This window comes from Lissotriton helveticus, chromosome 5_1, assembly GCF_964261635.1.
Source record: "Lissotriton helveticus chromosome 5_1, aLisHel1.1, whole genome shotgun sequence".
In the NCBI taxonomy this organism is placed as follows: Eukaryota; Metazoa; Chordata; class Amphibia; order Caudata; family Salamandridae; genus Lissotriton; species Lissotriton helveticus.
The window spans coordinates 1,699,681,784-1,699,753,872 of NC_136065.1; the positions used below are offsets into that span (position 1 = coordinate 1,699,681,784).

The 72,089-nt window shown below is 47.5% G+C and overlaps 1 pseudogene; it reads right to left on the bottom strand.

The window, feature by feature from the left end:
- Positions 1-721: 721 nt before the first annotated feature.
- Positions 722-44,616, bottom strand: LOC144752764 (protein adenylyltransferase SelO, mitochondrial pseudogene; annotated as a pseudogene).
- Positions 44,617-72,089: the final 27,473 nt, after the last annotated feature.

The window sequence follows — 72,089 nt, forward strand, 5'->3', positions numbered from 1 at the left end:
TTCGTGTAAAAACAGACTGCCTTTGGGTATGTACTCATTTTAAAATCTTAAATTCCCAGTAAACACCCTCTTTTTTTCTTTTAACAGACGAATATGAAGCAACTTGTTATGCAGTAGTTTCCATTTTAAGCAGATCTCCTTTTCTCGTGCATAGGTTAGATGAAGTATGCCATTTACAATCCTGTCCGCATTAAGCCCGGTAAAACCTTATTGCTGCGTGAAAGAAGTCCTTAAAATGAAAAAGTGAGCCTCTATCCAAAACCTGCGAAGGTTCAGGAAAGTCACAGCTATATTGTGAGATACCCAAACAGAATGTTTCAGCAACTTAATAGTACCTTAATATAGGATTGTTGGACTCTCCACTACAGAGGGTATACACCCGTTACAACGGATCTTTTACTCCGCACTACCATTACAACGCGACCATTACTCCGCATACCATTACAACGCATTGCGCTGGGGGGCGCTCTAGGATAGGGAATAAGTATAATTTACTATCCAACACCTTCCCTAGGGTCCACGGGGACTGGAGTTAGAATAGTAAATTATACTTACCACTATCCAGCGCCCCAAGGCGCTATGCGTTGTAACGGTATGCGGAGTAAAAGTCGCGTTGTAATGGTCTGCGGAGTAAAAGTATGCGTTATAACGTCATACATCCCTACAGAGTAATTGACTTTCCCTCTTTGAGTGGTAAAAACCAACAAGGCAATTTTGAAAATCATGTGACACAGAGTTCTGAGGCCCAAAGTGGGGGTTTACTGCTATAGATAGGCATCCTTTCAGCAGAACTACATGCTCCAGCAGCAGCATCTTCAACTTCCTCTTCAGGTGACCAGCGCTCCTGCACCTCCTGTAAACACTCTTCATCTTGGAACGGGTTTTCTATAAGAGCCAGCACACGTCGCACCTCTGTGAAGTCTCCGCTCTCTGCTGCATCAATAGCATTCTGGGCAATGTAATTTCAAAGAATTTCGGGGTCGATTACGATGGCGGACGGAAGGACGACCGCCGGCCTGGAGTAGGCGGAAAATGCCTTTTTCCAGTCCGCCTGCCGCGGTCACTCCGTCCGCCATATTAGGAGGGGAAACACTGTCAAATGTCCGTACGCGGCGGAAGAGCACGCACCGCCGCGGAACTACACCCGACCCCGCGGCGGACGGAACCAATCCAGAGACACCGCCGTACGGAATGACGTCTCCGACCGTCCTCCAAATCACGATGGCGGAAAACACACATCAAATCGCTGCGGAAAAAAAAACCTGCCTGAACACGGCGGATTCACCACAGCGGAGAGAAAACACATTGCAGAGAGACCCACCACAAGCAGATCGCCGTCATGGACCCAGCACTGCACGCATTTCCGATACTCTTCGTGCTCCACCACCAGCAAGTCATGGCCCATCGCCGACGACGACGCAGGTACGCCAACACACCAATTGCTGTCGGAAGGGGAGTACCTGCCAGGGCTGTGAAGTAGGGAGGGGGAGTGTCATGTTTGAGAAACTGCATTTACGATCGCACCAAGATATTAACAATTCAAGTACACAACCAGGAATGACAACGACAAACCACGACACATGATTGACTAGCTTTATTAAACATAATAGGGGTATAATCTTACACTACCCAAGAGCATGGGCACTGGGTAGAACAGAGCAGGTACATCTGAAGCAGCACATGAGAGGGGCTATGTGCATCAACAGTCCATGGTACAGAACAGGTACATCAGAGGCAGCACGTGAGAGGGGCTAAGTGCATCAACAGTCCATGGCAGAGAACAGAGCAGGTACATCAGAGACAGCACATGAGAGGAGCCAAGTGCATTAACAGTCCATGGCACAGAGCAGGTACATCAGAGGCAGCACATGAGAGGGGCCAAGTGCATCAACAGTCCATGGCACAGAGCAGGTACATCAGAGGCAGCACATGAGAGGGGCCAAGTGCATCAACAGTCCATGGCACAGAGCAGGTACATCAGAGGCAGCACGTGAGAGGGGCTAAGTGCATCAACAGTCCATGGCACAGAGCAGGTACATCCGAGGCAGCATGTGAGAGGGGCTAAGTGCATCAACAGTCCATGGCAGAGAACAGAGCAGGTACATCAGAGGCAGCACATGAGAGGGGCCAAGTGCATCAACAGTTCATGGCAAGACACAGGTGTTGAAAGTTGGACTGAGACCGTCAACATTATCGGCGCCCTCTTGCTCTCCTTAACCTTTTTGTGCGCGTAAAACAGCCGCCATTTTGAACACCATGGCTTCCCTGCTCCCGCCGAGAGCCAGCGCGCCTCTCTCCCACGCCTAGCTTCGCCGGCATCCCCCCCGCATACTGACAACCCCCCCTGCCTGCACCTGCCGCGAATCATAAAACCCCTCTTCAGCGCTGCTCTGCCCCAGGCCCTCGTCCTGTTCCCAGCGCGACACCTCCCTTCTTCCCATTTATGATCCCCGGCCCTTTGATGCAAACCCCTTTTCCCCGTGTGCCCGTTTGTCTTCCCCGTTCCCAGGCCGACACCCAGCTCTGCCGATACTGTTCCATGCCCCTCCCCGTACAATAGAAAGTTTCCCCCCAGCAAGGGATCCCCGGGTTGATCAAAGCCCCCCGCCCTACGAGATCCGATCAAACCCCACACACTCCGTGAATCGGCGGAATATCCAGCTGCGCGATGATCATCACCTGTTGTGAACGGGGCGGGGACTTCCACTGTAACCTTGCGTGGGAACGGGCTGGGAAAGGGGGGATCCTGAGGATGTCTTTCCGTACATCAAAGTATCGACGAGAATGTGTTACATGCAATAAACAGATAAACGTGTGTATAAGAGGCCAGGCCTCAGGGATGCAGTTAGAGCACCTCAGAACGATACCTTCTGTCCGTTTCGTTGTGTTCTCCTCCGGAGAAAATAAAAACCTTGTTTCCTGCCTTCCAGTCTCCAGCGCCTGCCTCTTCAATAGTTTAACTTCTTTGTGGGTTCAAGAGGCGACACCGCCGGGCAATACTTAAGGATCTTATATTCTGGTTGGTAGTGCCCCCCAATTATTTTCCACAATTGGCGTCCCAAGCGTGGGGCCCATCAGCGACCCATGGATCCAGTGGGAGAGGTCCTGACGACAAAGTGAACGACTGCAACGATCGGGAACGCGTCTGTCCGATAGACCCTCGTCTGACAGCCGATCATCCGAACTTCACTGGTTCCGAACAGACCTCTCTCGAGTGATCTACGGTCCTGACTGGGAACCATCAGGAGTGCCGCGAGGATAACGAAGAAGAGAGGACGATCGGGCGCTGGATTCGGAAGACAGGAAACTGTCCATGCGGTCCGGGTAAGGTCGTGTAACCACGACAAGTCGCGAAATATTTGCTTGATTGCTTGTTTGTTTAAAAATACTAGTATTGCTCTTTTTATTTATTTGGAGATTCACTGTCTGCAAACGGAGAAACAACGGGCTCTCTCTTTGCAAGCAGTGGAGGATAGGTAGGGCAGCAGCCGTGCTTATTTTTTCTCCCCCACTCAATAATCACTTGAAACTGAACTGTTGTTCGCAAAACTATTGTTTCCTGGAGATTCCCTGTCTGCAAACAGGGAAGAGACCACCCTTTTTGCAGATAGTGAAAAGGGTAGGTAACGCAGATCTTTGCGGACCTACTCATTCTCCCCATTGTTATTTATTGGTCTTTTGTTATTTTTGATCCATGAGGTATTCACTGCCTGCAAACAACGTAGAATAGAAATATTCTGTCCAGTCTTTGCACCTAGTGATAAGATAGGCAGTGCTGACTTTTTAGTCCCTCGTTACGAGCCGTCATGTCTGTCTTCTCCCCACTGATTAGTAGCCTGTTTAGCCCGGACCGCTTATTAGAGATGGACCATCCAGCCCCACTGGAAGGCACCCCTAATAAGGACATGTTCATGAAGCATGGATTGACCGCTATAGCCTATAGTAAACTATGGCATAAATATACAAAAAAGGGTCAAGAAAGTCAATGGCCCCTGATAGGATCCTTCGACGATGATAAAATAAAAACGCTAGAAACTGCCCTGGGTAAAAACAAGACAACACCTACTATGCTTGACAGCTTCGGCATGTGGCGAAAAGAAACTGAACAACGTAAAAAGAAAACTGAGAGTAGGTTGGAAAAAGAGCTGCGAAAAGCAGCCCACCTAGCTGCTCAGAAACTAAAAAAGGAGATAGAGGAAAGAGAGAAAGCTAAACAGAAACTAGAAATGGAAACGCCAAGCCAGTGTCCGGTTAGAACCCCCTCCATGCTCTACCCTGATTTACCCTCGAAACGACAAGCCAATGAGGACCTGCTGTTAGGTCCTCCTATCATCTACATGCCCCCTCCATATGCCCCTTCTCAACCCGTGGCGCAGCACGCGCCACCCCCAGGTACAAACGAAGGTACCGCCACAGCGTCGGCCCCAATGGCCTCTGTGCCAGCCGAACCCCTTGTATTAAAACCCGCATCAACAACAACGTTAGACGACCATGAGACTCGAGGGGCTGGCCCTGCAAGAACAAACAGACTAGACAAAGATGAGCGAGCGGGGATCGACAAAATAGCAAGGACACTGGTAGAAAGGAAGGATGATGAAGAGTACATCACAGATATGTTCAGCTCGTATACAGGGAGTCACAGACGACATTTTACCGTACGACTGTGTTATCATGTCTTGAATGCATACGAGGACCGATATCGAGACAAAGGTCCCGAGAGCCTAAGGACTCTGTACCGGAAGGTCGATATCGGGGATGAGGGCGAGTGTGATGTGTCGGACCTCCTTACGCGTACGCTTGAGGTTTTCCGCCACCTCACTGAACAAAGGCCGGGAGCTAAATCCGCAGCCTCCGTAGTGACCGAACCACCAACCGAGCAATCTAACCCCATGATGCCGATACGTGAGGCTGCCCCTTACTGGGTTCCTCCTCGGGGTACAGGGACTCACGATGATGCAAACAACCAAGATGCGAAGGGAAGGGTAGTATACAACTGGGTCTACCAGCCATGGGACCGGCAAGAGATACTGACATTCCGGAAATCTCTACCCGACCTACGTAAAAACCCCACTGCCTTCTATACTGAATTGGGTACAGCCCTGGGTTCAACGATCATGACCCTGGCTGACATCGACTTGTTCTTCGGGTTATGTCTACCAGCTGATGTGTGGAAGCAAATCCGGAAAGTCGACCACCTTGAGCTGTTTGGACATACCTGGTCACAACTCGATGACCTGGACAAACAACGGGGACCAGGACAAAAGCCGTTGAAATCCATTCTAGACCTCCCAGATAAAATCGTAGAGAAATTAAAAACCCTAATCCCAGAAAAGAAAGTGGACTGGTCGATAGTAACAGCCTGTCGCCAAAAACCCCAGGAGGATGTATCGGAATACTTCTCCCGGTTTGAAACGGTGTTCTCCGATTACAGCGGCCAGGACATGACCACTGCAACCGGACACCATCTGTTTGTCCAGAATTATGTTAAGGGCCTGTCATCGGAAATCTCCCAGAAACTACAGGCCAGCGAGAGTAGTTGGGCAGCCTCCAAACCTACAGCGATTCTCCAAATGGCCCAATATTATGAGCATCAGAAAAATGAAAACGATAGGGCGACAGAGAAAAAGAAGAAGGACTTAAAAGAGAGGGTGATGATTGCCAAACTGCAAGGGGTGACTATAGGACGAGACCAATACCGGGGAAACTACCAGACAAACGTCCCTAAGACTACATTTCCCCAGGACCGCACTCTGACTTCCTACAGTGGACGCAGAGACCTTAGAGAAGACCAGTGCGCTTTCTGCAAAGGGACTGGCCATTGGAAATCCCAGTGCCCAGTTCTTCTGGAAATGATCAGAAATAGAGACCCCAGGGATGTAGCAAACGGACCGAGACCTAAGGGACAACAACGAGGGCCCCCAAATGACGCGACTAATGACAGATCAAGCAGACCAAATACGTTCGATCGACCCAGGCAGAACCAATATCAACAATCTGACTATGACGACACTCACACCTTCGCATAGGACAGCCAAGGGCGAGGGAGGGATCCAGTCGAGCTCTATGTTGACCAGCAGGGCCCTTATGTCACTGCTAAGGTCCTGGGTACCAAGTCTCCATTTCTGGTAGACACTGGCGCAACACGTAGTGCGTTATCTAAACGACTGATTCCAAGGGCACCCTTGTCTGGCTCACTCATAACATCGACAGGTTTCGATGGAACGCCCTCCACCAACCCTTTGTCTGCCCCGATTCTCTTTGACGTAGAAAACAACACCACCGACACCACGTTCTTGCTTTCCTCCAATAGCCCTGACGCCATTATGGGACTTGACCTACTGAAACACTTCCGAGCGACGATTAGGTGTTCTCAAGATGGAGTTCGAGTGTTTCTTTACGACAACCCCGTTCTGCTTAGACATTGTTCCCCCCGACACATGTTTTCCATCACCGACGTTGACGCGTCCCTGCTTGACACTCTACCTCCGTATCTGTGGGCCAAAGCGGATTCGGACGTAGGGCGTATGTTAATTGACCCAGTGCACATTACTGTCCGACCAGACGCAACACTCCCAAAACTCCCACAATATCGGATATCGCCAGAGGGCGAGAAGGCATTGGTAATGATTATCCAGTCACTGATAGACGCAGGAGTGGTAGAGGAAGTGGTTAGCAACGTTTGCAACAGCCCTATCTTGCCCATTATCAAGAAGCAGGGAGAGGGAGATGAGAAAGCATACCGTTTCATCATCGACCTCCGAGAGATCAACAAAGTGGTGGTACCCCAGTACCCTGTGGTCTCAGACATCACCACCATCCTGACCTTGATTCCATCCACTGCCACCACCTTTTCCGTCATCGACCTCAAGAACGCATTCTTCTCCATCCCCATCCACCCAGACAGCCGATATCTCTTCGGCTTTACCCTAAAAGCCCGCTCATATAGGTTTTGCCGAGCGCCTCAAGGCTACACGGAAAGCCCTAGCATCTACAGCCAGGCCCTCAAAAGACAACTAGACCAAGTCCAGTTACCCGACGGGGTGGTGTTGGTACAATATGTCGATGACATCCTTTTGGCAGCCGACACCACCCCTCTAGCGGTTACCGCCACCATTCAACTCTTGCACTTCCTTGCGGAAAATGGCCACAAGGTCTCCAAGAAGAAGTTGCAATTCTGCCTACCCCAGGTCACTTACCTAGGCCACCTTTTGTCCAAAGATGGAAGAAAACTCACCCCTGATCGAATCCAAACCATTCTAGATACCCCTGTCCCTAAAACCCAGAAGCAGGTTCGCTCCCTATTAGGCCTCACCTCCTTCTGCCGACAATGGTTACCAAACTTCAGCCTCGTTGTAAAACCACTGCTTTCTCTGCTAAACAAAGACGTCCCTTTCCCACTCCCTTGGACTCCTGAGTGTCAAACTTCCTTCACAGAACTGCGAGACGCCCTTTGCTCAGCCCCTGTCCTGGGTACCCCTGATTACAGAAAGCCCTTCTCCCTTTACACTCACGAAAGGGAGGGGTGCGCTTTATCTGTCCTGACCCAGGCCATCGGCCCTAAGCAACGACCGTGCGCTTACTTCTCTGCCACTCTTGACCCTGTCGCCAGAGCCTTGCCTGCCTGCCTTCGAGCTGTAGCTGCTGCTGCAGTCTCTATCCGACAGAGTGAGGGGATTGTACTCTCGAATTCCCTCACGGTACTGGTACCCCATGCAGTCGACACCCTCCTGAACCAAACCAAGACGCAACATCTGACGAGTGCACGACTGACTGGATACGAACTGACCTTGCTTGCCCCCCATATCACCCTGAAAAGATGCACCACACTGAACCCAGCAACTCTGTTACCCTTGCCAGAGAACGATCCCAATGTGCACCCCGTACATGACTGCGTGACTCTTACGGACGAACAGACCAGGAGTAGGGTCGATCTCAGAGACACAGCTTTCCCTGACCCCGACGGGGAGTTGTGGGTGGACGGTTCTTGCATCAAACTCTCCGATGGTACCACTTCCGCTGCCTATGCAGTCACCACGGCTCGAACTGTAGTAGAAACAGCCCGCATCACCCAGCGATCTGCCCAGGCAGCGGAACTGATTGCTTTGACGCGAGCCTGCATCCTGGCAACAGGAACCACAGCGAACATTTACACCGACAGCCAGTATGCCTTCGGGGTGGTTCACCATTTTGGGCTCCTCTGGAGGGAGAGAGGATACTTGACCTCACACGGCACACCCATTTTGCACGGGGATTTAGTCTCCGCCTTAATCGAAGCTGTCCTCCTCCCCAACAAACTTGCCGTTATCAAATGCCAGGCACACAAGAAAGTGACAGACATTATTGGACAGGGAAATGCACTAGCCGACATCACCGCCCGAACGACAGCTGAAAATAGAACGACAACACATATGTACGTGACCAGGTCACAAGCAGAAAACTGGACTGACGCCAAGGACACAATTAGAGACATACAAACGACTAGCACACAACACGAATTGACTGAATGGACACGGGTGGGATTGAAAGACGATGAAGGCTGCTGGCGGACAAAAGACACGAACAAATGGTTGCTACCTGATTCGTACTTGATTCCCATATTAACCATGGCACACTCCCCTGCCCACATAGGATCAGCCCCCATGATCGAACTTGTCTCCAGGGTTTGGCACAATGACAAGATCCCAGATTCCGCCAAACGCCTGGTCCAACAATGCTTAATATGCCTGCAACACAACCCCGGGAAAGGAACTGTAGTACCCCGGGGGGGATTTGGGGTCCCAAACCACCCATTTGAAGTCCTGCAGATGGACTACATCCAGCTAGACAGATGCCAAGGCCTGAAATATGTACTCGTCGTGGTGTGCGCATTTAGCAAGTGGGTGGAAGCATATCCAACCCGTGACAACACCGCTATGGCCACTGCAAAGGTTCTGTTAAAGGAGTTTTTCCCCCGTTATGGCCTCTGTCGTGTTTTATGGAGTGATAATGGCCCCCACTTTGTAGCCAAAGTTATCCAGCTCATCCTAAATGGGCTGGGTATTAAACAGAAATTCCACGCAGTCTTCCACCCTCAATCTGCTGGGCTTGTCGAACGACACAATGCCACACTAAAGCTTAAACTGGCCAAAATAGTGGCTACGACGGGCCTGAAATGGCCAGACGCCCTCCCATTGGCATTGCTATCGATGCGCTCTACCCCCACCCGACATCACTTAACCCCTTATGAAGTTGTCTTCGGTCGACCCATGAGCGTCTGGTCTGCCCCGAAACCAACTTCCATTCGTGACGTTCCGGATGTCCTAATGTCTGATTATCTGTACAAATTGACTGAAACTTTGTCTGTCCTTCATCAGCAGGTGCAGCAGGCCATCCCCGATGCTTCCAGGGGTCCGGGTCACGCCATCCAGCCGGGGGACTTCGTGCTGATCCGAAATTTTCAGCGATCAAAGAGTTTGGAACCCCGGTGGACGGGCCCCTGGCAAGTGCTGATCACCACTCGGACCGCACTTCGAGTGGAGGGGAAGAAACACTGGCTGCACGCTCATCACTGCAAAAAGGTCTCTCCAACCCTGGCCACGACAGACACCGTCAACACCCAAGAAGAGCTCCTGAACCAGGACCGACCATCGTTGAACTGCTACCCTGATACTGAGACACTTGAACTTTCAAAACATCCTGACCCCACTGTGCCATCTCGAGAAGGGTATTTCCTGCGTCGAAAGGAGGGAGCTTCGGCTAAGTAGGCCACGGACTAGGTTAAAGGATCTCAGAACGGTGGCCCAAACTACCAAGGGTTACCCGGAGAGAAGCTAAAACTAAGTCTGTGGTCCTGCCCACTACCGAGCACCTTGAAGACGAAGATGATGGAAGCGCCAGATAAGAAGATGATGGAAGCGCCAAATAAGAAGCCGACGGAGACAGCAGGAAATACCCACTACAGAAATCCGAGAATAGACAGACTCCATAGCTCAAAGACAATTGCACTCTTCATCGTAATCCTCCTCTGTTTTCTCCTCATGACTACGCTCTGGATTATGGAAGAACACGCACCTGCTCACGAAACATTCCTAACCACTGCTCAGCCTACCACCATGAAGGAACATTATCTAATTTCGCTCTCTCCTCAACTAAGAGAGAGGCGAAAGGAGTTTTGGAACAACTCTTTCGTGCAGCTACTTCACCAGCACAATCTTGCCACCAATACCACCAACTGCTGGATCTGTGGGTTGCTACCCCATGCCACTGGACATTCAATACCATTCATCCCTTCACCCTTCTCTGTCCACGGCTCCTGCCTTGCTTGGCTGATCCTCCTGCAAGAAAGCTATACGGGCAATGCCACCTCCAGCAGAACTGCAGCACATCCTTCTCATGGGGCCGGGCGAAACAAGACAAAGACCCACTTCTGCCCGCTGACCCCCAGCGACTCGATCCAAATGGACATCCCGGCCAAAGAACGAATCGAAATGCAGGTGTTCAACAATCCAACCAGACCCACCTTCTCCTATCTGCGGAAACGAACGGCTGCCACTCTGACTGTGGCCCTGACGGTCATCAACGTCACAGGCCACATGTGTGTAGAAGGACTTGGGACACAGCTGGTGGGTCGCAGCGCTTGCCGCTTTACCAGAACTTTGGACTCCACGGATCCACCTTCCTTTGTGTCATCCCCAAACATGTATTTCATCTGCGGCACGAAGGCCTACACCTGGCTCCCCAAAGGCTGGGGGGGCACTTGCTACATCTCCTTCGTCCTTCCTCCGACTTATGTAGCCCCAGCGAATCACCACCGGCAAAAACGAGCCAAAGACATTGAACAAGCCGACTCAACAGGGGCGCAGTTCCTCGATGCTATGAAAGGACTCGTCCCCCTCTGGGGCCCGATGGCAAACAGCCGTGCCATCCGACATTTGACTCAGGCAGTCGAGACAACCATGAACATCACAGCGGGCATCTTTGCCAACAACACTGCCGAGCTCCAAGCGGTCCGTTTGGTGGCTCTTCAGAACCGCCTCGTTCTAGATGTGGTTCTGGCGGACCGTGGAGGAGCATGCCGCATTATTGGGTCCAGCTGTTGTACATACATACCGGACAACTCACCCTCAGTGTACAAAGCCATCGAACATCTTCACAGACTCTCTTCGGAAGTTCACCAAGAGCAAGAAGAATGGTCGCTTGGTGGTTGGTTCTGGGACACCGTCAAAAGCTGGGGCTGGAGACTGCTCACCATTATCCTGATTCCCGTAGTTATAATATGTGGCCTATGCTTAGGAATTCAATGTTTGCCACCTATGTGTTCTTTATGTGCGAGTTGTATTTTTCCCAAAACTGTGGACATTGGAAGCGAACATATGAGAGCATTGTATGATACCGAAGTTAGGAATTTGATGAAAATTGACATTGAGTAAAGCAAGGTGGCTAGATATGTTGAAAAGGGGGGACTGTTGAAAGTTGGACTGAGACCGTCAACATTATCGGCGCCCTCTTGCTCTCCTTAACCTTTTTGTGCGCGTAAAACAGCCGCCATTTTGAACACCATGGCTTCCCTGCTCCCGCCGAGAGCCAGCGCGCCTCTCTCCCACTCCTAGCTTCGCCGGCATCCCCCCCGCATACTGACAACCCCCCCTGCCTGCACCTGCCGCGAATCATAAAACCCCTCTTCAGCGCTGCTCTGCCCCAGGCCCTCGTCCTGTTCCCAGCGCGACACCTCCCTTCTTCCCATTTATGATCCCCGGCCCTTTGATGCAAACCCCTTTTCCCCGTGTGCCCGTTTGTCTTCCCCGTTCCCAGGCCGACACCCAGCTCTGCCGATACTGTTCCATGCCCCTCCCCGTACAATAGAAAGTTTCCCCCCAGCAAGGGATCCCCGGGTTGATCAAAGCCCCCCGCCCTACGAGATCCGATCAAACCCCACACACTCCGTGAATCGGCGGAATATCCAGCTGCGCGATGATCATCACCTGTTGTGAACGGGGCGGGGACTTCCACTGTAACCTTGCGTGGGAACGGGCTGGGAAAGGGGGGATCCTGAGGATGTCTTTCCGTACATCAAAGTATCGACGAGAATGTGTTACATGCAATAAACAGATAAACGTGTGTATAAGAGGCCAGGCCTCAGGGATGCAGTTAGAGCACCTCAGAACGATACCTTCTGTCCGTTTCGTTGTGTTCTCCTCCGGAGAAAATAAAAACCTTGTTTCCTGCCTTCCAGTCTCCAGCGCCTGCCTCTTCAATAGTTTAACTTCTTTGTGGGTTCAAGAGGCGACACCGCCGGGCAATACTTAAGGATCTTATATTCTGGTTGGTAGTGCCCCCCAATTATTTTCCACACAGGTACATCAGAGGCAGCACATGAGAGGGGCCAAGTGCATCAACAGTCCATGGCACAGAACAGGTACATCTGAAGCAGCACATGAGATGGGCTATGTGCATCAACAGTCCATGGTACAGAACAGGTACATCAGAGGCAGCACATGAGAGGGGCCAAGTGCATCAACAGTACATGGCACAGAGCAGGTACATCTGAAGCAGCACATGAGAGGGGCTATGTGCATCAACAGTCCATGGTACAGAACAGGTACATCAGAGGCAGCACATGAGAGGGGCCAAGTGCATCAACAGTCCATGGCAGAGAACAGAGCTTGTACATCAGAGGCAGCACATGAGAGGGCACAATGCAGTATCATAACAGCAACAGGGCAGTGTTTAGAACAGAGCAGGTACATCAGAGGCAGCACGTGAGAGGGGCTAAGTGCATCAACAGTCCATGGCAGAGAACAGAGCAGGTACATCAGAGGCAGCACATGAGAGAAGCCAAGTGCATCAACAGTCCATGGCACAGAGCAGTACATCAGAGGCAGCACATGAGAGGGGCCAAGTGCATCAACAGTCCATGGCACAGAGCAGGTACATCAGAGGCAGCACATGAGAGGGGCCAAGTGCATCAACAATCCATGGCACAGAGCAGGTACATCAAAGGCAGCACGTGAGAGGGGCTAAGTGCATCAACAGTCCATGGCACAGAGCAGGTACATCGGAGGCAGCACGTGAGAGGGGCTAAGTGCATCAACAGTCCATTGCAGAGAACAGAGCAGGTACATCAGAGGCAGCACATGAGAGGGGCCAAGTGCATCAACAGTCCATGGCAAGGCACAGGTACATCAGAGGCAGCACATGAGAGGGGCCAAGTGCATCAACAGTCCATGGCACAGAACAGGTTTATCTGAAGCAGCACATGAGATGGGCTATGTGCATCAACAGTCCATGGTACAGAACAGGTACATCCGAGGCAGCACATGAGAGGGGCCAAGTGCATCAACAGTACATGGCACAGAGCAGGTACATCTGAAGCAGCACATGAGAGGAGCTATGTGCATCAACAGTCCATGGTACAGAACAGGTACATCAGAGGCAGCACATGAGAGGGGCCAAGTGCATCAACAGTCCATGGCAGAGAACAGAGCTTGTACATCAGAGGCAGCACATGAGAGGGCACAATGCAGTATCATAACAGCAACAGGGCAGTGTTCAGAACAGAGCAGGTACATCAGAGGCAGCACATGAGAGGGGCCAAGTGCATCAACAGTCCATGGCACAGAGCAGGTACATCAGAGGCAGCACGTAGGGGCTAAGTGCATCAACAGTCCATGGCACAGAGCAGGTACATCAGAGGCAGCATGCGAGAGGGGCCAAGTGCATCAACAGTCCATGGCAGAGAACAGAGCAGGTACATCAGAGGCAGCACATGAGAGGGGCCAAGTGCATCAACAGTCCATGGCAAGACACAGGTACATCAGAGGCAGCACATGAGAGGGGCCAAGTGCATCAACAGTCCATGGCACAGAACAGGTACATCTGAAGCAGCACATGAGATGGGCTATGTGCATCAACAGTCCATGGTACAGAACAGGTACATCAGAGGCAGCACATGAGAGGGGCCAAGTGCATCAACAGTACATGGCACAGAGCAGGTACATCTGAAGCAGCACATGAGAGGGGCTATGTGCATCAACAGTCCATGGTACAGAACAGGTACATCAGAGGCAGCACATGAGAGGGGCCAAGTGCATCAACAGTCCATGGCAGAGAACAGAGCTTGTACATCAGAGGCAGCACATGAGAGGGCACAATGCAGTATCATAACAGCAACAGGGCATTGTTCAGAACAGAGCAGGTACATCAGAGGCAGCACATGAGAGGGGCCAAGTGCATCAACAGTCCATGGCACAGAGCAGGTACATCAGAGGCAGCTCGTGAGAGGGGCTAAGTGCATCAACAGTCCATGGCAGAGAACAGAGCAGGTACATCAGAGGCAGCACATGAGAGGAGCCAAGAGCATCAACAGTCCATGGCACAGAGCAGGTACATCAGAGGCAGCACATGAGAGGGGCCAAGTGCATCAACAGTCCATGGCACAGAGCAGGTACATCAGAGGCAGCACATGAGAGGGGCCAAGTGCATCAACAGTCCATGGCACAGAGCAGGTACATCAGAGGCAGCACGTGAGAGGGGCTAAGTGCATCAACAGTCCATGGCACAGAGCAGGTACATCAGAGGCAGCACATGAGAGGGGCCAAGTGCATCAACAGTCCATGGCACAGAGCAGGTACATCAGATGCAGCACGTGAGAGGGGCTAAGTGCATCAACAGTCCATGGCACAGAGCAGGTACATCAGAGGCAGCACGTGAGAGGGGCTAAGTGCATCAACAGTCCATGGCACAGAGCAGGTACATCAGAGGCAGCACGTGAGAGGGGCTAAGTGCATCAACAGTCCATGGCACAGAGCAGGTACATCAGAGGCAGCATGTGAGAGGGGCTAAGTGCATCAACAGTCCATGGCAGAGAACAGAGCAGGTACATCAGAGGCAGCACATGGGAGGGGCCAAGTGCATCAACAGTCCATGGCAAGACACAGGTACATCAGAGGCAGCACATGAGAGGGGCCAAGTGCATCAACAGTCCATGGCACAGAACAGGTACATCTGAAGCAGCACATGAGATGGGCTATGTGCATCAACAGTCCATGGTACAGAACAGGTACATCAGAGGCAGCCCACGAGAGGGGCCAAGTGCATCAACAGTACATGGCACAGAGCAGGTACATCTGAAGCAGCACATGAGAGGGGCTATGTGCATCAACAGTCCATGGTACAGAACAGAGCTTGTACATCAGAGGCAGCACATGAGAGGGGCCAAGTGCATCAACAGTCCATGGCAGAGAACAGAGCTTGTACATCAGAGGCAGCACATGAGAGGGCACAATGCAGTATCATAACAGCAACACGGCAGTGTTCAGAACAGAGCAGGTACATCATAGGCAGCACATGAGAGGGGCCAAGTGCATCAACAGTCCATGGCACAGAGCAGGTACATCAGAGGCAGCACATGAGAGGGGCCAAGTGCATCAACAGTCCATGGCAGAGAACAGAGCAGGTACATCAGAGGCAGCACATGAGAGGAGCCAAGAGCATCAACAGTCCATGGCACAGAGCAGGTACATCAGAGGCAGCACATGAGAGGGGCCAAGTGCATCAACAGTCCATGGCACAGAGCAGGTACATCAGAGGCAGCACGTGAGAGGGGCTAAGTGCATCAACAGTCCATGGCACAGAGCAGGTACATCAGAGGCAGCACGTGAGAGGGGCTAAGTGCATCAACAGTCCATGGCACAGAGCAGGTACATCAGAGGCAGCACGTGAGAGGGGCTACGTGCATCAACAGTCCATGGCACAGAGCAGGTACATCAGAGGCAGCACGTGAGAGGGGCTAATTGCATCAACAGTCCATGGCACAGAGCAGGTACATCAGAGGCAGCATGTGAGAGGGGCTAAGTGCATCAACAGTCCATGGCAGAGAACAGAGCAGGTACATCAGAGGCAGCACATGGGAGGGGCCCAGTGCATCAACAGTCCATGGCAAGACACAGGTACATCAGAGGCAGCACATGAGAGGGGCCAAGTGCATCAACAGTCCATGGCACAGAACAGGTACATCTGAAGCAGCACATGAGATGGGCTATGTGCATCAACAGTCCATGGTACAGAACAGGTACATCAGAGGCAGCACACGAGAGGGGCCAAGTGCATCAACAGTACATGGCACAGAGCAGGTACATCTGAAGCAGCACATGAGAGGGGCTAAGTGCATCAACAGTCCATGGCACAGAGCAGGTACATCAGAGGCAGCACGTGAGAGGGGCTAAGTGCATCAACAGTCCATGGCAGAGAACAGAGCAGGTACATCAGAGGCAGCACATGAGAGGGGCCAAGTGTATCAACAGTCCATGGCAAGACACAGGTACATCAGAGGCAGCACGTGATAGGGGCTAAGTGCATCAACAGTCCATGGCAGAGAACAGAGCAGGTACATCAGAGGCAGCACATGAGAGGGGCCAAGTGCATCAACAGTACATGGCACAGAGCAGGTACATCTGAAGCAGCACATGAGAGGGGCTATGTGCATCAACAGTCCTTGGTACAGAACAGGTACATCAGAGGCAGCACATGAGAGGGGCCAAGTGCATCAACAATCCATGGCAGAGAACAGAGCTTGTACATCAGAGGCAGCAAATGACAGGGCACAATGCAGTATCATAACAGCAACAGGGCAGTGTTCAGAACAGAGCAGGTACATCAGAGGCAGCACATGAGAGGGGCCAAGTGCATCAACAGTCCATAGCACAGAGGATGGTACATCAGAGGCAGCACGTGAGAGGGGCTAAGTGCATCAACAGTCCATGGCACAGAGCAGGTACATCAGAGGCAGCATGGGAGAGGGGCTAAGTGCATCAACAGTCCATGGCAGAGAACAGAGCAGGTACATCTGAGGCAGCACATGAGAGGGGCCAAGTGCATCAACAGTCCATGGCAAGGCACAGGTACATCAGAGGCAGCACATGAGAGGGGCCAAGTGCATCAACAGTCCATGGCACAGAGCAGGTACATCAGAGGCAGCATGGGAGAGGGGCTAAGTGCATCAACAGTCCATGGCAGAGAACAGAGCAGGTACATCTGAGGCAGCACATGAGAGGGGCCAGGTGCATTAACAGTCCATGGCAAGGCACAGGTACATCAGAGGCAGTACGTGAGAGGGGCCAAGTGCATCAACAGTCCATGGCACAGAGCAGGTACATCAGAGGCAGCACGTGAGAGGGGCTAAGTGCATCAACAGTCCATGGCACAGAGCAGGTACATCAGAGGCAGCACATGAGAGGGGCTAAGTGCATCAACAGTCCATGGCAGAGAACAGAGCTTGTACATCAGAGGCAGCACATGAGAGGGCACAATGCAGTATCATAACAGCAACAGGGCAGTGTTCAGAACAGAGCAGGTACATCAGAGGCAGCACATGAGAGGCACCAAGTGCATCAACAGTCCATGGCACAGCGCAGGTACATCTGAAGCAGCACATGAGAGGGCACAATGCAGTATCATAACAGCAACAGGGCAGCGTTCAGAACAGAGCAGGTACATCAGAGGGAGCACATGAGAGGGCACAATGCAGTATCATAACAGCAACAGGGCAGTGTTCAGAACAGAGCAGGTACATCAGAGGCAGCACACCAGAGGAACCAAGTGCATCAACAGTCCATGGCACAGAGCAGGTACATCTGAGGCAGCACATGAGAGGGGCCAAGTGCATCAACAGTCCATGGCACAGAGCAGGTACATCAGAGGCAGCACGTGAGAGGGGCCAAGTGCATCAACAGTCCATGGCAAGGCACAGGTACATCAGAGGCAGCACATGAGAGGAGCCAAGTGCATCAACAGTCCATGGCACAGAGCAGGTACATCAGAGGCAGCACGTGAGAGGGGCTAAGTGCATCAACAGTCCATGGCAGAGAACAGAGCAGGTACATCAGAGGCAGCACATGAGAGGGGCCAAGTGCATCAACAGTCCATGGCAAGGCACAGGTACATCAGAGGCAGCACATGAGAGGGGCCAAGTGCATCAACAGTCCATGGTAGAGAACAGAGCTGGTACATCAGAGGCAGCATTTGAGAGGGCACAATGCAGTATCATAACAGCAACAGGGCAGTGTTCAGAACAGAGCAGGTACATCAGAGGCAGCACATGAGAGGGGCCAAGTGCATCAACAGTCCAGGGCACAGAGCAGGTACAGCTGAAGCAGCACATGAGAGGGCACAATGCAGTATCATAACAGCAACAGGGCAGCGTTCAGAACAGAGCAGGTACATCAGAGGGAGCACATGAGAGGGCACAATGCAGTATCATAACAGCAACAGGGCAGTGTTCAGAACAGAGCAGGTACATCAGAGGCAGCACACCAGAGGAACCAAGTGCATCAACAGTCCATGGCACAGAGCAGGTACATCTGAGGCAGCACATGAGAGGGGCCAAGTGCATCAACAGTCCATGGCACAGAGCAGGTACATCAGAGGCAGCACGTGAGAGGGGCCAAGTGCATCAACAGTCCATGGCAAGGCACAGGTACATCAGAGGCAGCACATGAGAGGAGCCAAGTGCATCAACAGTCCATGGCACAGAGCAGGTACATCAGAGGCAGCACGTGAGAGGGGCTAAGTGCATCAACAGTCCAGGGCACAGAGCAGGTACAGCTGAAGCAGCACATGGGAGGGCACAATGCAGTATCATAACAGCAACAGGGCTGTGTTCAGAACAGAGCAGGTACATCAGAGGCAGCACATGAGAGGGGCCAAGTGCATCAACAGTCCATGGCAAAGAACAGAGCAGGTACATCAGAGGCAGCACATGAGAGGTCACAATGCAGTATCATAACAGCAACAGGGCAGTGTTCAGAACAGAGCAGGTACATCAGAGGCAGCACATGAGAGGGGCCAAGTGCATCAACAGTCCATGGCAAGGCACAGGTACATCAGAGGCAACACAAGTACGTGGGTCAAGCGCCCTGTCCCAAGGACATTAACAATGCAAGGGTGCTTACAATGGACAATCTAGACACCAAGTCAAATTACATTTGAGTGATGGGAGCTACACCTCACAGCACAGAATCTGGTGGACTGCTTGAACTAGTCGCCTCGGACAAACTGCGAGCACCAGAATCAGGAGTGTGAGACACAGCCACAGCTCTAGTGACTGACACATGAGCCATAGACCCAGACACACTGCCAGCACCAGAAACAGGAGTGTGGGAAACAGCCACAGCTCTAGTGACTGACACATGAGCCACAGACCCAGACACACTGCCAGCACCAGAAACAGGAGTGTGAGACACAGCCACAGCTCTAGTGACTGACACATGAGCCATAGACCGAGACACACTGCCAGTACCAGAAATAGGAGTGTGAGACACAGCCACAGATGTAGCGACTGACACATGAGCCATAGACCCAGACACACTGCCAGCACCAGAAACAGGACTGTGAGACACAGCCACAGCTCTAGTGACTGACACATGAGCCATAGACCCAGACACACTGCCAGCACCAGAAACAGGAGTGTGAGACACAGCCACAGCTCTAGTGACTGACACATGAGCCATAGACCCAGACACACTGCCAGGACATGTCCCTTTACAGTGACCAACAAATACCATGCCAGCATCTGACACATGAGAGTGGCTGACACACACAGTGCCAGTACCTGAAACAGGAGAGGGCACAACTGACACAGTGCTACTACATGATGCATGACAGCGAACAACAGACACAGGGCCACTATCTGACACATGAGAGTGAACTGCAGCTGAGCCACTAGGACCACTGAAATGATGAGCCACAGGGCTGTATGGGCCAGGAGGCAGGGTGGCTCTGGGAGCTGGGGACAGCTGTACTGGAGCGACATTGGGGTGGTCAGGTCTCACTGGTGCGTGTCTCCGTTTCTTATTGAAATGTAGGGGCACCCTGGACATGACTGGACTGGTAAGTGCTGTGGCCTCATCAGACATCAAAGGTGGATCATGTGCTTGTGGTGGTCTGCTCTCTGGGGACGTGCTGGACCCTGCTTGACATTTGCTGTGGCCCTGCCTTCTGCCCTCTGCATCATGTGTAATGGGGGATGCAACTACAGTGTACTCCTTCTTCTGCTTCTGCGGGGTGTGGATGGGAGTTGAGGTACGTGGGAACTCCACCGCTGACACATGTGTTTTACGTTCCTTCAACATCAGCCTGAGGGCAGCCAGGGGTGATGTATGCCTGTCCTTGATGGAGCTCGTGTCCATGGGAGAACCCTTGGCCCTGGGATGTGCCTTGGCCGTAGGAGGTGTCCTGTCTCTGGAATGTCCCTGATCCCTGGACGGTGCCCTGTCCCTGGGAGCAGACTTGTCCATTGTAGTGTACCTGTCCTTTGAAGCGTCCTTGTCCTTGGGAGTGTCCCTGCTCTTGGGAGGTGCCCTTTCCTTTGAAGCGTCCTTGCCCTTGGGAGTGTCCCTGCTCTTGGGAGGTGCCCTTTCCTGTGTAGTGTCCTTGTCCTTGGGAGTGTCCCTTCTCCTGGGAGGTGCCCTTTCCTTTGAAGCGTCCTTGTCCTTGGGAGTGTCCCTGCTCTTGGGAGGTGCCCTTTCCTTTGAAGCGTCCTTGTCCTTGGGAGTGTCCCTGCTCTTGGGAGGTGCCCTTTCCTGTGTAGTGTCCTTGTCCTTGGGAGTGTCCCTGCTCTTGGGAGGTGCCCTTTCCTTTGAAGCGTCCTTGTCCTTGGGAGTGTCCCTGCTCTTGGGAGGTGCCCTTTCCTTTGAAGCGTCCTTGTCCTTGGGAGTGTCCCTGCTCTTGGGAGGTGCCCTTTCCTTTGAAGCGTCCTTGTCCTTGGTAGTGTCCCTGCTCTTGGGAGGTGCCCTTTCCTTTGAAGCGTCCTTGTCCTTGGGAGTGTCCCTGCTGTTGGGAGGTGCCCTTTCCTTTGAAGCGTCCTTGTCCTTGGGAGTGTCCCTGCTCTTGGGAGGTGCCCTTTCCTGTGTAGTGTCCTTGTCCTTGGGAGTGTCCCTGCTCTTGGGAGTTGCCCTTTCCTTTGTAGTGTCCTTGTCCTTGGGAGTGTCCCTGGACTTGGGAGGTGCCCTTGCCTTGGGAGTACCTTTTGAGGGGGATGCGTGTGTTACATCTGAATCCCTTTCCACCAACACCCCTTGAGGATCCTGTGTGTCAACTCCAGTGTAGCTCATGTCGTGATGGGTGAAAGATTTCCCTGTCCTAGGGGATGGTGTCTGTGCCCTCCGTGGCCTGCCTTGCTGCCTGTGGCTGCTTCTAGTGCAATACCCCGAAAATGACGCCTGGTCTGAAATTTCACTCTCCCCTGAGACATCTAGTGGTGTGGATGGAGGAACAGAAGTAGCACCCTGTCCATGCGACTGAAGAATGACTGAAGACACAGTGTTTGCTAATGACTGAACTGTTCTGTGGAGACCAGCAACATCGCCATGCATCCCCTCCATGAATGCTACCACCTGCCCCAACTTCCTATCGTGGTCTTGGAATGCATTGATCATGTTGGTCTGCCCTACACACAGCTGTCGCAGCAGATCAACAGCCTCAGCACAAAGTGCACTTTGTGGCACAGGGGCAGGGGCAGCGGTGCCTGCACCGAAGGCAACTCTGCTCCCCCTACTCTGGTGAGCACGAGCAGTACTTGTTGCAGTTGGTGGCAGTGTGGGCCCTGTGTGCTGTGTACCGACTGAAGGTGTTGATTGCCCACTCCCTGTCTGTGACAACAGTGCTGACTCACCAACACTGTCTGAAGATGAGGACGATGGTGTCTCCACATGTGAGTCCTCAGGGACGGTTCTGTCCCCCTCTCCGGGGCTGCCCTCTTCAGTGTCAGTCTGTGTGTGTGTGATCTCGGATCCGGATGCATTGCCACCACTCATCTCCGTCGTCTGTGGGTCAGTGCCCTTGGCCAAAGCTGAAAGAGAGGGAAGAGATGTTACCCTAAGTGCCACACTCACGTAGTGAAGGTTACAAATTCACAACTTCCTTACAGTCGAATAACATGTAGCACCCATCCTGCACACGAACCACCCCTACCAGACATCCTCATATCAAAGAACCGGGGGTGCCTGTGAAACATGTACATCATACAAACAGGGCACGTGCATGCAGACCACCACACATGTCATGCCATGGGACCACAGACCTCAACGGCATGTCCTGGAACCCTCAACTACAAATCAACTGGTATGTCCACCTGGCGGACATGGATGCTAACGCTCACTCCGCTAATGGCACCAACATGCAATTGCTGCAAAACATACGCACCACGGATGTCACTACCGTGTCTGAGCACCAATACATGCATGCACTCCCAAGTTACAGATACATACAGTCTGCTTACCGCTAGTTTGCTGTTGATCCCCTCTCAGCCGGGCAGACAGGTCAGGATGCGTCACAGCAATTATACGGTGCATTAGAGGGGTCATGGTGTGTCGGGCAAGGCGGGTTGTCCTTGGAATCATCCCCAGTGTCATCTCCGCTACATTCTTGCTGAGCCTGGATATGTCGTCCCAGCGCTTGTGGCAGTGTGTGTGTCGTCTATTGCACACCCCCACTGCCCGTACATCACGTGCTATGGTCCTCCACACGGCCTTGCGAAGGTGCAGCTTGACCTACCAGGATGGGACACAAGAGGGGAACGTCAGTGGACAGTTTGACATTCACAAACATCGTAGAAACACGTCTCTTCATGCAGCCATGCTCAGTACAACACATGTGAAGGTCCCACAGCACACCGCCAAGCTTGCAGAAGCCAGGAGTCAGTGACCACCTCATGCCCACCAACATGTTAACCACTGCACTTACCACCTGTCCGGGGGCACCGTAGAGCCGTTCATAGTGGCTGAGCACACCGTCCACAAGGACATCCAGCTCCACAGCGGTGAAGGGACGAGACCGGATCTCTCGCACTCTCTGCATGGCAAGGTCCAGGACTGTGGCACTACAGCAGCAGTTGTTGGATAGCTCACCAGCAGCAGGTCGAGGTGACGGTCGCAGGCAGCAGTTGTTGGCTAGCTCAGCAGCAGCAGGTCGAGGTGACGGTCGCAGGCAGCAGTTGTTGGATAGCTCAGCGGCAGCAGGTCGAGGTGACGGTCGCAGGCAGCAGTTGTTGGATAGCTCAGCAGCAGCAGGTCGAGGTGACGGTCGCAGTCAGCAGTTGTTGGATCGCTCAGCAGCAGCAGGTCGAGGTCACGGTCGCAGGCAGCAGTGGCTGGAAGCAGTGAATGTGTGCAGAAGAAATTCACACATATATAGGGCCCTGTGCTCATATCTGTGGCACACGTCTGCAGCAATTGGTTTTCCCTGGATGCATCATTCAAAAAGAGCCAATGACTCCCCTGGTGTGGCGGTGCACGGCTTCCGCTATTTTTGAATGCGCTTACGCACCCCGCGTAACCTGTTTCCATTGGCTACATGTGCACGGACCGTCACGGTCACACACCGGCAACCGCGACGGTGCATCATTTGAAAATAATCACTCACTGGCGTCGCTATGGCGGTGCACGCATTCCACGGGGGCGGTGCAGGCTAACACATACATTTGAATATGCAATTCAAAATGGCAGTTGATACCCCCCCTTACAGTCACATTGTAGCACCCACCGCAGCCCGCCGGTCCTGGCCGGTCACCCACCGCCGGTCCTGGACGGTCACCCACCGCCGTGTGCTGGCGGTGGGTGAGCGGCCTGTGCATTGAGGTCACCATGGCATGGATGGCCCTGGCCGGTCACCCTCCGCCGGTCCTGCCCGCTCACCCACTGCCGGGTGCTGGCCGGTCACCCACCGCCGGTCCTGGCCGGTCACCCACCGCCGTGTGCTGGCGGTGGGTGAGCGGCCTGTGCATTGAGATCACCATGGCATGGATGGTCCTGGCCGGTCATCCACCGCCGGTCCTGCCCGCTCACCCACTGCCGGGTGCTGGCCGGTCACCCACCGCCGTGTGCTGGCGGTGGGTGAGCGGCCTGTGCATTGAGGTCACCATGGCATGGATGACCCTGGCCGGTCACTCACCACCGGTCCTGCCCGCTCACCCACTGCCGGGTGCTGGCCGGTCACCCACCGCCGTGTGATGGCGGTGGGTGAGCGGCCTGTGCATTGAGGTCACCATGGCATGGGTGGCCCTGGCCGATCACCCACCGCCGGTCCTGTCTGCTCACCCACTGCCCTGCCGGGTGCTGGCCGGCGGTGGGTGAGCGGCCTGTGCATTGAGGTCACCAATGCATGGATGGCCCTGGCCGGTCACCCACTGCCGGTCCTGCCCGCTCACCCACTGCTGGGTGCTGGCCGGTCACCCACCGCCGGTCCTGGCCGGTCACCCACCGCCGGGTGCTGGCCGGTCACCCACCGCCGGGTGCTGGGGGTGGGTGACCGGCCAGGAGCGGCAGTGGGTGACCGCCAGGAGCGGCGGTGGGTGACCGGCCAGGAGCAGCGGTGGGTGATCGGCCAGGAGCGGCGGATGTTGACCGGCCAGCACCCGGCGGAAGGATGATTAGAGGTGTGGCGCCGCGGCCAGGGCGACTGACGCTGGAATCTGGGGATCACGGTTCGATCCCCGGCGCCGGTGGCAGGTTAGCCCAGCACCATGTGACTCTGGGCAATAGCTTGCTTAATCTTCCCAACGGCCCCCAGCGCCTAGAGACCCTTGCGGGTGATTGTGCGCTTTACAAATGTGGATTTATTATTATTATTATGACCGGCCAGGAACGGCGGTGGGTGACTGGCCAGGACCGGCGGGCTGCGGTGGGTGCTGCAATGTGACTGTAAGGGGGGGTATCAACTGCCATGTATGTATGTGTTAGCCTGCACCGCCCCCACGGAATGCGTGCACCGCCATAGCGATGCTAGTGAGTAATTATTTTCAAATGATGCACCGTCGCGGTAGTGCGCACATGCGTTTTGCAGGGTGTGACCCTGATGGTCCTTGACCATACAGCATATGTAATGCTTAATTGCTGTATCAACGATCATCTTCTGTGTTGGTCGAAGGCGTCCCCAGATGGCGTATGTACACACACTGCATGTCTCCGCACACATGTCATGTTCATAGTTGTACATGTGTGTCAGGACATGTCCAGAATGCTGCAAGAATAATTATGTCAAGGCAATGGCCCGTGTCCACGTGTGACATTCATGTCCATTTGTTGCATGTGTGCTCATACTGTTGACCTTGCCAGTGGTTAACAAAGGCTAGTGATGTGCACCCAAGTTGTGTCAGATGTGCATGGCGACGTGTTGACGTCTTGGTTTTGTGGACACACGTTTCCATTTGTACACATCTACACAGTACAACAAGGGTGTGTACCCACATTCAGAAGCTGTTGTGAGTGTGTGGTTTGTGTGTGCAAGTAACAATGATGGGGGTGTACATGCATTCTGTGTATGCGTGTCTGTTGTTGTGTGCCCATGCATGTCATGTGAGGATGCCCAGCATTGTAGGTGGGGTCATGGGTGCATGAAGACAAGGAGGGTGTGTTCCATGTTCGTGTTGTGTGTGCACGTACATGTGTGTCTGTGGGGACGCTTGTCCACATTTGGTCCCTCAGTCATGTGTTGTTGCTAGATCTTTCAACATGTGTGCACGTTACATTGGACATGTTTGCACACAGGATGTTGTTTGAGGGTGACCATTGTGTGTGTAGTTAGCTGTATTGCCTTATATATTGGTTACGTCACACATATAATGACTGTCTGCAACATGTGTTATTTGCATTGTGTTTGTCAAGATATGATAGTGTGCCACAGCTATGCGTTGTTGGTCAATTGACATCTGCTACCATCTACTCCCACACAGGAGGGCTCCAAATGTGCATCGACCATACACTGTGCTGGAGTACATGGTTAACGAGGAGGTGATCCGCAAATTCCGGCTTGATCGACGTAGATTGCAGGAACTTGTAGCACAATTGTCACCTCATCTGCAGCTACGCAGGACATATCCATGAGCTATTACACCCACAGCAAAGGTGATGGCGGCACTTCACTTCTTCGCAACTGGCACTTTCCAGTACACAGTTGGTCATTCCGGGGGGATGTCCCAATCCATGTTCAGCATGGTACTGCGGGATGTTCTGAATGCCATGATGCATTACAAGGATGATTACATCCATTTCCCACGGCCGGCAGAGTTGGCAGCAGTCAAAGGGGACTTCTATGCCCTGGCCCAGATACCACACGTATTGGTCTCATTCCACCCCAGGCACGTGAACCTGTATATCGCAATCGGAAGCACTACCATTCGATCAACGTGCAAGTGGTGTGCCTGGCTGACAACATCATCTCCCATGTGTATGCCAGATTTCCCGGGTCCGCCCATGACTCACACATCCTGCGGAGCAGCATTGTCCCCCAACTGATGGCTAATCTGCGTCCAGAACGTGCGTGGCTTGTAGGTGAGTGTGCTGTGAGGACAATTGTGTTGTATGTGTGGCATGGTGTTCCCACCAATCCTGGTAATGATATTTGTGTCTGTCATCCCCCCACCTAGGCGACTCTGCGTACCCAAACCGGCCGTGGCTGCTGAGCCCCATACGGAATCCTACTACCCCTGGTGAAATGCGTTATAATGATGCCCTAGGGAGGGAACGTCGAGTGGTGGAACGTACTTTTGGACTGCTGAAGTCTAGGTTTCGGTGCCTGGATAAAACCGGAGGGGCCCTGCCATACTCACCAGACAAAGTATTCCAAATCGTGATTGCCTGCTGCATGCTCCACAACCTGGCCTTGCGCAATAACATTGAAGTGATCATGGACCCTGAAGACCAACAGGTTGCTCCGCCTCCCATCCCACCCATGTCCACTGATGAGGATAGTGGGGAGGAAGAAGGTGTGGACCAGAGGCGTCAGCTCATTGATCGCTATTTTCCTTGAATGTGAGTAACTACCTCTTGTGCAGCTAGACAATGTGTGATGTATGTTTGTTGGTGATGTGTGGGTGTGGTGTGTCTATGCTGCCTGTTCTGGTATGTTCTGTTTGCAAATGTGTGTGGGAGATGGTGTACATGCAAAGCTCCCTGATGTGTGTCCTGCGATCAACTTAATTGGTGATGAGTGTCGTTTGTGGGATGTTGCAGTACAGTGTGTTGTGATGGGTGTGAATCACTTTCCTGACCTGTGCTTGTTGTTCTCTCATTATCCCTAGGTCACTCCCACAGAGGCATGATTCTCCAGAACATTGATCCCTGCACCTGGTAATGACAATTTATTAGACAAACATGTGATTAAAACATAGAGGTCACACAGCATAGAGTGTTTACGTGGTGTTTATTTACAGGTTGTGGATTGATGTTGGTGCATATTTACAAGTAGGTGTTGGGGGAAGTGAGAGTTGAAGGTCATGGCAGATGAAAACACCGTGGGGACACCACATTGTGTGATGTCCACCTAGTCCAACAGACGTGTGCCAATGCTTGGCATTGTGGGGCAGGATAGTTGACAGGGTGAATGGCAGCCTCAAGGAAGGGTGAAGTCAGTGGCGGCCCCTCTTCGAGCGGGTAGATGGTGCACTTCCACTGCTCTCAGCTGCATCCAGCCTCGGACGGCCCTCCGTCTTGGAGCCGGAGCGGAGACAGCTGTGGGGGCAGGTTGGTCAGGGGCCACCTCCCTGTCCGTGGCCTCAGGTGATGGTGGCGGTGCTGTTGGTGACCTGTCCCGCTGGGCACTTGGGGGAGGGGGTGGTGGTGTGGCACTCCCTCCACAGAGCAGTTTGCTGGTTCATGAGGTCCACAATTTGGCCAATGCGAGTGTCGATGGACCGCAACAGCTGGCTGCTCTCTTGCGAGGCTTGGTGGGCCCGATCGGACTGTGCCTGCGACCGCTCACAGGAGGCATTGACTCTGGCGATGGCTTCTAGGGTCTCGGCCCCAGGATGGGGTGGGTGTTGTTCCCGACCTCGCCTAGCAACTGCACTCCTGGTTGTGAGCTGTGGCCTCACCTGTGTCCTTTCCCGCACACTCTCCCTGCTAGTCTGGGATGTTGATGGCCCATCATCGGGCAATGGGTCAGGCAGGGTGGCACAGCCAGGAGTGGTGATGGTGGTGGTGGTGGTGGTGGTGGTAGCTGCACAGCTCACAATGGCAGGTGTTGGTGTAGTGACACAGGCCAAGGTGGTGGATTTTCAAAATTAATGCTGTGGACATGACATGTTTTTGGTAGCAACATTACAAATCACTATGGAATCAGGACATGGTTGTTGTTGTCATCATGTTGTTGTGGTTGACAGTATAGGGCAATATGGTGGCATGGAGGTGGGAAGGCACTACTTGGATATGTGTGGTCCTGTCCTGCTATTGGATGTTCCCCCGGAGAAGATGTCTATCTACCTGTCAGTTTGCAGGAGGAGATGCACTGGTCAGCAAATGGTGGGCGGAATCAATCTTGCTCTGGGGTGAGACATGGGTGCTGGTCTCTCACACCCCCCACCCACCTCTCTCACACCCCCCACCACCCTCCCTGTAGACATGGGGGCCTGTTGGGAGTTGTAGTGCTGGTCTCTAACACCCCCCACCCCCACCACCCTCCCTGTAGACATGGGGGCCTGTTAGGAGTTGTAGTGCTGGTCTCTAACACCCCCACCCCCCACCACCCTCCCTGTAGACATGGGGGCCTGTTGGGAGTTGTAGTGCTGGTCTCTGACACCCCCCACCCCCACCACCCTCCCTGTAGACATGGGGGCCTGTTGGGAGTTGTAGTGCCGGTCTCCGACACCCCCCAACCCCCACCACCCTCCCTGTAGACATGGGGGCCTATTGGGAGTTGTAGTGCTGGTCTCTAACACCCCCCACCCGCCACCACCCTCCCTGTAGACATGGGGGCCTGTTTGGAGTTGTAGTGCTGGTCTCTAACACCCCCCACCACCCTCCCTGTAGACATGGGGGCCTATTGGGAGTTGTAGTGCTGGTCTCTAACACCACCCTCCCTGTAGACATGGGGGCCTGTTGGAAGTTGTAGTGCTGGTCTCTCACACAACCCACACACCTCTCTCACACACTCCACCCACCTCTCTCCCACCCCCCACCACCCTCCCTGTAGACATGGGGGCCTGTTGGGAGTTGTAGTGGTGGTCTCTGTTACCCCCACCCCCCACCACCCTCCCTTTTGACATGGGGGCCTGTTGGGAGTTGTAGTGCTGGTCTCTCACACACCCACCCACTTCTCTCACACACCCCACCCACTTCTCTCACACACCCCACCCACCTCTCTCACCCCCCCACCCCCCACCCCCCTCCCTGTAGACATGGGGGCCTGTTGGGAGTTGTAGTGCTGGTCGCTAACACCCCCGCCACCCTCCCTGTAGACATGGGGGCCTGTTGGGAGTTGTAGTGCTGGTCTCTAACACCCCCAACCCACCACCACCCTCCCTGTAGACATGGGGGCCTCTTGGGAGTAGTGGTGCTGGCTGCTTTGACAACATGCAAGGCTGGGAATGTAGGAGGCAATATTTGTGTTTGGTCATGGTGGGTGCATTTGAGCCCAGGACTTCACATTTGGGTGACTATGTGGCACACATGCATGGATTGGAGCCAGGGAGATGTGTGTTGGCAGTTGTGCAAGGCAGACCATGGCAGTGTGATAGTGGTCATTGGTTTGCACTTACCAGCCTCTAGTCCCTCCTCGATTCCTTCCAGGCTCTCAGGGTGCAGTATGCCCAGCACCTTCTCCTCCCATTCTGCAAATGGTATGGGCTCCAGGGGAGTGCCGCCGCCAGTGTGGTGTGCCCGCAGGTGGTTCTTCGCCCTGATGCCTTTCACCCTTGCCTTGAGGTCGTGCCACCGCCTCTGGATCTCGTGTTTGGTGCGTGGCACGGTCCCTGACGCATTCACTCTGGTCACTATCCTGTCCCACATGTTGTTTTTGGTTGCCAAGGTGGTCTGCTGGACTAGGGTGCCGAAGAGATGTGGTTCGACACGGATGATTTCATCCACCATTACCTTCAACTCACTGTCTGTGAACTTGGAATTTTTCTTTGGTGCCATGGTGTGTGATGTGCAAGGTGTTGTTGGGGTGGGGTGGGTGGGATGTGCAGGTGTGTGGTGTGTAGGGATGGTGTTGTAGGGGTTGTGTGGTGGGTGTGTTTGTGTGCAGGTTGTATGTGTGTTTGTGTGTGTCTGCTGTTAGTGGTATTCTGGCTCTTGCTTGCAGCTATGCTGTGATGCAAAGGACTGTGGTAGTGGGAGGGATTCATTTTATACTCTGTGTGGTGGTGGTGTCCCAATGGTTGTTGCCAATCAGGTGTTCTGTGGGTGTGGTGATTTTGGTGCATTATTCGGTGCTTGGGGGGGTGTCATTGGGGTGTGTAGTTGCTGGGGGTGGGTGTTTCAGGTGGTTGGGTGTCCTGTTTAGTGTGTTTTCTATTTACTTCCGTCTGCCATTTTGTAATCGGTTTGACGGCAGGGATGGTGTTTGTGTGGTCCTTCCGCAGTCATGGTCCGTTTGGCGATGCATTGTTTCCACGGCGGTTGAGGACGGTGGTGAGTTCCGTTGGGATGGCGGCGTTATCCTAATCACGCGTCCGGACCCTCCGCAGGTATAGCGGCGGTTGGGCCTGTTCCCGCGGTCTTGTTCGTCCGCAGCGGAGGGTGTTTCTTTGGTACCGTCCGCTTACGGTGGTCTTTGGTGTGCTCCGTCCGCCGCGGACGGTGTTTGATGTGATCCGTCTGCCGCGGTCAGAGTTTCTTGACATAAATATCCTAATCGCAACCGCGGATTCTCCGCGGTGCGGTCGGGAGTGATTTTGCCGCGACCATGGCAGACGGAACCCGTTTCCGTCCGCCATCCTAATAGGCCCCATATTTTGGATTGTTTGAATCCATAATCTTCACACGCTCTGAATTCAGTGACTCAACATCATTAACACTGTTTTGTTCTCTCTTTAACCGTAAACTGTATTCCTGCAGCCATTCTTTCCAATGTGCTTTATTTTCATTAGACAGATCATCTGATGTTATCTGCTGCAATCCAGAGTACCGTTCTATACGTTCCAATTCCTTATTAATATTGGCTTTCATTCCAATTAAAGCAAATAGCTGTGGATTTGACTGTGCCATAGTATAAACAAAATGAGAGAGTAAAGGGATTTGATCCACCGGAGTGGACGGAAAAATACTCCTATTCCCCTGGGTTAGGTATCTTAATTTAACAAAAAGAGGAGTACCACCTGAAAAAATGCTCACAGAGCGATTTCGGCGGGATGGTTTATTTACAGAAAGAAGAGAGTACTTCTTTGTCTTTTAATAACCCCTCACTCACCGACCTGGTCGGTGACATGCTTCATCATCGGGGCCACCTCGATGACCGAATGCCACCAAGGTGTGCTACAACACCTGAAGTACAGTGGAGCTGGTATGTGAGTGATGAATGTAAGAAAAAGAAAGTCGGTGTGTTAAAAATTGTCCTGGTATGGCTTATTTTAGAAAAAAAAAAAATTCTTAAGACTACTGGACAATATTAAAATATGTGTGTAGATACAATAATAGGTATGATTATGACCAAGTGTATCTGAAAGATATGTGGAGGGTCTACATGTTTCAAACCGTAATTGGAATTACCGGTTTTTCTTCAGGACCAAAGCAAAGAAATGGGTGGTCAGGGTACGCTAACACCCTGCCATACCGTCATTCCTTTGTGCCTAAGTAACAAAATTCGCGTTACCCGGCAAAACAATGAACAAAAAATAACCCGGTGGTGGTTATCCTACAATAAAAAGACCTGTGGAGACAAAAGATATCAATCACAAGAAAAATCGTTACGTGCCTGCAACGTAGTGAAGTGACGAAATCTCATGTCTTTATGCTTCATGATTCATCCCACACTGAATTAATGCGGACTAGTACAGTGCATTAAATCTAGGGTGCAAAGTGCTGCTCAGATATATAAGAATTGAATATTCGCGTAAATCAGCCGGATTGGCTTCCTAGCACACCTATCAATGGTAGTGTGCTTCGTGAAAAAGATCATTTAATTAATCACACGCATCCCAAGGCTCTCGGTGCGTGACTATGCAGCAGTCACATCATTCTAGGTGAAAGGCATAACGAAGTGTTTTTATTCCCTCATGATTCAACACAGGACAATACACAGACAAACACAACAGTGAACACACAGTAGAAAGGCTTACTCCTAATGAGGGGTCATTGGGCAGCACGGGATTTAGAGGGAAGGGAGGCCTGTGTTCGAAGACATATTCTGCAAGGCAAAATGAAAAAAGGGGCGAGGCTGAGTACCTGGGTGGGTGCTCGAAAAGTTCGAGTAAAGACACGGAGGACTTCGCGTTTCCTCGTAATGCGGGGAGTGTTTACTTACAGTTTCGCAGGTCTGGTAAAGCATTGTACCTATCGAGCCCCTCCATGCGCCCGTAATGAGAGCGAGCGCTAAGCCGGCAATAAGACGGCCGCCATCGCAGTTGTGGTGGGCGTGGGGACCATGCGTGATGACGTCACACAGAGGGTTCAATACGGAAGCCTCACGGGGACAGTCCGTGAAGTTGCCATGGTAACGCCACCGTCAAATAGAACAACAGAGAGGCGGCGGCACTAGTATCTTTAGTATTAAGCACTAAGGGGCAATCAAGTGCGTAGCTGTTATCGGTACAAAGGGACAGAGGGCAAGTACTCCGTATGGGTGATAACCACAAAAAAGGGGAAATGGTATTACAGAGGAGCCCTTCACTTGGGGGCTGGTACAAAAAGCATTGCGCATAGCGCTGGGCTAATAACATTAGAAGGGAGACTGGTGGTATGTGATATTAAACATATCATAGGTGTGCTAGGAAGCCAATCCGGCTGATTTACGCGAATATTCAATTCTTATATATCTGAGCAGCACTTTGCACCCTAGATTTAATGCACTGTACTAGTCCGCATTAATTCAGTGTGGGATGAATCATGAAGCATTAAGACATGAGATTTCGTCACTTCACTACGTTGCAGGCACGTAACGATTTTTCTTGTGATTGATATCTTTTGTCTCCACAGGTCTTTTTATTGTAGGATAACCACCACCGGGTTATTTTTTGTTCATTGTTTTGCCGGGTAACGCGAATTTTGTTACTTAGGCACAAAGGAATGACGGTATGGCAGGGTGTTAGCGTACCCTGACCACCCATTTCTTTGCTTTGGTCCTGAAGAAAAACCGGTAATTCCAATTACGGTTTGAAACATGTAGACCCTCCACATATCTTTCAGATACACTTGGTCATAATCATACCTATTATTGTATCTACACACATATTTTAATATTGTCCAGTAGTCTTAAGAATAACAATTTTTCTAAAATAAGCCATACCAGGACAATTTTTAACACACCCACTTTCTTTTTCTTACATTCATCACTCACATACCAGCTCCACTGTACTTCAGGTGTTGTAGCACACCTTGGTGGCATTCGGCCATCGAGGTGGCCCCGATGATGAAGCATGTCATCGACCAGGTCGGTGAGTGAGGGGTTATTAAAAGACAAAGAAGGACTCTCTTCTTTCTGTAAATAAACCATCCCGCCGAAATCGCTCTGTGAGCATTTTTTCAGGTGGTACTCCTATTTTTGTTAAATTAAGATACCTAACCCAGGGGAATAGGAGTATTTTTCCGTCCACTCCGGTGGATCAAATCCCTTTACTCTCTCATTTTGTTTATACTATATCTTGGCAGCGCACAGCTGCGAGAGTTTTGTTGTCCTTCTTTGAACCTGTGACATTCCAACCTTCACACTCAACACACAGTATTCACCATGGGAGAAAATCAAGGCCTTTCATATTCCACAGAAGAGATTGACGCCATCATGGGCGAAATCTCTGGTTTTTCAGGCGCTAGTATCTCACAAACCATATCGCAGACAGGTGATTGGGAAAAGATGTCAGAGATGAAGAGGAATCGCATAAGAACCATTCTACACGGTACCATTTTAAAAGAATACTTAACAAATGACATGGCCCCGAAAGGCCTGCTGGTAACGAATGCCCCACGAATTTTCCTGAATGATGCCACCTTCAGAAAAGATTGGGCCCTAATAGCGTGGCATTGCACGCACGATTGGATTGTGCTCATCCTAAAAACAGCTCTGAGACTATCGGAGGCTATCCAGATTGAAATACAAAAAACTGAATCACATATTAAAACAAGTATCATTGGGTATAAAAGGAAACTTGACGAAATAAATAAAGAAATCAATGAATACAGTGAGAATCTGACCCAACAAAAAGTCACGAAATTTCAAAAAGACTTGAAAAGGTTTACCTTTAAAAATACCTATCCTTACTCAGACCCAGACTTTAAACCACCTGAGAAACCCACATCTGATTCGGATGCTTCAAGCAATTCATCGAATAGTAGCAATGGGTCAAATACCAGCGGTAACAAACAGCGAGGCAGAGGGGGGAGAAGGGGGCAAAATCTTTGGCCTATTTTCAATCCACCGATGTTTCAAGACCCCTACAATCAACCGCCACATTTCCCTATGTATGGGTGGCAACCTCTTTTCCAACTGCATTTCCAACCTCCCCCGTTTCACCAGAACCAATTTCGACCCCCTTTTTTTCACAGGGGCCGACGGGGAAGAGGAAAAAACAGACAATCCAACCAGGTACACTGGGAGGAGGACGAGCCAGTGAGCAATCGAACAAGGAGCAAAGCCGGGCCCAGCAACACGAGACCCTAGTGACGAACCTTTCCTCCAGACCATTATCAACTACAGAAGAGAGCGTCTTGAATAAAGGTCTAGGCTTTGTCCCCACAGCACGTGTGGATAAGTTCCAATTACATTGCGAGTTGGCAGGTTTTTTCAGAAAGCTAAGACTTAAATCCTTTTTTGAAAAACAGGGTCCACCTAGAGATAATGAGATTGAAAATGAAACTGGACTTAGAATAAAATCTACCTTTATGCCACCTCCACACACCACCCCTGTGGAACTGATTGCTTTTGAACAGGCTGTGTATAATGATGTTGAAAAAATGCAGACCTCTACCCAATTTCAAAATATGAGTAGAGCCGAAAACACAGCATTAAATGAATTGCGTGCCTGTGAGACCATCATAATATAACCTGCGGATAAAGGTGGGGGTCTGGTAGTTATGGATATAACTACTGATCGCGAGGAATGCCTCAGACTTCTCAGTGACAACAAAAATTACCAAATCCTGGATTCAGATCCAACCAATGAATTGAAAACAGAAATTGTGCAACTAGTGGAAACTGCAGAAGTAGCTGGCAAGATATCCAAACAGGAAGCAGACTATCTATGTACTACAGAAGAGAAAATCTCATACTTTTACATACTTCCTAAAATGCATAAGGGCAGGCTACCACCACCAGGACGCCCAATTGTATCAGGGATTGGATCTTTACTAGAACCTCTGTCTAGGTTTTGTGACTTCTTTTTAAAGACTATTGTTCAAAACACTGTTACCTATTTACAAGACACCAAGAGCCTACTAAATCTATTGCAGAATCTGGTGGTAGACGAGAATACTGTGTTACTAAGTTTCGACATTGAAAGTCTCTACACTAGTATACCTCAAGATGACACCATCCAAGTCCTTGAGAACACCCTGGAGAGTACCGAGTGGCCGCACAATACACCAAGAGCTTCCATCCTGGAATGTGCAAGAATGGCTTTGAAATGCAATTACTTCGAATTTGAAGGTACTCTCTATCTACACATCAATGGGAAGTGTTTTTGCGCCAAGCGTAGCCGGACTATACGTCCACGACTTTGAACAGAAATTCATCCTTAATGACACTAACCCCTTTCGTGAAAATTGGACTTTCTGGAAACGTTATATCGACGACGTCCTAGCAATTTGGCAAGGACCCACCAAACGATTGGATCAATTCATCTCTTGGATTAACACCTGTGATGGCAACCTAAGATTCACTAACTGCTATGACAGAGAAAAAATTGTGTTCCTGGATGTGGTGATTAGCAAAGAGAACAACCGACTAGAGACACGAACTCATTACAAACCAACTGCAAAAAACAATCTGTTAAGGTTTGAGAGTTTCCACCCTCGTCCACTTAGGGAAAATCTACCATATGGACAATTCCTTAGATTAAGAAGGAACTGTAGTAAACTATCTGAATACAAGGAACAAGCCAATGATTTATCGGAGAAACTGCAAAAACGTGGATACCCAAACAAGATTGTAAACAAATGTCAAAAGAGGGCCAGGAATCAGCCTAGGGAGGCACTCCTTGAAAAAAGAACTAATGCCAACAACTCTATACCATTGACATGCGTAACCACTTATAACGCAGTATCTAATCAGGTGACAAGGAGCATAAATAAACACTGGGCGATCATAAATTCTGGAAATCTACACTGGGAGAAACCCCTTTTTTCCTTCAAGAAGTCTCACAGTCTAAAGGACACCCTGGTAAAAACCAGGCCCAAAACAAAGACTGTTTCTGCCAACCAATCGATCACCGGGATTTTGGGCCTGCCCAATGTGACTGGACACTATCGCTGTGGAAATTGCTGCATCTGCCACCTGACGAGAAACACAAAAAACACTGGACCTTGAACCAGGAAAAGTATGGAGGCAAATTGCTCACACAAACTGCAACAGCAATAATGTGATTTATTTGATTGAATGTATTTGCAAAAAACAATACGTAGGAATGACTACCCGTAAGTTCAAGCAACGTATCTGCGAACACCGCAGTACCATCCGCTGCAAAAAAAGTGCGACCAGACTGACGGACCACTTTATAGAGAAGAACCATACACCTAATGACATGATATGGACTATCATTGAACAACTACCTCCTGGGCCAAACCTACAGAAACGTCTTTATGAGAAAGAACAAAGATGGGTCTATAGACTATCTACCCATATCAATGGTCTGAATGATACTATACAGTGGGCAAACGTTCTGTGATGTTCCTGCTCTCAGCTATAAACAATATTACCTCTGCACCTAGGCTTATCATACACCGTGGGTTGATAGGTCACAAGTCTGCTGTCCAACTACTTCCCCTTAGGACTGTGTCATAATCTCTGATATGTTTAATATCACATACCATCAGTTTACTGTCCAACTATTTCCCCCTGGGATTCTGATATGTTTAATATCACATACCACCAGTCTCCCTTCTAATGTTATTAGCCCAGCGCTATGCGCAATGCTTTTTGTACCAGCCCCCAAGTGAAGGGCTCCTCTGTAATACCATTTCCCCTTTTTTGTGGTTATCACCCATACGGAGTACTTGCCCTCTGTCCCTTTGTACCGATAACAGCTACGCACTTGATTGCCCCTTAGTGCCTAATACTAAAGATACTAGTGACGCCGCCTCTCTGTTGTTCTATTTGACGGCGGCGTTACTATGGCAACTTCACGGACTGTCCCCGTGAGGCTTCCGTATTGAACCCTCTGTGTGACGTCATCACGCATGGTCCACCACGCCCACCACAACTGCGATGGCGGCCGTCTTATTGCCGGCTTAGCGCTCGCTCTCATTACGGGCGCATGGAGGGGCTCGATAGGTACAATGCTTTACCAGACCTGCGAAACTGTAAGTAAACACTCCCCGCATTACGAGGAAACGCGAAGTCCTCCGTTTCTTTACTCGAACTTTTCGAGCACCCACTCAGGTACTCAGCCTCGCCCCTTTTTAGGGCTCGCCTGCTGATGCGCTTCTGCGCACAGCTGGCGAAGCTCTATTATGGCTTATCCAGTGTTTAACAACACTGGCGATTCCTTGAAGTGCATGTGCTTTTTAGGTGATTGCGCAAGCGCAAGCCCTAAAAAGCGCGTGCACAATGCCACCAGCCGCCTGCCTGCCTGCCTCGCATTACCACTTCAAAGGCAGCCCTCCCAGCGCATTTCTCACCCCCTAATTATTCATGGCCGCCCGGCCGTACTTTCAGTTTCACGGCCTGGTGTCTCCTTTTAAAACTTGTTAAACTTGTTTTACAGGACCTTCCCCCAACGCCTGCCCCCCATCCCCGTCCTTATCCTCCAGTCCACGGGCAAAACAGCAGACAGGGCACTCCAGCGCTCCAGCCCGGAGCCCAGGAGCCGAGGCTGCAGCCCCTTCCTTTTCTTGTTTTAATTGTTTATTTTCGGCCCGGCCGCGCTGCCAATGCTCGTTTGCAAATGCCTTTGCCCTTCATCAAGGAACAGATCTTCGACCCAAATGTATTTACTGACTGCCTGAACTCTGCAGTCACTTTCCACGTCCCTTCATTATAAAGGGAATCTCAGCCTCCCTCCGTCTTCATTTCACTCGCATGAATATGCATTTCAGGCCAGACATGCCAACCCAACGTCCAGGGAAAGTATGTAAATGCATTAATTTGTCTCACACGGAAGCTCGATGAGTGGATAATTTAGGGCAGCCAAAACAAAAATATTCTTTATGCGACACTGCAGATAACTAGTAGACCCAAACAGATTTGACCATCTGCGTGAATGTCTTTGAATCCTACCTAATTACACGGTATGCCTACAGGTAGAACGGTAAACGTACAGCGAGCACTCCCAAATTATGCACACCTAAACATTCCAGGTACTGTGATGGTTCTCTATATAAATGAGAAATAAACAATACCTTGGTGGCAAAAGGCCTGTCTCAACGGCCATTGCCAAGCAGTCATATAGAAAGGAGATCCTTTTAGGGCTGTGCTGGCCATGTATTAATCTCACAATCCACTGGAAAAACTGTTCATGAGAATTCTAGAAAAGAACAAGGGTATTTTTTTTTCAAGTGCATTCTTTCTTTTGAAGGAAAGCAGCCTCTAGTACATTCTAGAACGTGTCATGCGTGGTATTTCTTCACCAGCTGCCCTTTATAAACCATGGTCTGCCCATGTGACATAAAATGTCCTCGATGATTAACTTTCCTGTGTGTGTGGAGGGGGTGGGGACTAAAGCAACGGAGCAATGCTGATACCTGGAAAGGTTTATTTATAAGACCCGATGCTTGAAATTGAATGTGCTCTTCGCTATGGAACCGATGCAGCGATTGCGGGTGCTGGAGAAACATGGTCAGGTTTTTTATCAGCCTCAACATCAGTCTGGGATCCCATTTTTAATTGGCTTGTTTTTGCAGTTTTATATAGTGCAAATTCGACTCTACGGTATCAGAGCGCTTTACATGAGCGCCAGTTGCATTACAGATGGACACGTACATTTTTTGGCATGGAGATTTGCCAGGAATCCGAGGATGCAGAGCCTCACGCTCAGAATCAAACCCGGCTCCCTAGCTTCAACGTCTGCTGCTGTGGCCGTTAGGCCACATCCTCTCCCGCAACATCCTGGTAAACAGAAAATGTGATTCCGTGTCATGCTCGGAAGCGAGAATTATGCTAATCTTTCTTCACTGTATTCATTACAGCAGCTTGCAAACCAACATTAAGTACCACCTTTCCTATGAACCTAAAGGAGAGGAAACCGGAAAAATTAAACCAATCACAGTCCACCAATGTCCTTATAATCCAGTGTTCCTCTCTATGCCCTTTCTTTCTTTGCTGCTCCAGCAGCCTTCTGATATGTGCCACTGTGTTATTTAATGATTTTTATTGCATGGATGTGTATTATTCACTGCTTGTTTTATTTATCAGGCGTGCTTGCTAGGTTTCTGTAATGAATCTGTAAATAGAATCCTTTTTGCTCTTTTCTCCAACTTTGTTTCAGGGTTGGAGGAAAATAGGATAGCTTAAGTAAGAAATGAGCGCAGTAAAAGTTACAATAAAAAAACGTCAATGGGTGTGGGTGCTCTGCCACACATTTCACGACGCAGGATTTCCTGCTGTGCTTGCCGCGCTGCGGGAGTGTGAGGTTCACAATGGGGCGGCGTGGAGTGCACATTTCCTTGTGTTTGTCTGCACACTCCCGTGTCTGCCCCCAGGCCGTGCGCATCATTATGGGAGGTGTAGGAGGGACCCTCTAATACTGCGGAGCCCCGTGCTGTAATCTGCAGGTTCAAGCTGGAGTTTGTATGTGATGGCATTAATGGTCATCGTGTCTGTTGCGCAGCACTGCCGCTTGTTGCTCGGTCAGGTGTGAATGCCAGCAACAAAGCTCCACGCTCTCACGTGTTTCTAAAGGTGATTTACGAGTAACCCGCAGCTCATTAGTTTCAAACTGGGTAAATTAGCTCAGTGGGGAAGAGCCTGTGCGTCACATCATTCCTACAAGTCCGGTCTATTGGCTTTGTCAGTGATTGTTAGTTGCATAAAATAAATAAGCAGCAACTGTTGCTTGTTTATATTTATGTTCGGTTTTAATTGCTGCTAGGGTTGCTTTGAGTTTACACTGAAGAGCTGAGTGCTGGCATGGAGGAGTAAGGTCAGTCAACGGCCAGGTTAAGTTTGGCCAAGGACTATCTCAGGTTGTTAGAGCTGGGAAGAGCCAGTGACGTCAGGCTCATGGTCCTGTGCGTGTTCATCACCATCCATAATTCTCTAGCAGTCAGCGCCCACCCGAGCCTTGTTCACATCTGGTATTATTTGTTACTGCTACCTCTTTCACACGCACGCACACATACATTCACAGCAAGATTTTTCTGCTTTTTAAACGCTCGCTGCTGACATCTGCAGTTATGTAATAAAGGTGATCAATTCACATCCTGGCAGGACCAACTCACACTTCCAGCTTCTAAGGTGGATGAATTGAGTACTGTTACATTGGGTAATAGTAGTTCCTTTTAATTGTGTGGTAAGTGCGGCTCTGGCCAAAATAGACTGCCATGTTAATGCATGCATGCAACACATAGAGCCAGTGGTTCAACGGCTCCGGCTGAGGGGGGATAAATATATCACTTTGTATGCAGACTAATTACTGAGATTAATGCGCATCAGTAAAAACGGAGGCCTGCGGTCGGCCAATTCTCATCACATTATCTGCCTCTCTCGTCATCCCGTCACTGTATATTGCCTGGAATGTGGCTCGCACAAAGCCTCCCTTTACCTGGGGAATGCTTCTGAGGAGCACGCTGCTGTAGTATCCTGTGTTTCCCTTTAAATGTTTCGTTCTTGCATTATTGCATTTCCTGTGTATCCTTTTAAATGCTGGTGTTCTGTGTTCTACAGTGCACTTTTAGAATGCTGGAATGTACCTAGGCCCATTCTACCACCTGACACTGAAGTACTAGGTTGTGCTTTTCTTCTTTGATTAAAGCTACCACTTAATCATTCTTCTAGTGGTATTATTGAATGAAAGAGAATACTACCCACAGCAGAAAATCTATAACTCACTCTATCTGTCTATCTATTTCACTCAATCTATCGCCATCACTCTATCTAGCTATCTATCGATCGCCCTCACTCTATCTGTCTATCTATCTATCGCCCTCACTCTATCTAGCTATCGCCCTCCCTCCCTTTATCTATCGCCTTCACTCTATCTATCGCCCTCACTCTATCTATCACCCTTTATCTATCTCCGTATCTCTATCTATCTATCTATCTATCTATCTATCTATCTATCTATCTATCTATCTATCTATCTATCTATCTATCTATCTATCTATCTATCTATCTATCTATCTCCCTCACTCTATCTATCGCCCTCACTCTATCTATCGCATCACCACAGCATCACTCAGGGGCATCACAACATCACTATGCGCTACCACAGCATCACTGAACACCACAGCATCACTCGCCGCAACCACATCACGCAGCGCCACCACAGAATCAATCTGTGCAGCCATTCAACAACAACTGGTTCAAATATGTTCTCTCAGTGTTTCAAGCTTTATTACAAATGTCACAAAAAGATGTTAATATTTCACTTCTGTTCTTGGATTTTCGTCACAATAAAATACACTGAACATAATATTCACAAAAGTTATTTACAAATGTTTAAGCTATTGCCTTTATACATTACAATAACTTTTATATAAGTATTAATTATTTAAAAAAATTAAAAGCCATTGTTATTTGTAATATCAATACATCTAAGTCACGTAAATACAAAACATGTTGCATTACAAATGCTATAGGTGTTTGCGAAAGTTATAACTATTGGCATTGTAAATGACAAAGCTATTAATTTAGCTATTTTAAAAAATAACACATAAATAAAAAAAAAATTATTTATAAGACCAATAGCTCAAAATTTCCTAATGCGAGCCCTATTGCATTTCCAATGCTTGTTTCATTTTGCCTTGCAGAATATGTCTTCGAACACAGGCCTCCCTTCCCTCTAAATCCCGTGCTGCCCAATGACCCCTCATTAGGAGTACGCCTTTCTACTGTGTGTTCACTGTTGTGTTTGTCTGTGTATTGTCCTGTGTTGAATCATGAGGGAATAAAAACACTTCGTTATGCCTTTCACCTAGAATGATGTGACTGCTGCATAGTCACGCACCGAGAGCCTTGGGATGCGTTTGATTAATTAAATGATCTTTTTCACCAAGCACACTACCATTGATAGGTGTGCTAGGAAGCCAATCCGGCTGATTTACGCGAATATTCAATTCTTATATATCTGAGCAGCACTTTGCACCCTAGATTTAATGCACTGTACTAGTCCGCATTAATTCAGTGTGGGATGAATCATGAAGCATAAAGACATGAGATTTCGTCACTTCACTACGTTGCAGGCACGTAACGATTTTTCTTGTGATTGATATCTTTTGTCTCCACAGGTCTTTTTATTGTAGGATAACCACCACCGGGTTATTTTTTGTTCATTGTTTTGCCGGGTAACGCGAATTTTGTTACTTAGGCACAAAGGAATGACGGTATGGCAGGGTGTTAGCGTACCCTGACCACCCATTTCTTTGCTTTGGTCCGGAAGAAAAACCGGTAATTCCAATTACGGTTTGAAACATGTAGACCCTCCACATATCTTTCAGATACACTTGGTCATAATCATACCTATTATTGTATCTACACACATATTTTAATATTGTCCAGTAGTCTTAAGAACAAAACATTTTTTCTAAAATAAGCCATACCAGGACAATTTTTAACACACCAACTTTCTTTTTCTTACATTCATCACTCACATACCAGCTCCACTGTACTTCAGGTGTTGTAGCACACCTTGGTGGCATTCGGCCATCGAGGTGGCCTCGATGATGAAGCATGTCACCGACCAGGTCGGCGAGTGAGGGGTTATTAAAAGACAAAGAAGGACTCTCTTCTTTCTGTAAATAAACCATCCCGCCGAAATCGCTCTGTGAGCATTTTTTCAGGTGGTACTCCTCTTTTTGTTAAATTAAGATTTGACTGTGCCAACATGAGCATCATGGAAAGTTGCCTCGGATCCATCTTTGGTTTGAAAACCACTTTTAATTCTTCGATAGATGCACATTGCTCAACTATCTTTGGCAAGACGTTATCTAGCTCTGTAGGATCTGATGCTCCAGAGAACGAGCTCAACAAACGGAAAGAGTTTGTAAAGTCTGCACCTGTACATTCCATGGTTTGTAAGAAGTCGGATACCAATTTTTTGTCATCTTCTAATTCCAAATGTACAAGGCCTAGTTTTTTCCTCATCTTCTGCAAGTAATGACTCTCATAAGTTGCATCAAACTCCTCTTCGAGGATAGTTTCGCTCATCTCCAGGGGCAGTTCAGGAACCAAAGCCTCTGCAAGCTTAGCCAGATTCCACTTGCAAATTTCCGGCTGTTTATTGTAAGCATAGCGTCCCATATTATCAGAGCCGTTGCAAATGTGATCAGGGTCATATCTGTCCATAAAGCCAAAGGGGCCATAATCAATCGTAAGTCCTACTATGCTCATATTATCTGTATTGAACACCCCGTGGCAAAATCCAACACACTGCCATTCTGCAACCAGCCTTGCTGTCCGTTGAGTGATCTCTCGAAAAAAGGCAGAATTCCTTTTAACTGTGTCGCTGGGGTAAGTTTCCTGTATTTCTGGATAGAAGGTGCCAATCACATAGTCAAGCATTTCCACTCGAATATTATTTTGATTAACACTGGGGCCCGTTCGCCCTGTCAGTTCATCTGTTGGTTTAAAAATTTCAAAAGAGCCAAACCTTATAAACGTTGAAGCTATGCGCAGGACAACTGTGCATTTCTCCTGCTTTGGATTGCCATCATAGAATACATCTCGGACAACAGTGAAATCAGAGGTGACACATGACCCAGCCCTTGTTGTGGGTATGCCCAAGTGGAACATTGCTTCGCTGCAAAGAAACTCTCTAATACTCGATCTCAGAACCTTGCGCCCATCTGCTTGCCTGAAGGAAGGGGTTAGTCCGGCGCCCTTGAGCTGGATCTCCCAGCGATCCCCTTGGGGGCCCAGCACCTCTCCCAGGTACATGGCAGCGCTGCCCCCCAGCTGCCCAGCAAAGCTCCCAAACTGGTGTCCGCAGTAACAGTGAGCAGCAGGCTCGGCATCGGGCAGCAGGCGGCACCCGCTCAAGTAAAGGGCAGCCTCCAGCCCCAGCAGCCCCAGGGCGGGCGCCGAGAGCGCCACCACCTGCGGCCGCTCCAGAGGGGATGGCCACACCCGCGAAAAGCAGGCCCCGCAGACCTGGCGTGGCCGGGACGCCTCCTCTCCCTTGCCGGAGCCTGGCTCCACCGGCAGAGCGCGCAGGGCCAGGTTATCGAAGCGGAGAGAGGCAAAGGAGCCCCCTGCCTCTGCCGCTCGCTGCATGACTGCCCCCAGCGAGGCCCTCTCACGGACACCTGCGGGAAGCCCACTGCTGGAGAGACGGCCGCCCCCAGCTGAGGCAGCAGATGCCCGGCACCAGAGCAGCCGTGGGAAACCCAGAGCCAGGAGAGCTGCTGCCATACAGAGCATTCATTCATACTGTGTGAGTCTATTGATGAAGTTGTAGGACGCTATTGTTCAGGTTAAACCCTCCTTCTGCACCCAGGACTAGAACTAGGTAAAGGTTCAATCCAGGCTTGTTACTGTGTGGTGTAGGGGAGGAAATGTAGGTGAAGGTGTATGATATTACCCGGGCCTATATTAGGGTACTTATATGGAACATAACACCCACTCCTCTTCCGAATAGTCAATAATAATAAAATGCTGGCGAACTACTATTTTTACTAGGTTGCAGCGCATAAAACAATCAGTGAGCCTCGTAAAAACATTTTCTCTAAAATCATTAAAAAAATAGTCTTAGAGAAGACATCTTTTTTCTCTGAAAATTCATTTTTGGAATTGTTACTTAAGCCAAAGTCCTAGATGAGTTTGTGTATATAAGTTGAACCACTATGAGCATCAGACGACCATGCTTTTCTAGCGAAATTGTCAATTTTAGGAAATGCTCCAAATTTAGTTGAGTTTTGAAACCAAAAAGGAAAAGTCAGAATTCTTTCCCAGCACACAATGAGCCAATTATAGATTAGGTGTCCTGGCTGGGAGACGCAATATCATTGTTTCTTGCTGCTTCAGAGGACGTTCCCTGTTACACCTCGCAGAGTAAGTCGAAGGAGCACAGATGATATTCAGAACTGCCAATAGCTGGTGCAGAGGTAGATGGTGCTGTAGTCGATACCTGAGTGCTAGAGGAAGAGCTGATGCTAAACCTAGTTGTAGCAAAAGGCACCTTCGGGTTCTCGAGGAATGCAGCATCAATAGAGGAATACGCTGGGGACATTGCCGTGCATGGGACCTCACGGATTCCAGCCTAGTATTCAAGTCCGTAGGCATGTCCGATGCAAGTGTCAGACAGAGATCCAACGCGCATTCTTCTCCGCAAAACAAGCACCGAAGAACAGGTAAGATGCAGTCCATCCAGACTGGTCTAAAAGATAGGAACGAAGAGGCACTCAGTTCCCGTAGGTGAGGTGTGCCCAGATGTTGTACCATGCGCTCACAGTATTTCCGCTCCAGGAGTGCTTTTGCCATCTCTTTGGTGATTGGGCCATCCATTGCGTAGTAGAAAAAAAACAATCAGGATTCCTGCTATTGAGAGCAGGATCAGCGGAAGACCTCAAAAATGCTTCCCAATACGGAGTGTAGAAAATGTGGAATAACTCAAAGGATTGTCTGAAAGGTGCTTAAAAATCCTGACCCTATGGTCTTAAATAGGTGTACAATACCACTCGTATCAGACATATTAAAGATACGACCCACCATTTCTGCGAAATGAAAGGGGCAGTTTGTACGTATAAGTGCCTGTATCTCAGGCGAGGTCCTTGCGATTTGAAGATCAAAGGTCTCTCGACGGAGGTTAAGGGTACTGTTGTACTAGAAATCCTCAAACTCCTTCTCAGGGGTCTTACCAATAAGTAGTCCATTCAAAAGCAGCAAAGAAATCAACAGAGAATCTGAAATATGAAAAGACATCTTTATTACAATTAATTGTGAGGCTACGTCGCCCAGTCACAACTAAAGCAACTGAATGAGGCAGCCTCCTGAATGGTCTCAGCACAGACCTTTTATACCATTTATTATGCCCTAGGCACACATTTTCTCTTTGAAGTACATTATTGTTGGTCACTCCCAGGACATGCACACAAAGCACTGTATGATGACAAACCCACTTTCAAGATAAGTCCAGGCCATAAACAATGTCCACATAATGCGTACATTCTCTAGCTGACAAGGCCGGATAAACCCAAAACAGTAAGATCACAGCCCATGTCATAAATAGCTCGTGGAGGCAGGAACAGGAACAGATGGAAGTAAGATAGGCACGTTTGTGTGTAATAAATCTTTACAATGTCCTGTGCTCTGATCTATAATCTTGATCAGCTAAAGGGCAGGAACTGGCTTGACAAGGTTAGCCTCAAGCAACAGGGTCAGCTTTCGCCAGGTCATGAAGGAGTCAGCACAAACCCATGCTAAGGTTATGTCCTTAAATACTTGTTCTGCCACAGTGAGGGCCTACTGTAAGGGCAATCCACAAAATGGCTGCTATGCACAAGATGGAACCCGAGGGTTCAGAACAAAACCTTCAAATACACAGTGAATCCATTGGTGTAACATGACGAAAACACTTGCACTTGCTGAACTCACTGTTTACGGTCTGCTGTTACCAAATTCATAACAGAATCATGATATTTAAAACACAGGTTCAGAATTCAAGGAACCACAGACCATCCTTTTGCCCTTACATAGGCAATCACTCAGTCTATATCTGCAACTGTGCCCAAAGTCCGTTATAAGCCTCTTTGGAAGGCTTCTATTGTCCATCAAATCCGCTTCCATTGTCTTCTTCCGCGTTGGGCCTCTCGATTCAGGCCTTTTCATGAGAAAAAGTACTGCTTAGTTGGAGTGCCCTCCTGGCAAACACCCGCAGCTCACTCGAAAGTCTCAATGTCTCAAAACAATGCACCAGTGTCTCTTCTTTGTGGCAGACACTACAAATGATGTGCTCTTCATTGATCATGGCAAAAAACAGAGTTGATGGACAGAATGTAGAACAATGTCATACATTCACCCCAGTACAAGGATCTGGGCCTAAATCCATTGTTTTTTTGCACTCCACACCACCCTGGGTTAGACACTGGCTATATGCAAATCAGCTCTGACCCTGTGCCTTATGGGAACAGTCCAGTCCGAACTACCAAGCCATGTCTTTCCCAGACCGGAATCAAGCATCCAAGGACCGGTTTCTGGCTATCAGCCTTCATTCAGCCTGGATAGCTTGACTCCAGTGGTGTGGAGAGCCTGGGACTCACGTCTAAGCATACCCAGCCCACTCGGGGTGAAAATTGCAAAAAACACAGTTGATGGACAGAATGTAGAACAATGTCATACATTCACCCCAGTACAAGGATCTGGGCCTAAATCCATCGTTTTTTTGCACTCCACACCACCCTGGGTTAAACACTGGCTATATGCAAATCAGCTCTGACCCTGTGCCTTATGGGAACAGTCCAGTCCAAACTACCAAGCCATGTCTTTCCCAGACCGGAATCAAGCATCCAAGGACCGGTTTCTGGCTATCAGCCTTCATTCAGCCTGGATAGCTTGACTCCAGTGGTGTGGAGAGCCTGGGACTCACGTCTAAGCATACCCAGCCCACTCGGGGTGAAAATTGCAGAAAACACAGTTGATGGACAGAATGTAGAACAATGTCATACATTCACCCCAGTACAAGGATCTGGGCCTAAATCCATCATTTGTTTGCACTCCACACCACCCTGGGTTAGACACTGGCTATATGCAAATCAGCTCTGACCCTGTGCCTTATGGGAACAGTCCAGTCCGAACTACCAAGCCATGTCTTTCCCAGACCGGAATCAAGCATCCAAGGACCGGTTTCTGGCTATCAGCCTTCATTCAGCCTGGATAGCTTGACTCCAGTGGTGTGGAGAACCTGGGACTCACGTCTAAGCATACCCAGCCCACTCGGGGTGAAAATTGCAGAAAACACAGTTGATGGACAGAATGTAGAACAATGTCATACATTCACCCCAGTACAAGGATCTGGGCCTAAATCCATCATTTTTTTGCACTCCACACCACCCTGGGTTAGACACTGGCTATATGCAAATCAGCTCTGACCCTGTGCCTTATGGGAACAGTCCAGTCCGAACTACCAAGCCATGTCTTTCCCAGACCGGAATCAAGCATCCAAGGACCGGTTTCTGGCTATCAGCCTTCATTCAGCCTGGATAGCTTGACTCCAGTGGTGTGGAGAGCCTGGGACTCACGTCTAAGCATACCCAGCCCACTCGGGGTGAAAATTGCAAAAAACACAGTTGATGGACAGAATGTAGAACAATGTCATACATTCACCCCAGTACAAGGATCTGGGCCTAAATCCATCGTTTTTTTGCACTCCACACCACCCTGGGTTAGACACTGGCAATACAAATGATGTGCTCTTCATTGATCATGGGCACAAAACATCTCGTGCAGATCCAAGCACTACTGAGAAACAACCTCTCAAGATCAGCAGCACTTTCAGACTCCAACACTCATTATTTAGTGTCAGAGGACGCTCAAGCTGCTCTCTCATGGGCACCAGAATATAGTGCCTTCCCGTCGGAGCAAAGGGAAAAGAGGTGTGTGTGTGGCCAAAACTCGGGCCAAGGGCTCAAGGGACTGTACACTGTCAGAGGTTTCCAGCACATAACAGGTAGAAAGCTCAAACAAACAGAAGCTCTCATTCTGTGGCAAACAAGGAACCAGCTCTTTTTTTTCTGCAACGCCTTCCGATGAAGCAAATGCCTTGCTTGGGAGGTACCATTGACGGCACGCTGATGATCGCTGTCCAGCCTCGCGACTTTCTGGTTGCAGGAATTGTAGAGCCAAGAAGTCTGTCATTCATCTGTAGCGGTCACTGATGGGGAGTGGGCTTAGTCTCGATCACAGGTCTGCAGGGTATCACTCTTCCTTTGACTCTGGAAGATCCCGCAGAACCTAGTGATATAGGAAATGTAACACAATTGTTAGTTTCCTTCAAATCAAGCACAAAAAACAGTTCATGGGTTTTAACAAGGGGACTGCAAGCAGGTGGCCTGCAATCTGCAAGGGAGTGGCAATACGCCATGGGAATCTAAATGGATGTCCTCACACAGTGGCATTGTCTAATGGGGTAAATACATATTTTCCTCAATGATTAAGCCTATGTGTTCCTAAATTCCTTATCTAGAACATCTCAAATAGAGAAATGACATAATACAGATTATCAAGGACATGAAGAAAAGTCCCTTTAAAAAATGTGCATCAAGTGCACTATGCAATACAAAGGCTAATTATCAAATGTGCAGACAAAAAGACAAGAACTAGAGAGTCCTGGGATTAGAACACATCTGATCCCACCAAAAATTAAAGCAGCAGGAACAGAAGAGAACTGAAAAATTAAAATAGACATTGAAAATTCGTCATGTTCAAAAGGTAAACTTAAGATATCTCCTATTGAGATGGAAAACTTGTCTTACTATAATATTGGGTCACTACCCCGACAGTCAGTCTGAAAAACATTGAAGTAGGCCTGAGGAAAATTCTTGAAAACCAGTCTGGTCATACAAAAGGGAATTATACATAACATGGGGGGTCCCTGATACATCACTGCAGTCTAGAAGTGTGAAAAGGGAAATGGAACTAGGACACAACTAAAATCCCCAATAACTAAGCATGATGCGACATCGGTCAGGGGAGAAGCAACAAAAGAAAAATCTATAGGAAGAACAAGAGTTTGCTTGGGTGCCTCAGGCATGTGACACAGCACCAAGAGTACGGGGGATACACAAAAGACCAAAGTTACACAAATTTTAACTCTACCGCTGGCAACTACACCATATACGGTAATCCTAACTAATGTTCCTGTTCTCTCTTCAGGGAGAAAAAAAATGAAACCTGGTTTCCTTTCAAGGGACAAAGCCATATGCTATTTGGGAAACAGAACATGATTAAGTAATGCAATATAGAAATTAGGCCACCTTGAGTCACAGATCTATAATTCCATCCTTAGGTCCAATCAAGGATACATAAATGTAGGGCTGCCTGTTCCTTTAAGGGAAGGGGCAGTAAGTGACTAACAGCAAGTGACACACTTTGATCCTGTATATCTTTTTAGTTTTCTTCAATATCATTATAGCCAAATTTAGGCATGCACTGGTAAAAGTGCTGCCTGTCTTCCTCGCAGTATGAAAACCATATCTGTGAAATTTATCATTATACCAAATCCATCCAACTGTTGTGCAAAGATACGTATCGTCATACGGTTCCCTTCACAACACAGGGGAACTTGTAATAGTAACAACATAAAACAAAACATACACACAAAAAAAATGCACATGTCAAACGCTGTATATCAAGCACACAAAAAAAAGCAAGCACAGACAAAACAATAGCATATGTGAATAAGCGGTGACACACAGCACTATGGCACATGTACTTTATGCACTGTAAACCTGGAGCCCACAACCCAATATTTGGGCCTGTCTAAATTTGTCAGGTCTAAAATCCTTACCCTCCTTTTGACAGTAGAGCACCAGGCAGTGGGAGTCTGCTGTCAAATATAACTTTGCTGTCTCTCTTCTAACATACAGGACCAGCTAAAATATTTCACGATAAGGCCAAATACACAAACGAAAACATGAACATTTCTTTCCAAAGAAATTACACAAAAACACATCTCCTTTCAACTAACCAAACTCACGTGTCTTGTCAGCCTTAGAACAATCCATGAATGATCTGTAGGCAGAAGCAGAAAAATACACAACACAAAAAAAAACACATTTTAACATACACAAAAATAAATTTTCATTACTTAACTGTTACTCTCTTGTCAGTTCACCTCGCAACATCAAGCCACCTTATTTTTACCGTTCTAAAAGAAATGGTTACACTGACACTCCATATTAATTTGGCACCTATAATTTCCACTGTGAAAAATAATTCCTAATTAGCAAATAATTTTCACTTAGGCCTGTAGCCTGCAGCCTTCAGAATTTTGGAAAAGGGCTGCATCTTATTTTCTATCTAAGACTTAATGCAACACTTCGTTTTCTGTCAAATAAACGCAACTAGCAAACATTATTTTTCTTAGCGTGGAGACACAAATGTATCAGTTCTGCAGAGCATTTAACACGATGTTTGGGACTTTCAAAGAAACCCCTTTTTATTTTCCCTATTAAATTAAGTTCTTTCATTTTATTGATGTTCTCACGGAGAAACCAGAAACTCCACCTTTAGGCTCGTTCAGCAAGGTCATTCTGCATTCCTCGGAGGCAAAGTCCTAATTAAAAGGTCACAAATGTCAACATGACAGCCTTCTCCATTGTTTACAGGGAAACTAAAAGATAACATCTCAGCAGCGTGGCTCGAGCCAGCCTCTGCAATTCTCTCAGCCCTTAGCTTCTGCCACACTGAAGCTGTCAAAGCCAAAAGGCCTAACTAATTTCTCCTAACCTGTAATAATTCACTCTATTTTGAAAAATAATTTCTCTTTTTTAGGCGCTAAAATTATCTCTATTCCCAGATTATTAAACTACATTTACTGTGAATAATTCACGAAACCTAATAACACACATACCAGTTTTTTTTAGAGTAAATGCTTGTTGCAATCCTATGGTACACACTTCATCAGTCTTAAATGAACAAACTTTCCCGTAGGCCTAGCTGAAGCTAGAACCTTCAGCCCTGATATAAAAACAAGCCTTTGTACTGGCACATTAACCCACTGAATCATAAGAAGGCACAACCTGCAAATATATATCAAAACCTAAATGTATGCATTTACTGAAGCCTGAGACACTTTAAAAAGTACTCTAAATGAAAGCAAAATGCAGTTTAAACAGTGCTTTTACTCAAAATCGACTTTCATATTTTGGGCATTAAAAAATGAATATCCTACAATTTTCTTGCATAATATGTATTACTAGAATGTCTATTACATAACCCTTGAGTCAGGCATTTGAAAATAATAACTTATACTTTATAAAAATGAGCTTGCTTGCGCCTATGCCAAGGGGAAATTATACACACAAATGCTTGTCATTTTAGTGATGCAACATAACTTAAATCAAATTTTAATGCTAGGAGGTCATAGTATGAGTGTTAAGCTTTATAAATATTAAAAAACGATTTTTGTAGCACTTATTTTTAATAATTATTTTTCATAATTAATAATTTTTTCTTCTAATAAAACCAATTATTCCTTTTTGTGATTGTTCTACATATAAGAGCCCGATGCATCCCTTGCCTATCATTTAGATGCATTAACTCACAAACCTAAGCGCATATGCCAAACTTAAAACGCGTCACATTCCTGCGTCACATTTTTGCGCCACATTTATTTAAAAGGACGGTTATGCAAAATTCCACCCGTGTTTAACTGGAAAAGTGCTGGCTGAATGAACATTCCTATCAAATATACTGCAGCTGAAATGTTTGCCTATGAACATCTAATACAGTGCATCTAAGGAAAATGCTGTAAATTTATTTATTTTTGTAAAAATAGACAATTTCGTTTTTTGTTTTTTTTTGGGGCCCTATTTATATCTATTGAATGTTTTTCCTAATTTTATCCTTTAAGCGTGTAACGGCAGTTTTGTATATGTGCACAATTGCTCATTCTACAAACTAAAGAGCAACACATACCCATCTTAGCACATTACATGTTTCATTTCTGTATCTTTTACTCAAGTTTCTACTCAACATTAACCAACCAGCATTTTACTTAACAGACTGAAAACATCAAGAAAACCAACAAACACACATTGGGCCCACTCCATACACAAACAGAAAGGAGGTCAAACACTCAGGACACACAATACAGCGCGCTTTAGCTAAATAGAGCTCATAAGTTGGAGTTCCAACCGGAGGTATCAGACATGAACCCTCCAATCGGGAATCCCTGTTGCAACTTAAACAAAACCAAATACCAAATTTGCTATGATTAGGCATCTGCGCTCACTAACCAAGCTTCAAACTTCAAGGGGCTATCTCTATCAATACACTCGCAAATGTACGAGACCCTCGGTTTTTGAATATTGCAATGTTCAAATAAACTAAGGACCAAAGAACTAAGAACTAAGGACTGGGAGCGACCCACTTATACTTCAACTAAAGCAGATGGAGAAAAGTCTCTTCATTACCTGCCTACACAAATTGCAATTCGCATATACAAACCTATACGAACCTATCAAAGCTATACCGAACAAATAGTTGTCCAAATTCTAACTGCCAAGTTCTAACTGCACTAACAGTCTCTTTTTTAAAAAAAACACTTACGCCAAAAAGGTTCCTCATTCAGGAGTGACATCTTTTGGAGAGTTTAAGTCAGAAAAATCAAAAATATACTGGGCCGCAGAGACAAAGAATCCCCCAGAACCTCTGTGCACAGAGTACCTCTTTTAGTAGATTTCTGTCTTGCCTGCCCCAGTAGATTTCTGTCCTCTGACAAGATTACTCCTCCAGATAGTCACTTCTTGATGAGGCCCATCGTTGGTCGCGCCATCTGTTGTACTAGAAATCCTCAAACTCCTTCTCAGGGGTCTTACCAATAAGTAGTCCATTCAAAAGCAGCAAAGAAATCAACAGAGAATCTGAAATATGAAAAGACATCTTTATTACAATTAATTGTGAGGCTACGTCGCCCAGTCACACCTAAAGCAACTGAATGAGGCAGCCTCCTGAATGGTCTCAGCACAGACCTTTTATACCATTTATTATGCCCTAGGCACACATTTTCTCTTTGAAGTACATTATTGTTGGTCACTCCCAGGACGTGCACACAAAGCACTATATGATGACAAACCCACTTTCAAGATAAGTCCAGGCCATAAACAATGTCCACATAATGCGTACATTCTCTAGCTGACAAGGCCGGATAAACCCAAAACAGTAAGATCACAGCCCATGTCATAAATAGCTCGTGGAGGCAGGAACAGGAACAGACGGAAGTAAGATAGGCACGTTTGTGTGTAGTAAATCTTTACAATGTCCTGTGCTCTGATCTATAATCTTGATCAGCTAAAGGGCAGGAACTGGCTTAGCAAGGTTAGCCTCAAGCAACAGGGTCAGCTTTCGCCAGGTCATGCAGGAGTCAGCACAAACCCATGCTAAGGTTATGTCCTTAAATACTTGTTCTGCCACAGTGAGGGCCTACTGTAAGGGCAATCCACAAAATGGCTGCTATGCACAAGATGGAACCCGAGGGTTCAGAACAAAACCTTCAAATACACAGTGAATCCATTGGTGTAACATGACGAAAACACTTGCACTTGCTGAACTCACTGTTTACGGTCTGCTGTTACCAAATTCATAACAGAATCATGATATTTAAAACACAGGTTCAGAATTCAAGGAACCACAGTACGGTTTGCTGTAAAAGCATGGCTTTCCTGCCGCAAACTTGAGAGAGCCTGGAGGCAGGACCGTTCTCAACTGAAGAAGGCAGAGCACAGAGCCGCAATAAAGCTCTACAAAAATGAAATGAAATCTGCACAAGCCCAGTTTTATGAATCGAAAATTATCTGGCTGCGAACGCCCCTAAAGAAATCTTCAAAATAGTTAAATCTTTAATCTATCCCTCTCAGGAGCGTCTGTCATCTGACGGCGCACAAACCCGGTGTAATAATCTAGCTACTTTTTTCTCCCAGAAGATTCAGGTCATTTATTCCTCTTTCAGCACAGGTAATGATGATACGGAACTCACTACCACAATAGATTCCGACTTTCCCGTCCCCTGTCTGCTGGACAAATTTCCACCTCTTGATTCTATCACATTAGATAAATTGATTCCCAAAATTACCTCGGGATCTCCTAATGATCCAGCATCCCCGCAGACTCTCATAAAGGTCATTGACGCTATTAGTCCGGTCATCTTGGATGTCCTTAATGCTTCCGTCACTTCCAACTCCGTCCCAGCTCCTTGGAAGTGCGCGATGGTTAAAGCTTTACTGAAAAAGCCCACATTGGACCAGAACAACTTGGCCAACTATCGCCCAATTTCCTTGCTTCCCTGGATGAGCAAACTGCTGGAGCGGTACGTCAACAACATCTTAGTAGATTACCTAGAATCCAACAATCTGCTCCGCGCATCGCAGACGGGGTTCCGTCCTCAGCACGGAACTGAAACTGCTCTGTTAGCGGTGACGGAAGAAGCCAGAGCCGTGCTGGATCGGGGAGGAAAAGCGGCCATCATATTACTCGATCTCAGTGTCGCGTTCGACACGGTCAACCATGCCACACTATTACATCGACTGGATGGTTTGGGCGTGTCGGGCGCGGCCCTGGAATGGCTGACCTCCTTCCTGGATGAGCGATTCTTCCAGGTGTTTGAAGGCGAGACAGTCTCCCCCAAACATCCACTTAGTTGTGGGGTTCCCCAGGGCTCCTCCCTAAGCCCCACCCTTTTTAATGCTTATATGCGACCTCTGGAAAAGATAGTCCATCCCTTTGGTGTGCGTATTGTCACCTACGCCGACGATACCCAACTGGTGGTCTCTTTGGACCACTCGGAGGGGTCGTCCAACACCTTAGGTCCCTGTCTAGAGGCTGTCGCTAAGTGGATGCAATCCTCCTGTCTTAAACTTAACGGGGAGAAGACGGAGATCATGCTGCTGGGCAACCCTTCTCCGTCCGCCCTAGCATCCATCTGGCCCACATGTCTCGGCCCTCCTCCCCCTCCCAAACCTCAGATAAAGAGCCTTGGAATCTGGCTTGATAAAGCGCTTGACTTTTCGGTCCAAGCCACAAAAACTGCCTCCACATGTATTGGGCTAATGAAAATGCTTTGCAAAGTGCTTCCTTTGCTTCCATTCCAGGCGAGGAGGGTCATGGTTCAGGCCCTGATACTCTCCCGCCTGGATTATGGAAATGTCCTATACATAGGAGTTCCAGCAGCAGTGACCAACAGGCTTCAAGTCACGCAAAACTGTGCCGCTCCACTACTGTATAATATTCCCCTCTGGCAATCAGCCAAGAAAGCTCTAAAAGAACTTCACTGGCTCCCAGTAGCGGCCAGAGCGCAGTTAAAGGCCATGTGCATTCTGCACAAATCCTTCCACCGTACTGGCCCTGGTATCCTGTATCCCATAGTTGTGCCTTATGCTCCGTCTAGAGCCTTGCGCTCCAGCACATTACATCTAGCAACTACAACCAAAATTAACAAAGCTCGTTGGGGCGGTCGCTCCTTCTCCCACACTGCGGCCAAGCTTTGGAATTCTCTCCCGCTATCTCTTCGAGAGAATAGTAACCGGATGTCCTTCAGAAAGGCCTTGAAAACCCATCTGTTCGCAAAAGCGTGTTGAATCACCCTGAGCCTGCCACAGTAATCAGTCAAAAGCGCTGCGAGGCCTCCGGGTAGTTATGCGCTATATAAGTGCAATTTTTCATTTCATTTCATTTCAGTCTGCTCAAAGTATCAACTATATAAAGGAAACATTCAACGAAGGCCATAATGGTGCCTCCCTGACTGTATTCATTGGGGGAAACAATACTTACATACAGCAAGTAACCCAGGAGTTCATAGAGACCAGATAGGCAATGCCCGGAAGCATCCCAGAGCAACCTTGATCATTCAGCATCAAGTAACTCCCATTCGAGAGCAGCTTGAATACCAAGTAATCACGCCCGCTGGAGTCCCTTTCATGTGGCAGGACAAGTTTGCTACCGAACCATTACATGCTCCGTGCAGTAAAATTTCCTGGAACATGAGAGAACTGTTTAAAGCGCACTTGCAGTTTGTGCCCCTTAGAAACACTTCTCGATCCCCACTCCAGCATCAAAATCGGTATGGTAATTCCCAAGATTCCTTAATGTATTTTTTACCCAGTTTTTCATATTTGTGACCATGGATTAGCCATTCTGTTGATGGTGATTCTGCCACTGCAAATGGTAATCTATCCAGTTTTTCAATACGCAGCATTGTATATTTTGCTCCCCTTTGTGCCATTTCTACCTGTTTACCTGTTAGATTGTATTCAGAAAACAGAGACCTACTGTTTATAAAACCCCAAATCACATAGCCTGCACGCAAAGATTGCAGCGTTCAGCCTAATAACATAATAGAACATAAATGAGATTGCCTGTGTTGTAATATGGCCAAATCTTGTTCCAGTATCTCTATCACAGAAGATACAATGTTGCCTAAGGAATATATCCTGGAGGTCAAAGTTGTTAACCCATTGTCCACTACAGCTAATGCTTTTTCTAAGTTAATACAGTCTATTTCCTGTATTCTCTTTGTGGCCTTTGGTGAGGATATTTTCCAAATTTCATTATAGCAGCATAAATGCCAGCATATATGAAACGTTTCTGACGGTGTTTCCTGGGACCTAGTAAAAAATCCCTAAGATACATGTCTAGTGTGAGTAAGGATAAGTGCTGGTTCACTTCTGTGAGTGTTGAGGTTTTTAGCCAATCAAGGCACAACTTCCCAACACTGTAGGATGTCACTACCCCTGGGTGTTCTCTTTGTAGATAGCATGGGTCTGGCCTATGGATACTGAACCCTTAGATGATACACAAGAATCTTTTCTGACATCTGTTCATGTCTAAGGGCCAAACCAACCATTCTTTCCAATTAGGGTCTGATCTATTGTACTGTAAAATGTAATCTACTGTTGCCCCTTCCTATGAAGTTGAATTTTGCCACCCCTCCATCTGTGATGGTGTTGGAAACCGAGGTGTGTTAAGGTCCTTGTTCTTGTCTAGTCCAAGATAGGATGTCTCTTGCACTGTGTCATTTAGAAATATCATCTGCTGTGGAATGAGGCATGCTCTAAATAGCGTTTCTGTTTCCTGGACTTGCCAGTCTCTAGAACCCCAGACTGTTTTTAGTCTATTGTGTCCTTCCATAGGTCAAAACCTTGTTGAGACAATTGGGCAATAAAGGAAGCAGAGTAAATCTGTTTGTTGTTTGTCAACATAATTTTCAGTGCTGATGTCGGTGTAACCTTATAATAAAATGAGGTTGGGTCAGTGGTGTTAAACCCTGAAAAATATGAAACATTTCTGTGCAAATGTTTGCAAACTACTTTTTGGAGGTGTAAGGCAATATTCCCACTAATGGTACTCAAAAACATTTCTAGGTGTTATAGATTTATGCAAGAAATGATGACCATAATGTTGGTAACAGTACACAGTGTCATAGTCTGAAGTACCTTCTAACATTTCAGTATTTCGAAATGCAGCAGTTTTCTCTAAATCAGACAACATGTTATTAACAGTTTCAGAGTCCCAATCATCAGAAAGTGTACTGAGGTAATGATATCACTCAATGAAATTTTACATACATGAGAATTTGTAAAAGTTCTGTCGGACCGAATATGTAGAAATAAACCTTGTCCCAAAATATACCGTCCGGTACGGGAACTGCTGTAATGTTTACTGATGACAGGTCTCTTTGTTCACAATGAGAGTATTGATGTGGCTTCAGAATCAAATTAACTTTTTGGGCTGCAGAGTTTTGTTGAAGGTATCGTCCATTAATAAGCATGCTAAAAGTTATAACTAAGCCTAGCCAGAAAAGACAGAACAGTATCCCAGTAATTACTCAGAGTTCTACACAAGGCAATACCAGTTAAGCCTTTTTGAGAAGGTGCAGAAAGTTCTTGACTTGTTGCTTGTGTGTTTGTAGGGCTGGCGTCGTTTCTGGTTCACTTGGATCCAAAGAAAACGTATCAAAGTTCATGAAGTAGCCAGAAACAGTTCGATCAATTGTTGGAATTGCATCAGGATTTGTTGAAATCGTATTTTGCTCTCATCAAGGCATTTTTATGTAGACTTCTATATCTGGTCTAATTGCAACTTCGTTGTTATCTAGAGTTTCATTTTGAAGTTGAACTTCTGGTTCAGTGGGAAAAAGTTCCATGGTATTGTTGCATAGTCCTTCATTCCGTACAGGAGGCTCTTCGAGCGTGATGAGTCTCTCTGTTTGAACATCTTGGATTGTAGCTAGAGGAGGGCGTCTGCTACTGTGGAGACCACGAGGCCTACTGCTTATTATCAGCTACATAGTGTGGTTTGAATAAGTCGATTGAGACAAATCTTTTCGCCTTTTTCCCGGCAAGAGGCAGCAAAAGTAACGTTCTTGTTCCTTCAATTGCCAGGACAGGTACAGGCTTTCCGTATGATGGTCCAAGTTCTTTTTTATCCGCTATTTTCTCTCTGACCAGATCCCCGACTTTTGGGATCCAGACAGGTCTTGCAGTGACTGCCTTGACTTCCCCAGTCGCGGTCTGTTTCATGTGAACGTTACTTTGTTGTGTTCTGGAATCATTTAGATCCTGTAAAACAGCCAAACGATCATGGATATCAAATGGTTTCTCATCTGCCACTGTGCCTTCACAATCAAGCTCAGGTACCCACATTCTCATCCCAAATAGGACCTCGTAAGGAGTGACTCCCTCTAGAGAACTTCTTGGCTGGTTGTTGAGGGCTCTCTGTACCCCATATAAATGATTGACCCAACTACCGCCCTTGCCTAATATCCTAGCTGTTAAAGATTGCTTTAGGTCCTGGTTTATCCTCTCCACAACCGAATTTCCCTCAGGATGGTTCGGAGAGGAGTACCACAATGCTCTGCCCATACTTTCCATGGCCAAAGACTCGCAAATCTTTGATAACAGTTCGAGCGTCAGCCAAGCACTGAGGCCAAACTCATAGGAATCTTGAGCATGAATCCACTGCCACCAAGATATACCTGTAAGCCCCATCTGATTGAAAGGGGCAGCAGTGGTCCAGATACACACAAGCGAGAGGTTTGTCTGATTTTAATAATGGTGTCTGTGCATTCCTAAAATTACTACTTTTTGTATTCACAGAAGGCATTTAGTAGTCTTAAATTAAATTCTGTCTTAAATTAGGATTTTGTCTCAAGTTAAACTTAAGCTTGTCTTAAGTTTAACTTTAAGACAAAATCCAAATTCAAGACAAAATTCGAATTTAAGACAAAATCCTAACTTAGGACAAAATCCTAACTTAAAACAAAATCCTAACTTAAGACAACATTCTAACTTAAGACAAAATCCTAACTACTAACAGGCACATGCATCAAAAGAAAAACCGGTCGCAAACGGGCAGATTCTCAGAATATGCCCTTAGGGAATGTGTGTGCGCAACATATGTGCACATCGCAATTTCAGGGTTGCAACAGGGTGTCATTTAAACACGCTTGCACCCTTGAAATTGCATGAGCAATTTGCGAGGACCTCCTGGTACTCGCAAATTGCGCATGCAATCTCCCATTCATTCCTGTAGGCCCATGGGAATGCATGGTAAGGCATTCCTTAATTGCAAGTCGCAATTAAGGAATGTTTAGGAATTGCTATTTTTATAGCGATTCCTACATGCATAGACTTTTGCGATTCCTTAATTGCGATTCCTTAATAATCGCAATTAAGGAATCGCAAAAGCCTACCTCGATGCATGTGCCAGTAAATGCCTTCTGTGAATATCAAAAGTAGTACGTTTAGGATTTTGTCGTAAGTTAGTTCTGTGAATCGGCCCCATAGTCCTTAGTTTGTTTTGTTAGGCCTGGCCACCAATAGCGCCCTTTCAATAATGAAATAATCACTGTAACACCTGTATATGCAGAGCCCAAACCCTTGTGTGCTGCAACAATCAAACCTTGTCTGTGATCCATATTTGGTATTACTCTATCCTCCACTCCAGGAATCTGAGCATATTGAATGTTGTTTGCATCTAACTTGTAGGAGTACTTGAGTGGAAATTTCTTTGGTACTACTGAGCTGCCCTTACATGAAGCAATGACAGCAACCATAATATCACCGTCTATCCTCGTTTTTGAACGAGTGATTGCAGCTACAGAAGCTGTGCGTATAGCCCCCTTCGCGGCTTCATCAGCCAGTGAATTCCCTTCAACGTGAATGCCATCACGTTGGTGACTCAGTGTATGAGTCACATGAGCCCGTGGTAGATCATTTTTCAATTCAACCTCCTGTTCCCATAGCATTGAATGCTTAATTGTGCCACCTTTTGTGTCTTTGAACCTGTTTTGTTCCCTATTATGTAAATATTCATTGTACAATTGCACACAGTAAAAGGAATCACACACTATCAGTGTGGGGAATTCATGATCCGTATTAAAAGTGCCAGTATTAATGCTTTTAACTCTGCCAACTGTGCCCTGCAGTCTCCTAGAGAGTGCGTTTTGGTGCATCTTGGATGGAACTTTCCATCCTGCATACAACTTTTAACGATTGCGCATGTACACTGTATTGTTGCTTAGTCCATATGGCTGGTTGAGCAGATCCGTTAGTGTAAATTATATATTCATACTGGTCTAGAGGCAAGATTTTATTTGGTAGAGGGTATTCTTGTTCGTATTGTAGAAATGTTTCATGACTATGGGCTGCGGCTCCAGGGGCACCAACACTGTATCCTCTGATCATAGCGTTGGTGGTGCTACTTAACAATGTACCTCCCTTATGCGATGTACATTGTCACGACCTGTTTGCGGAAAGATGCATGGTTTCCCAGCGCGCTACTGATGGCCCTGTAATAGCCTTCCTCACAACGGCTATTTGACTGCCTTTCCTACAGCTGTTTAGTATGCATGAGGGGGTATGCCTCCTCGCAACGGTTTATTGACTGCCTCTCCTACCGCTGTTTAGTATGCATGCGGAGGACAAACTGTTGCGCGCCTACTGCTTGCAGTGTGCTATGCCCAGATTGACATTTGTTGTCTGCTTTTATTCTTATTTTTTGTCCTTCTGTATTGCTTCAAGAAATCGTCACTTAGCCCGGCCTCCAAGTACCGCTACCGAACTAAGCGGCCATCTTGGGTGGCGCTCTTCTATAAAAGAGAGCCACACCCGTCCCTGAGTGCTCGTTATTTTTCCCCGACTCAAGAGCATGTGCGACGGATGTCAGACGGAGTTTGGCAGCTTCAGCTGATCCTGCCTTGAAGAACTGCTGAGCTGGAACCCTGCAGCTGTGAAAGGCGCCAGTTGCAGGTGGAGAGTTGGAGAAGCTCATCTAAAAAAAAATAAAAGGGTAAAAGCGTGAACTCTCCTATTTTGATTCTTTGAGCTTACGTGTTGTAAAGATCCCAGAGCCTGATTTCGAATTTTGAAGATGCTTAGAGACATTTTGTTAATTTTAAGAAAGGAGACTTCTGACTAGAAAGTTTGATCCTGCGAACAAAATAGCAAAGGAAAAATGCCAAGTTTGAGACAAAAATACAATTACTCTAGAACTCTACCGTCATGTATATATAGTTGCATGGCAAGTCCTGCTCCAGTTGAAACAGTATTAAAGACGAACACACAATGAAACATTCTTCATATCTTTACCTCACAGCACTAACAAGGAGCTGTGCAGCATTTAAGAAGAAAAGGAAAGAGCTATGGTAGGTCACCTAGTAATCACTTAGTACCAGTACTATTGTGGACATAATTGTGTGTACAAATGCCTATGGTTTATTTGAGTCAACATTAAAAAGAACTCCCATATATTTTGTCGTATAGCTCTCTATCCCTGTCCATGCTCACAAGAGTTAAAGAAAGATACAAGTGGATACACTATTAATTATTAAGTTAAGTAGTAGCAATGCTAGAGAACCAGTTAGTCTAATTCGTAGTTTTTTCTTCTCATTACAGATCTCCTTCCCTGCTGTTCCTTCCCACACCCTTTCTCCCACCTGGCCACTCTAATAGTCTGAGCCATAACAGCTGGACCCTTCTAGCATCATACAAGCCCTGAGGAAAAGGACATCCTTGGCAAAATGCTTGTGTTTTTAGACTTGGATCATATCTGTATTCAACATCCGTTAAGTAAGAGAATTAGCCCATTGTATCTATCTCTTATGGAAGGCTTTTGCATTTGGAATGCTAGCCTTTGTATCAGATTCTAAATCTGGTAACACGGTTTGACAATTATGCGTTTTCCCTGAGCCAGTGCTCTTTCTCTTGCTACAGCTGTCTGAACGGCTGTCAGGATTTTCTCTGTTGAAGTGAACCCCATTTCTGCATTTGTTTACAGGTGTGATTTGTAAGTGATTGGTACTGTTTCGCCTTCATTGAAGGTTAATGTTAAGTAGGTGTACCCGCATTGACCCGCTATTACACGGATCACTAAGTTCCATACGTTTACCAGTGTATGTAAGTATTTTGAAGCTATCATGTCTTCTTTTAGTGAACGTAGGATTTTTGTGTGTTCTTGTGTCAATTGTCCTAACTGAAAAGTCAGGTTTTTATTAAGTCGTAGAAAGGTTTTACTCTTTCTGCGTAATCAAAAATACATGTTCTGCCAAAATTTAGGAATCCCAGTATTGATTGTAGATCCTTAAATGATTTTGGAGGATTGGGAAGTGCACACTTTTCTAAAGGGTTAGCTGCCAGACTTTTCCCTTCACTTGACAGCTCATATCCTAAAAACAGGACACTGAGGTGGGCGATTTTTGATTTTTTTAAAATTACATTTGTAGCCCTCAGAGGCGAATCCCATAATTATAATGTTCACCCTGGTCAAGGGCCTTTTAAGTCGTCGTCCGTCAGATAAATATCATCCACATAGGACAATGCTTCCTCATAAACATTTTGGAGTAACTCAGTTACTCTTGCTGACAATACCCCTGGGCTGTTCGTTTACCCCTGGGGAGATGACAAAAGTGTCGCTGGGACCCTAACACTGAGAATGCGATCAAATACCTGCTTTCAGGCACTATATGTTGGCAGAAAAATCAATTTGAGATATCAAGTGTAGTTTTGTATTTCTTCTGCAAGATGTTATTCATTAATGCAGCACTATGTGCATTTTGGACAGCGAATGTCTTTGTGCATGTGTTTAAATGTCTGTAATCTAAAACTAGATGATATGAGTTGTCCGGTTTTAATACGGGACACAAAGGATTGTTCATTGGTGAGGTGCATGTTTCAATCACCCCTTGATATTCAAGTTGATCTAAGATCTCCCTGACCTGTTTTTTAGCTTCTTGCTTTATTGGATATTGCCTTTGTGCATTTGGTGAAACTTTTAACAGGATCACGTGGTGGATTGAAGTCTCATCCCAACCGGCATGATTTTCGTATAATGCTGGAGCAAGGGCAACTGCCCACTCCCATGCATATGTGTGTTTAATATGAATGGGAACAAGGTTGGAGAGGGATAGAAAAATGATATCTTCTCCCCTAGGGCACTCCATAATGAATGCTGGTGGCCAATCTTGTTCAGCTAATAGGATATCATAGCCAGATGACAGGCTCTCCCAAAAGAGACCTTTAACTTTCCTGGGCTTGTCCCCCTCCATTTGGAGTGTTATTTCATGAAACTTATGTGGGACACTTACCCTTGTATCTGGTATTTCCACTGTGATGTAAAATAATTCAAGTCCGCTATTACCAGAAATTCCATCAGGTTCTGGTGAGCTATTGTTACTTCTGCCGCACTGTCTAGCATCGTCTGAGCCCATTCCCCGTTCAGAAGCTGTGTCCTCAGAATTCTGGGCATGTCTGATCTTCAGGCCTGTGACTTGCTTCTTTTTAAACTGAGGTTTTGATTTTGGCTTTTCTGCTTTTTTGGAAGTATAGTCCTGAGCTTTCTTGTCTCTGGACTTAGTACGTTCTTCTTTGTGTTCTGACCATCCTTCTCTCTCTGAGTTTTTCATCGAGCCCTGAAAGGAACGAGAGGAACGTGTATCAGAATCCTGATATCTGTCAGGTTTTCCAATATTATCCCTATTCCTAAGGTTGTTCCTCTTTTCAGAGTGCTCCTGTGGAGGAGATCTACCTCGGGATTTCTTGTTTTTTATTATCTCACTTCTTTTTAGAAGAAGCAGGTGTCTTCTTAGAAGTGTCCTTTTCAGGACTGCCCATCAGTTGAGGTTTTAAAGCTTTCCCACCCAAACTGTCTCTGCCTAATTCTGAATAAGCAGTTTCAATTATTTTGGGCAGTTCGTGTTGTTGATCTAACGGACTGAACTCCCTTAGGCGTTGGTGGATTGCCACTGAAGCTGCTTCCCCTTTAATATTAGCTAGTGTTATGGCTGACACCTGGTCATTATTACCTAGTAACTTCATCCCTAAGTTTAGAGAAGGCTCTGCTCCATACTCGTTTGTATTTGTCTTAATACATTCGGAATCACCGCTAATGAAGGAATACTATAAATCCTGGTATAAATGGCAGCAAAGACTGTACCCCAAGTGGTACAATCCTCTATTTGTGGTGTTATCCCCATGGGCAAGCAGATTGTTAGCATTCTGTGTTTTACAAATGGGGTAGTATTCGAGAATACTGCCTCTATGTTATTTTCTGAGCTATCCATAATGGCATTTGTTCGCGTTTTATGGGCATTTTGTCCATTCCAGCCTATAACGTCTGTGGTGTTATTTTAGTTGCTGTACCCGGAGATTGAGTTCCATTTGTTGCAACTGTTGCTGGTTAGACTGTGAAAGTTCTCATGACGAATTGCGTCAAGTTTCTGTAAATTTTAATCAAATCTTTGTGTTGTATGGGCAAAATCCCCAGGAGAGCAAGGATCTCTAAGCACCTTAAAGACCTTCACTGGCTCAGGGTGGAGAACCGGGTTCGGTTCAAAGCCCTGAACTATATGTTCAAAATAAAGGCAGGAACCGCACCAAAGTACTTGCAAAAGTTAGTTAGGCCCTACTCTCCTGCACGTAATCTTCGTTCCTCAAATGGAGCAAATTTTGTGGTACCCAGATTTAAACTGGCCAGAATGGGAGGGAGATCCTTTTCCTATCTGGGACCCGTCCTCTGGAACTCCCTTCCCCCAGCTCTACGAAAGGAGGAAAATTTTGCCAGCTTTAAGAAAAGCGTTAAAACCTGGCTTTTCAATAAATAATTGTGGTCTCTGGCCGTTTTGCTTTCTGTGTTGTTGGCTTCTTAGTCCTGGCGCCGGGAAACCCTTTGTGGGTATCTGCGCGCATTACAAATGCAAAAAAAAATAAAAAATGTCAGGATGTGGTATGTAGGCTGCTAATATCGTCCATGTTGCCCCCTCTCCTCCGAGCGGGCCTAATTTTACTCTTCCTCTTATGTGGGGTAGGGTGCCTATAAACCAGTATGAGTGTTCCTGGTACATGAGTGGAATCTCTATGTCCTCGAACGGGCCATATTCCGCTGGTGCATCTCCCTCTGTGTATGAGTGAAATGTCTGTGTTCTCGCATCTGCTTCTGTGAATGTAACCCATGAATAAAATACCTCTGTTTTGTTTGATTCGTGTGCCTCAATCACAAAAGTCACTAAGCCACCCCTAGCTTGTAAACCATTTTCTAATAGTTTCAGGGTGATCGTATGTCTGAATTTAGGTGCAATTTGAATTGTGTTTGTATCTTCTTTTCCTACGGAGAGGTGCAGATCCACTACTGGGTTATTTCCACCTTCGGTCATTTTTGTAACAAAGAAGTTTGTTGAAGGGAACTAAGATAAGGTTTTATTGCACAATTTTAGGAACACTGTGTCCTTCAAGCTTGATTAACCAGCAGCTAATAAATAGGATATTTCGCCTACTCAGCTGTGGTGGAGTTTTTGCCCACCCACTCCAGACGTCTCTGGTGTTTTATGAGTAGGGGTCCCTGAGAATTAGCACTACTGAACTACTCAGATTCTACTGTTAAATAAGTACCCAGCCAACGTTGGTGGCGCCATGTCGTGTAGTTCCTATATATTCCTATACAGAATCTGCGCGTTCAGATAATATAAACTGTGGGTTGGGTGGTAGACTGGTTCCGAGCACCCCCACCGAGAATGTTAACCTGTTTGTATTACCTAGCTCACAGTGCCACTAGAATCTCCTTTTATCGGGTAGAGAATAGTTTTTGGCAACCTTAGAACATGACAACCCTGATCCCTCAGGATTTTGGAGACAAAGAAATACTTTTCGCTCAGTCACTCGTGCTCACTTATTCGGTCTCAGGGAGTTACACAGAGGAAACAGTATTGCGCGGTACAATAAGAATGTATTGTACCATTGTTCTTCTAGTGTAAAATAGATGTGCTGCAACAACCGTTAGACAGTAGCAGATATATATGATCAGCAGTACAGTGAATATAAAAGCATAGTACAGCACTATCATCATGCAATAATCATGAATACATACATGAATACAAAAATGCCTGATAAAAGAAAGAGCATACTCTTACAATGCCTATCTAAATGTACCTAAGTGTAACTATCATGTGAGTAGGTGTGAAGCCAAAAATCCCTCTAGGATTTAGTCTAACCCCATTACCTGAAGTGAGAGAGTGTGGGACCCCGTCCTGGTCTCGAGTTGGACACGCCGTGAGGGATATGTTAGACCACTGTCAGCTCGAGCGTCTGCATGCAGGAGCCTCAGTGTCTCTGGTCAGTGTGTCAGCCTGGAAGTCTCGGTTCCCTCTAGCTGTATTTATACAGAAAGTATCTAGGGTTCCTTTGTCCCTTGTTTCTTGTGTTTGCCATCGTTGGATTTGAGGATGACGTATGGGATGAACCTTATACGTAGATATTATGCAGGTGGTGTAGCCCCTGCCTGGTTCCCAAGAACCCTTATGAATATTCATTCATACTGTGTGAGTCTATTGATGAGGTTATAGGGCCTTATTGTTCAGGGAAAGCCCTCTTTCTGCGCCCAGGACTAGAACTAGATAAGGGTTCAATCCTAAAAGGCTTGTTACTGTGTAGTGAAGGAGAGGTACTGTAGGTGAAGGTGTATGATATTACTCGGGCCTATATTAGGGTACCTATATGGAACATACCAACCCGTAGTAGTACGATTTCTTGTGGCAGGGCCAAGCAAGGTCGTAGAGCGATTGGCCTCAAATCGTTGTTCCATTCCGCCGAGAAACTACCCTTACAACTCCTTACTTCATCAAGAGTGGTTCTCTGCCCGGAGAATTTCCAGTTACCGCTGCGGAGGTGGCGAGCTGCAGATCTGATGCGCCTCTAATACCGGGAGGACTTCTGATCATGTGACGTGCTCGGCATTATGTGACCGTGTCACGTAACTGTCTGTGTGTTTGCTCTCGTCATGGCACTCCTCAGGGTACCAACATCCTGCATTTTTTTGCGCTCCGGGGAATGGAAAACTTTATTCAATCCATGTTTGTGTATATTAAAACACACACACCTCCCAGTAGATGGAATGTGGGAGCCCTGCAAGAGATGGCCTGTGTGAGTGTATATAAGTTGTAATTGTAATTACGCTGCTCGGCATTATTAATAGAAGGGGAGTATGTTGCTAAAAATAGCAGGAGAACACTTCATTGTGCAGCTATGCAGACAACATGAGGGGCAAAACCTATGCTGAAGGCGTATTCATGGGTAAAAAGGCAGGGAGACAAGTGGAAATGGAACAGAGCTTTTTGTTACGCAGTAGCGTATCCAATGTCTTTCATACAGAATACCCACATGCGATATCTATATAGTGCCCGGTTTCCCACTCTTTTTGACACATAACAAAATATATAGTGCAATATTGCTCACAAGTGTGGTTCTGCATGGGCACAATGAAATGTGTCATTCCCTCAAGTCTATCCTCTATGGCTCAAGGTTTAGAGGCTGGGTAAAAAGATAAGTAGTGACCAGAGGGTAATATGGTCCTATCTATTAAGGGTGTTCCATGGGATGTCATCATTCAACCTAAGCACGTGACTCTTAAGTCTGTATACCCATTTTTGTTCTCTAAAAAGGAGTGATCTTTTGTTGCCCATGTTAGAATTAAATCTAGGTTTATCCAACACTGTCCATGCTACATCATTTGCTGTGTGGTGTTTTTCCAAGTAGTGTATTGTGAGTTTAGTGTTTGACTTTTGACACCTAATGGTGCTTCTATGCTCCATGATATTTGTTTTTACCTTTATCGTGATCATGCCTATATATTGTTTGTTACAGGGGCATGTGATGAGGTAGATGATGAATTCTGAGTTACAATTGGTATGTGTCCTCTGTGCCCATGGAAATTGTAAACCCGCATCAGCCCTTTTTGTGTTCTTTGTTAGGTGACATACATTGCACAAGCCACATCTCGTATTCCCCGTGATAGGGGGTAGTGCCCTTGGATGCTGTGAGTTAGTTGGTATAATGGCATTAGGTCTAGTGTGAAATAGGATATCTCATAGATTTGCACCTCTTCTGAATGAGCATAAAGGTTTTTCCACATCCAGACCCTTTGAATTTAGTATGCGCCAGTGTTTTAGTATTAGCCGTTTAATGTGGTTTGAAGCTGTATTGAAGGTGGTTACACATACTGGTTTGTTCATAGTAGGTTTTTCCACCTTTTCTAATTGGTTGTCCCTGTTTGTGTTGACAGCCCTCTTTTTCGCTTCTTTCACCACTCTTTTTGGGTATCCTCTACTGTGTAATCTTTCTGTCAGACGATCTGCTTGTTTGTTAAAGGTGGTTATGTCCATGCAGTTGCACTGCAGGCGGAAGAATTGCCCCACTGCTAAGTTTTCCCTCAGGGCTTTTGGGTGGAAGCTCTCGAAAGAGAGAAGGACATTTTTGTCCGTCAGTTTGTGGTAGACCCTGGTGGAGAGCTTCCCATCTTTGGGTTCTATTACCAGATCCAGAAATGGCAGTTCTGTGATGGTCGCCGTAGATGTGAAATGTTGTAAAGGGTTCCTACTGTTCAACCACTCTAAAAGCATTTGGACCGATCCCTTGTTATCTCTCCAGATCACAAAGACATTGTCGATTAATTTCCCCCATAGTCTGATGTTATTAGACCATGGGTTCCCCTCGTTGTAGATGTTGGTATTCTCAAATGCTCCTACAAACAGACCAGCCAGACTAGGGGCGAAAGTACTCCCCATGGACGTGCCGTGGGTCTGTAGGTATAGGGTGCCTTCAAATTCAAAGAAGTTTCTGGTAAGGGCGATTTCAGCCAGGTTGAGAATGAAGGCTCTTGGGGTTTGGTATAGCCCTTCCTCTTCAAACAAGATGTCTTCCAACATCCTCAAAGTCTCTCTTTGAGGGATGTTGGTATATAGGGCCTTGATGTCCAGTCCCAGTAAGAACTCACTGTTGGGGTCAAAATCAATATCTTTTATGAGGTTCAGAACGTCACGTGTATCCTGTAGATAGGCCTGCATCTTTTGTATAAGGGGTTTGAAATAGAAATGACAGAGTTGTGATAAGGGTTCCAAGATGGAACCAGTCCTCGATACGATCAGCCTGTTTGGGGTGGGGGAGGCGTGTGGGTTTATGCATTTTGAGAAGTATGTAGAAATATGTTGTGATTGGTGGGTCTTTGATTAGGTAGATTAGGTAGTCAGCTTTATGTTTCGAGATCCAGATGTGGGCTACGCCCTCTTCCACTTGGGATGCTATGTCCTTAGCGATATCCATGGTCAGGTCCTTGCTCAAGATTCTTTAATTTCTTTTGTCAGATAAGAGGCGCAGACATTCATTGGTGTATGGTTTTTTCTCCAAGATAACAATAGCGCCCCCTATGTCCACTGGTTTGATAACAACAGAATTATTTTGTTTTAGTTGTAATGTTTCCTTTTCAGTGTTGTTGAGGTTCATGAAAGGGTGTGCTTCCAGGCTTCAAAATCATGGATAACCGCCTGTTTCAAGTAAACCACTTCTAGTGGTAGTGATGCAATTGGTGGTGTAAAAGACGATTTTAGGCGCAGAGATGTGTCACCTGATTGATCATCCCGCTCTTCCTAGCCTTTAAAGAAGACTCTAAGTCCTTTAGTTTTGCTCCTAAAGAAAGCAGCTAGTACCTGCCGCATTTGGAAATGGTTCAGCATGTTTGGGGGGGGAAAACAAGTTCTCTGTTCAAGAGTTTTTCTTGTGAGGGTGTCAGGGGACTTCGGATAGGTTGACTACTAGTCAGCCTCCCTTCTTGTCTCTGCAATAGGCTCTGTGCCATGCTCCTCGTTATGCATTGGTCCAGGCCTTACCACGTAACCCTCGGTTGTCCTCTTTGTTTGATTCTGCCCTTTCCCCTGCCTCCACCTAAAAAAGGAAGGTGTGGCTGTGGGAATTGTGGTTGTCGGAATTGGGGGTTCTGAAAACCCTGTTGCTGAGGCTATACCGTTCCTGGTCAACCAAATCTCTTGTTTGGGTAGCCCTGGAAGGGTACAGGAAAGAACAGGCAGGGGGCTCTCTGGGTTCCTCGGCCTCTCCCTCTCCTAAGCTGAGGGAACTCATAATCGCTTCCGTCGCTGCTGCTGCTTTGAGTATCCAGATTTCTCCTTCCTGACTGTGAACCTTTCTTCATTTCTGCCTGTTTTTGCTGAATGTAAACGTCATTTGTGTAGGGGTAGACCTTACCCTTTGAGAAACGTTTAAGGTCTTTTTGCAGTTTGTTGATCTTAGATTGCATCAGGTACTCCTTGTATTCCCCCCAACTCAGTGTTCACCTCTTCTTGTTTGCGCCTGTATGCAGCTATAATCACATTGGTTTTAAGCCCCTGTTCGTTGGCTTTTATTTTGCACCTGAGGGTTGCATGTTGCTCAACAGACCTGTCAAGCAAGAGTTGACAATGTAGTGTCACAGGATGTCCACAGACCCCACTCCAAATATTCTTTGGAGTTCAGAGGAGGCATCTGTGCCACCTCAGCTCAGTCTATTGATTGCTCCTGGGTTGAATTTCGCACTCTGTTCATATCCATTAAAGGCTGAGCACAGGCAGAGGCTTATGCTAATTTGCCTTCTGACAGTTCAGGCAGGTAAAGGATAACGTCCTAAAACATTCTTTTTTCTTTATAGTAAACATCAGACTTCACCATTGAATTGTATTTTTAATAACTATTAAAATAGTGATTTAATTATTTTTCTAGCTGGTGCCTTCCCAAGATATAGTACTACTCTTTTAATTTATACTCTGTGTTTATTACATCGGGCAGAGAGCCCAGCTACAGGGAAAATAGCTTTTTGGGCCTTGTGACTATAAGGACATAATAATATTACTTTTACATACATCC